The sequence below is a fragment of the Chironomus tepperi genome, unplaced genomic scaffold (assembly GCF_022539635.2).
Source record: "Chironomus tepperi strain 1889 unplaced genomic scaffold, CSIRO-AGI_Ctep_v1 contig_354, whole genome shotgun sequence".
NCBI classification, from domain to species: domain Eukaryota; kingdom Metazoa; phylum Arthropoda; class Insecta; order Diptera; family Chironomidae; genus Chironomus; species Chironomus tepperi.
In genome coordinates, this window is record NW_027226476.1 from 4,331,361 (window position 1) to 4,385,421 (window position 54,061).

The window sequence follows — 54,061 nt, forward strand, 5'->3', positions numbered from 1 at the left end:
GTTGACGTTTCATTGCCGTAGGGCGAGAATCATCTGAAACTGAATTCAATTTATGCATCAAAATATAAGTACCGGAGCTGAATCGGAGTTTGGGTTTAGGAAAGTCACGTTTGCCGATTTGCACGACATGATTAAGGATGGGAACCTTGTTAAATTAACAATTTTTATGGAATTTAATCATATTTTTATGTTATTGCCTAAGCTTTGCCTTAAAGTTTGAACTAAAATTTCAATTTTCTTGTCCAATTTTCAGGAAGTTAAGCCACAATAAATTATCTATTAAATTAGTGACGGGCAACTTGTGTACCGCGACATACTAGTGTGTTGAGGCTTACCACTAAGATGTACCGCAAAAAATAAAAGGTTGCCCACTCCTGCCTGATATATTCTCAAATAATGACTCAATACAACACATCAACGGCAGTCCGTTAGTGATAACAGACTCAATCATTAACATATCTGTATTTTGCTATTGCTGATCCATATGCATGCGTTGCACCGAACGGATAAGAACGTGTTTCATCATATTAACTCGAATGCTGTTAATTGAACGTGATTTATAATAAATAAAGTGAAGCAGTTGAATAGAAAAATGGAATTTGTTTATGAATTGATCACGTTTTAGGCTATGGGTTGATGAGAGAGGGTAAAATGGGAATCACGTGGAAGTAAGGACAGAATTTTGTTTAAAATCATTGAAATTTTGATCTAGATGTGAGTTTAGTGTGTGAAATTGACAGTCTAAGTGCTTCGTGAACTTGCTGCTGCCTTTAAATTCCTTCAAATTCTCAATGACCCCCCGAAACTTCACATCATCTGATAATCAGCGTCAATAATCTCTATTATAAAAATAAATAAATTCCCTCAAAACAAAGCATTTTTTTGTGATAAAATTTAATCAATTAATGTACATTTATTGTGGTGCTTCAAGCGACCAAATCAGGGATTTACTGATAAGTCAAAATACTTGAGATACGACTGAGGACGCAGTGTTAATAAATTTGACATTTCGTGACTTCCATTCAGTCTGAAATTCACAGTCGGTCGAAAATGTTGAAACAAATTTTAGCTGTCCTTATTTTAGGAGTTGTGCTGTCTAATGGTGAGTATTTTGTGGACTTTTGAGGTTAGAATTGTAAAAATTGTTACTTTTTGGATCCTAGCCTTGCCAGACAGACGTATTGTTGGTGGATATGAAGCAGAAGAAGGTCAATATCCATGGATGATTTCACTTAGACGTGCATCAATGTCACACAGATGCGGTGGATCAATATTGAGTGAACATTTTGTCTTGACTGCTGCTGTAAGTATGACTGTGACTAGCATAACCTGATTTACATTACAGTGGCTGAATATATAAGGATTTGACCAGATTTTGGCATTTACTATTAGATTTTAAGAGGATAGGACATAAATGTCCAAATTCTATGATCATTTGGACCAGCTTGTTTTACTAGGACTTAGTATAGGATCCGTGGCTTATTATGTAACATGAATCCCTTCCTCAAAGAGCACGACCCCCAAAAAACCAATATTTTGAACATAAATTACAATAATCATTAATTTCAGCACTGCACCCAAGGTCAAACACCAGCAACAATGTTTATTGTAGTCGGAACAATTCACATCCGTGACGGAGTCAATCCAATCACACACACTGTCGAGAGAATCACAAATCATGAGCAATATGACAACGACATCTTTGCATTTGAGTAAGATTTAGGCATAAATAATATTGAAAGTTCTGTTAATGTTTGACATTTTTGCATCAACAGTGTTGCAACAGTTCGAGTCAGAGATCCATTTGTCTATTCTCCATTTGTACAGCCAATCAGAATGAATCCAAACTTTATTGGTGCTGGTGTATCTGCACTTGCTATGGGTAAGTTAGGCTTATTTGGGATTAGTTGAATGACGCACAGTGGGTGTGTCAAGAATTAAGCTTTGAGGCTTTATTTTTAAGCTTTGGCTAGCTTAGAGTAGTCCAAAGCTTTTCGGATGTACCTCAAATGATGCGCAATGTTATAAAGTCCAAGAATGATTTGTCCATGATCGTCGGCTCTGTCTTCGAGTCAAAATCCGCCTACATACGAGAATCATGCTGACATCTGGACATAATCTTTGGATCTTATCACGTTGTGTGCTTTTTGTGTACCTTCATGTCATTTTAGGTAGTAAAAGTAGTCATAATACTAAAATTACTAATTAATTTCAGGCTGGGGATTGACAACACAGAACAGAACTGATTCTGGATCAAAGTAAGTCTTAACAATTTTATTCCGTAACCATAAATTGACCATAATTGATCATTTATAGCGTCCTTTTGTGGCATCCAACATCAACAATTACAAATGCAGACTGCGTTAGACAACTTGGATCATGGATCTTGCCACAACATTTGTGCACATTCTCGAGACTTGGACAAGGTAAGATTGTGTTTAGTGTTAGGGTTTGTGTCAATTAATAAGGGGAATCTCGGGTTGTTTAGACTGCTTAGGTAGTAAATGGTGTTTATAGACAATGTATTGACTCACTCTACGTCTAGTTTGTTAAGAACTTAGAAAATGCTGAGGTTGAGGCTTATTGGGAGAAATTTTGAAACTATCGTGTATAGGAATCAATTGAGACGGCATTAATATTTGAAGTAATCTGCAGAATTCGGACTTAAATAAGCAGAATTTGACAGATTTTGTAGCTTTTAGAAATTTGACAATCTCTGGTTAAAATACGACAAAATACGACAAAACTCGGTTAAAAATTGACGAATCTCGGTTGAAGTTCGGCTCAAAAGTTGGTGGAACAACAAAATACTTAATATCCCGATCCATGTTATATCCTTGGTTCCTCAATTACTTAATAAACCCTCAATAGATCCACAAACGTCATCAATTTCCATCAATTCCCATAAAAATCTCTAAAATCCACAATCATTTCCAGGAATTTGCAACGGTGACAGCGGTGGACCACTTGTAGTCAACAACGAAGTTGTCGGAATTGCAACAGCAGTCATTCCATGTGCTCGTGGCTGGCCTGATGGTTGGGATCGTATTTCAACTTTCCACAGCTGGATTGTCCAACACTCATCGCATTAAACTATCATAAATGTTGACTTGTTTGGAAATAAAAATGACTTTTATATTGGAAATTTTGAAGTTTTTTTTGTATTATTTTGATTAGGAGACTTCCGCAAATCCTAATATGACTGTCTTGTCTCCAAACTGTACGATATGGTCTATTGGCTTCCTAGCGACCATATTTCAATAGTTGGGGTGATAATAAGCTGCCGAATGACTCATAGAACTCATGAACAATTGGATTAATATCAGCAGGGTTGGAAGTCATGATCAGTCAGCTTTTTTGATACGACTACAAATTCTGTACAACAACAAGCCACAAAACAGTCACATAATATGTGCTAAATAAGCATTTTAATGTGTCATTGTAACTCTTTTTCCAGAACTGCTTATCAAACCAATAGCCATGCTCAAAAGCTTTAAATGTTATCAAAATTGATAAAATTCACAATCTTAAATTATTGCAAAAAATCCTTTTAAGCCAATCTTAAGTTCTGCAATCTTGAAGTAAATTGCCAGTCACTAAAAAACCATTCAGTCTGAATTATTCGGTCGAACAATGATGTTGCATCAAATTTTTGTAATTTTATTCTTTGGAGCTGTTCTGACACATGGTGAGCATTTTGTGGACTTTTGAGGTTAGAATTCTATAAATTGTTAATTTTTGGATCCTAGCCTTGCCAGACAGACGAATTGTTGGTGGATATGAAGCTGAAGAAGGTCAATATCCATGGATGGTTTCACTCAGACATGCATCAATGAATCATTTATGCGGTGGATCAATATTGAGCGAACATTGGGTTTTGTCAGCTGCTGTAAGTTTATTGATGTTTAGTTGACCTTCTATGTTCGAAATTGACTTATATAGGTGGTTGTCCTTTCGAGTGGTGTAGGCTGTGATTAATCAAGCATGTGTTGAGTTACAATCATGGCATTTATGGGATTTGTCTTGATATTTCTAGCTTATAACTGAGAATGCGGTCGACTAGATGCAAACTGTTCCAATTGAGGATCTTAATGATTTAATTCTAGCCAAAGACATTGCCAGAATTGTTTAATTGAGGGTTTTTGATCTGGGGCGTATTCCAGAAGGTATCAATTAATTGAGTGTCAAACCCTTCCTCCTCCTTTTGAAAACAACTCTTCAATTTACTAGAATTTTTAGTGAAAAAAATCCCGAAATCCAGCTTAATTATAGCGATCCACACAGAACAGTATCTGACTACATCGCTGCCCTGGACCCTCCTGACCTTCAGACTAACCTTTCTCTATTTCAGAAATAGGATTGATCCCGGGATTGGAACATTTCTCAGTTTTCATGTCTAAAAATTGTCAATTTTCATTCCAGCACTGCACAATTGATCAACTTCCAGGTGTAATGACAGTTGTAGTTGGATCCATTCACATTCGTGGTGGTGCCAATCCAATAACTCATGCAGTCGAAATTATTCACAATCATGAACTCTACGATGATGATATCTTTGCGTATGAGTAAGTTTAATGTTCTGTTATGTGTTTAGGGTGTTCCTTAAGAGGACTTAGTGAGAAGGGTTGGTCACAGGTTTGCATTTACTGTGTTTTAGATGCAGACCTGAAATTTTTGACTGCATCTTATAGTCTGCAGGCCTAAAATTTAGACAAATCCAACTAAATTGAAGTCATTGACTCATAAATTCAGTCAGGATGAATTAACATCAAATTCATAATATGTTATAATATGTTATTATTCCTTAGTGTCTGCACAATTCGAGTCAGAGATCCATTCATTTACTCACCATATGTACAGCCAATCAGACTAAATCCTAATTTCATTGATGGAGGAGTTCCAGCACTTGCAATGGGTAAGTTGACTATGTTTAAGAATTACGCCTGTTTTGCAATAATTTCAACTTTTTAAAGGTTGGGGATTGACGACTCAAAATCGAACTGACACTGGATCAAAGTAAGTTTTGAAGGAACTAAGCAATTTTGGTCACTAAATTGTGGCAATTGACTTTGAGTCATTAAATGGAACTAATTTGAATTTAACTTAATTAATCATTTTTAGCATCCTTTTGTGGCATCCAACATCAACAATCACAAATGACGACTGTGTTAGACAACTTGGATCATGGATTCTGCCACAACATTTGTGCTCATTTTCCAGACTTGGACAAGGTAAGATGATAAAAAGTTTTAGGCCTTTTGAGAATTTTTAAGGACAGTATTGAAGTGTTCAAGCTTCCCAGGTGGTAAATGGCATTAATAGTCAATGAAACGGAACTATTCCAATCCATTCTATATCCTTGATTCCTCAACTCCTCAATAAGCCCCAAATACATCCACAAATTCCATCAATTCCCATAAAAAGCTCTAAAATTATCATTTATTTCCAGGAATTTGCAATGGTGACAGCGGTGGTCCACTTGTAGTCAACAATGAAGTTGTCGGAATTGCTACAGCAGTCATTCCATGTGCTCGTGGCTGGCCTGATGGTTGGGATCGTATTTCAACTTTCCACAGCTGGATTATCGCTCATTCTTCTGACTAGAAGTTGATATTAATGGAGGCTGTTCACTTATTATGTTTTAAGCAATCAGAAGGAGGGTTAGGGTATGGGAGGGTACTCATGTGACGTAAAAGGTGAACATCCCTATGGACAATGATTCAATTTGTAAAATCAAACAAAATAAAGCAATTTTGAAGCACAAACTTGTATTTTTCAATTGCATCATCAGGAGTGTGACCCACCAACTTATGTATACATCCAGCACAAAAACTTCTCATTCCACACAAACTGCAACAATCAATTTTGTCTACACTGCCAGTTTCTCATTCGTATCACATGCAGAAGGTCAACATCAATTTCATCATTTTAGCACATAAATGTCACAAAAATGATTTGTTATTTGGACATGAGGATGGAGATGAAATGGCATTGAATGTATGGGGGGGGTATGTTTGGATGTTAGGTAATCAGTGGGATGAGTGACTTTATTTTTGGTTAATTATCACCTGCATTTTTGGGATGTCCCTGAATTGTAATCCCGCATGTAATGTAATTTAGGGAATGGCTTTGAGTTTTATTGATTTGAGTCAAGTAAATTTAGATGCAGTTGAGCAACCTTTGCAGACTTTATGGATGGCAAAAGAACAAGAGGAAGACCGAGAATGTCCTGGATTGGTTGTGTGGATAAGGACGCTAGAGTTCTCAATATCCCTAATTGGCAGAAGTTATCGAAAGATACAGCTGTCTACAGACGTTCTTTAAACGGGGCAATGGGCCACCGTGCGCTACAGCCAAGGAAGTAAGCAAGTAAGCAAGAGGAACGGGGTCATATTCAAAGGGAAAAGAAGTGAATGTTGGGTTAAATCCTCTCCAATTTTGGACAAAATTAGTCAATTTGGTTAGATTTTTCGTAATAAAATTTCCTAAATTTGTACGATCTACTTCCAAACCTTCCCATTTCCGGTGTCTAGCTAAGTTTCACTTATTACGTTCGCTTTTTAGAAGGGGTCTAGGATTTTGTGTTTTTGCGTAACGTAATACATGAACGGCCCCTAAGTCTTGGAAGAGGAATACAAAAGAGTTGTCAAGGATGACTATATTGGCATGACGTCATTAGGAAATGACTGCAACAGACTGTTTCTGTCTGTGAAATTTACGATATTTTTTTCTATTAATTTTTAGGACTTTTTTGGAGTATTTTGTGGGATGAGGGATGAATTTTGAAGGGAATTTCAGGGAATTTGAGGGAAATTTAAGAGAATTTTCGGGATTTTGAAGGAGTATGAGAATATTTAATGATTTTTTCAAGCTATTTAACCATAAAGTAGCATCTGATTTGCCATAAACTCACCTAATAATAATTATGAATCCACTTAGACTTTGATTTATCACATTTAGCACAGATATTGTTCAAATTTCTACCAAAAAGTGCAATTTCCCACACAAAAATGCAATTTTACACAAAATTACTCAATTTTTTCTACAACATCTTAATTTTCCACCACAAAATGTCACTAAAACTGCACAAAACTGCGTCAATATTCAACAATATGCTTCAATTTTCCCGATTTTCACTCAATTTCCATCACTTTTGAGTCAAATGTCTTCGAAAATTGACGAAAAACTCAACAAATTGTCGAAATTTTTCACATTTTTCATGAAAATGTTTACAAAATAGCACAAAAAAATGGAAATTTTGACGACTTTTTCTTCAATTGTTGCTGACTTTGTCAGAATTTTCCAGGTTTTTCATTCAATTTCACTGAATTTTCCTCATTTTTTTCACTAAAATTCTCAATTTTCTCAAAATTTCACTTGAAAATCCCCAAAAAATTTCCCAAAAAACCCCAAAAAAGTTGAAGATTTTCCAAAAATTTTCCTCGTCCGAGTCGCAACAAAGCAAAAATTTAAATGAAAATTAAATCCAAGAAAATTGTTCTCAAAATTTCCAACATAATTTTGACGCATGAGCAGCAAGACGTAAACAACTGGAACTGCAACGTGGTCGCATGCAACATGAATACATGCTCGGTTCCGCGCATGTCCCGTCGCTAAGCAACATCCACAAAATTTCCCCTTTAACAACATCCATCGGACAAGCCAAAAATTGGAAAATCGAAGACATTTTTTTACTCAATTTTTCCTACATTTTCCTACAATTTTCACTCACACAGCAACTTCAAGTCAAATTAGACCCAAAAAAAATAGTCAAAAAAAGTTAATTTTTTTTTAAATATTTTTTGAGACAATTTTGTGTGAAAAATTGACAGAAAATTGTGAAAAAGTGTGAAAATTTGGTGAAAATTAAAGTGAAAAATGTGAAAATTGTGAAAATTTGGATGTGAAATTGAAGGTAATAAGGCACAAAAGTCAATTGTTGCTGGATGAAATCGCAAAAAAAAGGAATAAAAAAAAATTCGAAAAAGGTCGACGCTCGAAAAAATGTTTTTCAATTAGGAAAATTGAAAATTGAGGAGGAAAATTTGTGGAAAATTCCGTCAATTTTGTGGATTAAAAGTGAGGAAAATTTGGAGGAAATTCTTGTGAAAATTTTCAATTTTTTTTGGTGATTTTTTCATGAATGAAAATTTTTTTGTGTGTGTGTGTGTGTTTGTGAGTGTTTTTTTGGGAAAATTGAGTTGGATTTTCACTGAGAAAAATTTTCCTAAAAATGAGCCAAATGCGGAAAATTTGAAATTGTGGACTGAATTTTGAATAAATTTTGGATCTGAAAAATTGAGCAAAAATTTGTTTTTGTTGTCAGTGGTTCTCAAACTGTGTGTTACGGTAAACTGATGAATATTCTTTGCCTTACTAGAATTGTGAATATCTTCTTGGAGATTGCTTACAATTATTAATGTTGTTCTGGTTGAGGGTATGGTGTAGATCCAAAATTATATGAAAATGTTCTGAAAATATCAAAAAATTGTCCTAAAAAATGTACAAAATTGTTCAAAATTTTTTCAAAAAACTGTCAAAAATTTATTCAAAAATTTTTCAAAATTTGTTAATTTTTGAATAAATTTTTGACAGTTTTTGACAATTTTTGAACAATTTTTGACAATTTTTTGAACAATTTTTGACAATTTTTTGAACAAATTTTGACAATTTTTTGGACAAATTTTGAACAAATTTTGAACAAATTTTGAACAATTTTTGACAATTTTTTGAACAATTTTTGACAATTTTTTGAAAAAATTTTGACAATTTTTTGAACAAATTTTGAACAAATTTTTGAACAACTTTTGACAATTTTTTGAACAAATTTTGAACAATTTTTTGATCAATTTTTGACATTTTTCTTTGATGAAATTTGTCAATTGTTTGATATTTTGGGTGAATAATTTGGGTAATTGTTGTCATTTTTGAGAAGACCCCACATCCATTTTGAGGCCATCCACCCACCCTGACTTAATCCAAAAATAGTCAAACAATCTCAAATTCCAATCCAAGAAATGTTCCCACTCAAAAGTCTAAAAATTTATAAGAATTTGCACAAAAAATTTTAATTAATTCATACACAAAAATAACAAAAAGCAAAAAAAGTTGATCAAAATTCCATCACAATTCCTGACAACGACATTAAAGTTGAAGTCGAAAAGAACAAAAAAACACAGAAAAAAAATCAATTAAAATGTAAATGTCTTGTGTGTGTGTGTGAGAGTGAGAAAGAGTGAGTGAGATGGAAAGAGAGGGTAAAAAAATCGTTGAAAAATGAATGAAAAATGTTTCTTAGCACAGTCATTACACAGCAGTTGTGCATGAATTATAGAACAGAAATTTTCCATGGAAATTCATGTGGGGTTGAGGAAAAACTTGTTTGAATGTGTTGGTGAGGAGATTTTACGGTCAAATTGTAGTTGGCTTTGAAATTCCTAATTAACAATTTATGACCGGAACTTGTTGTTGTTGTTGTTGGATTCTTGAAGTTTTGATGCGGATTGGGGATGGAAAAGTTGTGGAAAACTTTCGAACTTTTTAAAAAAAAAAAAAAATTCAAAAAAAATTTCCAAATTGTCAAAAAATTCAAAAAGTCAAAAATTCAACATTTGTCAAAATCATCAAAATTTTCAAAAAATTCAAAAAATTCAAAAAATTCAAAAAATTCAAAATTTTCAAAAAATTCAAAATTTTCAAAAAATTCAAAAATTGTCAAAATTATCAAAAATATGTCAAAAAAATTTTGTCAAAATTTAACCTTAATAATCCCAAATCGACATCAACAATGCCATGCTGCATCTCCATCCACAAACTGATTGAGCCTCTCAAAAATGGAAATTCATTCGCAGAATTAAACCGAAGCACTTTTGCTAAATGTACTCGATATTTTAAGCATGTCAAGCAGCAGCAGCAACAGCTTCAAAAATTCATGAAATTTTTTGATCCTTTTTTTGTCGAGTTCAAAATGTGAATTAAAGCAGTTGAAAATGTTGCAATGAGGATTGAATGACATCCGAGACGACATGTGTGTGGCAACAGCTACACATTTCACATATTTTATGCAACTTTTGTTCATTAGTAAAATTGGTTTCATAAAAGAACTAATGGATGTAAACAGCTATGCTATAAAGGGAATTGTGGGAATATTTTGCTTTGTTTTAAAATGTTGAAGTTCATTACAAAAAAAAAAGGTTGTTGGAATGGAATGATAAGGAAGCAGTCAAGTGGGAAGAATTCAGGGAAATTGTCAAAATGCTGAATTTGGATTGTGCCAGAATTTTAGTACAGAAAAGTCTACAAAAACTAAAATTTATTACGAAAGTCTTCAAAAAAAAATTAGAACAAAAAGTGTGCCAGAATTTTTAACATAAAATATATACAAAATTTTGATATCTTTAGTACACAAAAGTCTACAAATTCTGGATTTTTTTTTAGAACAAAGAACTCGATGAGCCAGATCTTTTAGTACAAGAACAAATATTTTAGCACAAAAAAAATCAAAATTTTTATAAGGAAAATCAATGAAATTTTAGACCTCAACAGCTTACTGATGATGAAATTTTGGCACAATTTCTAAAAAACCAATTATTTTAGTACAAAAAGTGAAATTCAAATTTTATTTTTAGTACAGAAGTAGATGAAAACCAATAATTTAGCATTAGCATTAAAATATGCCAAAATTTTAGAATGCAAAAAAATACTGTCTACTGTATAGCTTTTTAGTACAAAAAGTCTACAAATTCTACAATTTTAGTACAATCCATATGGAATCCAGATTTTTTTTAGCATAAAAGTTTACAAAATTAGAAGTTTAAGAACAATAAATTGTCCTAATGAAATCTAAAGTTAGAGTTTTAAAGCAAAATTTTTACAAGACACAAAAGTTGTCATTTTAGCACAAAAATTTAAGTACAAAATTTTAGCATAAAAAGTCTACAAGTGCTAAAAAATTTAGAACAAAAATTTGTTGAACTTTAAATTTTAGCATAAATTGTCTCCAAACTCTAATTTTTTAGTACAAAGATTTTAATAGAGCCAGAATTTTTTAACACAAAAGTCTACAAAAGCCAGATTATTTTAGTACAAAGTTCTACAAAATTTTCCATAAAATTTAAGTTTATTTTCAAAATTAATCAACGAAAGTTCAAAGTTCATCAAAGGATAAAATCCAATGCAAAATCATCACTCGACGTAATCATTTTAATGACGTCATACATTCCCCCCACCTTAAAAATTTGAAAATTACCCAAAAATAATAATTACCAAGTCCTAAATTGTCCACTCAGCAACGTCGACGATCAACGACTTGGGGTGAAAAAGTGAAAATTATTTATATTCACACCGTTTTCACGTGTGAATGTATTGAATTTGTTCAGATTGCAAAACCAGTTTTTTGGATTTTCTAACAAAACTAAGCATAATGGTAAGTTTTGTTCTATTACAATAAGTTTGTGCCTGGAATTCCTCACCATAATCAAAAAACAGATTTGAAATTGGTTGAGGCATTGCTGAGAAAATCGAAAAATTCGCTTTCTGTAAGCAAGCAAGCAAACAAGCAAACAAGTTAATCAGCAAGAAATCTCAATAACGAGACATCGTTGAGACTTCTAGTTTTTTGCAATCGATCCGTGTTGCTCTATAGAAGAGCTGATTAGATTTTGGGCATGGCAGGAACAGCCGTTGCTTCTAAAAAAGCAAAAAACTTTCGTTTTCATACAAAATTTCAAAATCAATGGTTTCTATGATTTTTTGAAAGTTTGAACATTGTATGAAAATAATTAAACTTAAATATGTGCCAAGCGAAGCTTGGCCTACCCGCGAGACTTTTTATTGGACGGTGTGAATATATCCGCATTGGGTTTCTATCCGATACACTAGTTTAATTGATGCAAAAAATAAAATTGAATAAAGGAACAAGTTTTGATGTCCATTTTTTGAGGACGGAACACATTAATTATGTAAAAATGTTTATTTAACCGAGTCGAGTTGGATGTAAAAATGCTAAAAATATATCCACACAAAAAAGGGTGCAAACTTCCTACAAAAAAAAAGCTTGTTTCATGTCTCAATTGTTGGAAGTACGCAACTAAATTGTTGCTCAACGACACTCGACATTTAAATTTTTTTTTGACTGACTTTTTTATGGAATTTTTTTATCATTTTATGGCTTTTTGTGATGACGATGAGCATGAGTGGGATGGGGACTGAGATTGGTAATTGAGATGTAGACATTTAGACATTATGCTCAAATTTGGATGCAGTTTGATAGTTTGGCACATTTTGTGGTGAAAATTGAGTTTTTGTAGACTTTTGTACTAAAATTCTGATTTTTAAGCAATATTTGCATGGCTATTGTAGACTTTAAAGACATTTAATATAAAAAATTCGGGATTTGTAAATTTAATTTATGCACATTCTGAACTTTGTAGACTTTTTGTACTAAAATTGATGACTTTAGCTGACATCTGTACTTTAACAAATTTAGCTAAAATTTTCTAATTTTAACAAATTTCGAGTTTTAATTCCAATTATAGCAAAAATGTTAATTTCTGGCTTTAGTAAATTTTGTGCTCAAATGTTAGATTTTGTAGACTTTGTGCTCCAATTCTGGATTTGTGCTAAAAATTTGTAATTTGGCTCTTGAAGGCTTTGTTCTAAACATTCTTGCAATGCTAATTTTCAGTGCTAAAAAATTTGGCAATCAATAAACTTTTGTACTAAAATTCATCAAATTGACGCTAAAAAATCTGACACTTTTGTAGACTTTTTGTTCTAAAAATTCTGGCTTTAGCAGTTTTTAGTACAAAAACTCTCCAAATTTTCCAAATTTTTATTCTAAGTTCCTCTAACTTAACTCACCCCATAGCCCATCTCCAAAGGAACAAAAAGCACACAATCATCATAATCGATTAAGCTTATTAAAGTCTAATAAAAACACAAAAATTTCTGATGAAGTAATTCAGGTCGATTGAGCTCAATGAAGTGAAAAATTCGTGAAAATTCGCATGATTGATGGAAAATATTTTCCTCGATTTTTGAGCTTCAAGGCACACGGCATACGGCGAGAGGCACAAATTCTCAAAAAGAAAACAAATTAAAAAAATTCCTTTTGTGGGATTTTTAGTACAGATCAGCAATTGATGTTAATTAACGGAACTGCGTGGGTTGCTTGGATTTAAATAAATTTTTTATTTGAATTTGCTACGAGTTGAATGGATTTTGTGGTTGGGGATTGAGGGGAAGTGCCTTAATCTTGGATTTAATTTAATTTAATTTTGTTTGATGTTTTTTGAAAATTTTAAAATTCTGAGAAATTTTTCAAAGGTTGCTTGATTGGTTTTGAGGTGAATTTGGTGGATAAAATCGGATTAGGTGGAATTTTAGGATTATTTGCCATTTTTTGGTGTAAATTAGGGATTACATAGAATCTAGTACTACGTTAGAAATCTGGTACTCAAGTCTTAATTTAGTGTTTTATAAGAAGTCTAGTACTTTAGCAGAAATCTGGTACTTCATTAAAAATCTAGAACTATTTAGGAAATCTAACAATAGAAATCTAGTACTTAATGAAAATTCTAGTCTTTCAGTCTAAATCTAGTACTCGGTGAGAAATCTAGTACTACTTGAAAAATTTAGCTATAATTTAAAACTCTTGAAGTTTATGAAAAATCTAGTACTTCATTTTAAAATTTAGTATTTTTTTGGAAAATCTAGTAATTTTTAAAGAACAAAATCTTTATGGACAATCTAGTACTTCATAATAAATCCATTACCCAATTTAAAATCTAGTACCTCAAAATCCCAACAACACATAAATTAACTAACAAAACTTCATCAACAGTCATCAATTCCAATTTAAAGACATTTCATCATCACCAACTTCCTACTCAACAAGCAACAACCACGCAAGCACTTTTCAGTTCTTATTTTTATGCACAAAATTAAGTCATTGAATTATTAATGAATTTTATTGAATTTGATGTCGAATTTTCGTCATTCATTCACTTGAATGTTCTGTATCCAAATAGCAGATTCTTCTCTCAGTTCAAAATTGTTATTTTAAGAAATTGATCAAAATTGGACTAGATTCTTACAGTTTTTTGTACTAGATTTATTGAATTTTGGTGAATATTTGAGGTGGATTTGGTGAACTTTGGATTAATTTTGATACAAGTTGGAATTTTGTACTAGATTTTTTTGCAAATTTTGAACTAGAATTTTGAATATTTTAGACTAGGTTTTTGATAATTTTGTACTAGATTTTTCAATAATGTACTAGACTTTTGCAAATTTTTGACAATTTTTGTACTAGATTTTTACAAATTTTGTACTGGAATTTTCAAATTTTAGAAGTTTTGGACTAGATTTTTTTTTCACATTTTTGTACTAGATTTACAAGAATTTTGTACAAGCTTTTTGAAAATTTCCATCTTATTCTTCACAGTTTAGTCTAAAATTCTTTAAATAAATCCAAAAATAATTCTAAAAACTCCCCAATTTCACCACCAACCCACCTCAACTCATCAAGACACCACCTCAAAAAGCAGCCTCAAAAAGAAAGAAAACAGCATGAAAAATAAAATAAATTAATTTTATTGATTGATTGATCCAATAATCGATAATGAACGATGACAACTGTATGAATTTTATGTATAGAGAGAGAGTGCAATGGAACTGAAATGTGAATTTCCAAAATGGATGTAAAGAAAAAAAAGAAAAGTCGAGGAAAATCGGAAAATGAATTATTCAAGGTGTAAATTGGTTTAAATTTGAATTGAAAATGAGATTTGAGGTTGTTGAGATTTTTGATTTTTTTGAGGTTAGAGTCGACATTTTGAGGTTATGTTGCTTCAGTGGTGAACAACCTGTGTGCCGCGGTCCACTAGAGTGATGACTGAGTGTCATGAATCATGTGGCATGTGATAAGACTCGCAAGAAGGTGGGCCCGGGGTAGAAAAGGTTGAGCACCCCTGCATAAGGGTCAAAGGTCAAAAATCTCATTAAAAATGAGCAAAATTTTAAATAATCTCAGTGATAATTACAGCAAAAAATAGCTTCAAAACCTCAGAGTAGTGTTGAATATGCAGCACAAAAATCCCATAGCAAGTGCAGCAAACTCAGACTCAAATCTATTCAGATTCTCGGTCTTATTCCTTCTTTTATTTAACATTACGATCACTATAGCTCTCATTCACATTAATTCTCATCATTTTCAATCCTCATTCTCCCTCTTTTGCTATTCATTTTGTACCCCTTACTTCACCCCACACCCCACCCCATCCCACACCCACATTTACAGTCATGATGAGTGAAAAAGGAAGGAAGATTTTACTACAAAATTGTTGTTTTTTTACTTCATGTCGGTTTTTTCTTTTGTTTCTAAAGAATGTGATATAAGGATGTGAGTTGGAATGGCGACAGTTTGTGAGTTAGGGGGAGTTAGAGCGCATTTTAAGGATTTAACCTAAAAATTCAAATTCTAACCTCCAAATTTGGTACTCTAACCTTGAAATTCAACAACTTAACCTCAAAATTGGACAACTTAACCTCAAAATTTGGCAACTTAACCTCAAAATTCAGCAACTTAACCTCAAAATTCAGCAAATTAATCTCAAAATTTGGCAATTTAACCTCAAAAATTGACAACATAACCTCAAAAGGTGCAACATAACCTCAAAACTTGACAGTTTAACCTCAAAATTCAGCAACTTAACCTCAAAATTCAGCAAATTAATCTCAAAATTTAAATTCTAACCTCAAAATTCGACAACTTAACCTCAAAATTGGACAATTTAACCTCAAAATTTGGCAACTTAACCTCAAAATTAAACAACTTAACCTCAGAATTCAGCAACTTAACCTCAAAATTCAGCAACTTAACCTCAAAATTTAACAACTTAACCTCAAAATTTGAAAATTTAACCTCAAAATTTGGCAACTTAACCTCAAAATTCGACAACTTAACCTCACTATACACCCAGCCATTCCCAAAACCCAAACATCCTCACCATAATTCCATCACACTTCCATCACAAGACTAAATATTACACGATGGTCGTAGTAACTCATTGAAATGAATAAAAAAAGCAGAGCATGAGAAGATGTACGACGAGTAAAGTGCTAGAGACGTCCTCAAAATGAAGCACGAATGATGAAAAAGATAGCTTAATGTTACATAAAATTGTGTGCAATTCATTCGGATGTTGTGTGCGACATGGGCGCATTCAGGGGGCGAGAGAGGATGTCAATTTTAAGGTTATGATTCTTAATTTTGAGGTTATGCTGCTGAATTTTGAGGTTAAGTGGCTGAATTTTGAGGTTAAGTTGCTCTGTTTTGAGGTTAAGTTGTCAAATTTTGAGGTTAAGTTGCTGAATTTTGAGGTTAAATTGCTGAATTTTGAGGTTATGTTAACAATTTTCGGGTTAAATTTATCAATTTTTGGATATTTTGTAATCTTCCCCTCCCCTCATCCTCCGACTCCACCCCTGCTGTGCTATATACTATCCAGCATATGTGCGTGTGTGGGTAAAGTGCAGCAGATGGGGTAGAATAAAAATAAAAATAAATTCCTTCTAATGCTTTAATGAAGAATTATTTTATTGAGTTATATATATTTTGTTTGGGGTGAGCACAGTTGGCGGTGCTGCTGCCTTTATTTTCAGGGGTTTATTTTTGTTATTTTTGGAAAAATAAAAATTTGCTGCAGATGTTGTAGACAGAAGCAATCAGTCGGGAAAGTTTGCTGCTTTTGTGCTTGTTGGACGTAAATATTGGATTAAGTTTTGAATGTTTTTGTACGAAAATAATCAATTTGGGGGTGTGGAGGCAGGCAAGGTGGAACTTGGGGATGAATTTGAGGATAATTGACCTTTTTGTTGAGGTGTCAATTTACGGTAAATTGGAATTAAATTGGAACTGTTGAGTTCAAATTGGAGTTGATTTGTCAGATAAATGTGCTGAATGTACTAAAATGTTGAATGAAGTACTAGATTTTTCTACTTTTGTGCTAGATTTTAGCAGTTTTGTACTAGATTTACCCATTTTTGTGCTAGATTTTAAAACTTTTGTTCTAGATTTTAAAACTTTTGTACTAGATTTTTCCATTTGCGTACTAGATTTGTCAACTAATGAACTAGATTTTTAGAATTCTGTACTAGATTCTTTAATTTTTGTACTATTTAAATCAACTTTTGTACTAGACTGTTTTCTCAATTTTGTACTTGAATTGTCCACTTTTGTACTAGATTTGTCCAATTTTGTGCTAGACTTCTGCAGAATTTGTAGATTTTGTACTAGATTTTTGTAAAATTGGACTAGATTTTGTACTAGATTTTTCTAATTATCTCAAAATTTTCAACATTTTTATCTCAATTAAAGCTAATATTCAAGCATCAAAAAAACCTCAATATTTACTAAAAATATCTCACCACACACAGTTCATCCCACAGCACAGCACTGCCTTCACATCAACCAACTCAAAACCAAATCAATCAAAATAAAATTCAAAATAAAAACTACAACAACGTTCAATCTCAGCCTCGACCAGATCCTCATCATAGCAAAAGTTTGACTTTCTAAATTTTCAATTTATTAACCCCAGTCCTCGCCAAAACTTAACAACTTTTTTGCATACATCCACAAAAACTTTTCATAACTTTACTTGCTGCTGTTCGTTTACTGAAAGCATCATAAATTATGAAGAATTTTCCATTAATCTTCTTTCCACATCAATTTTTCAATAAGTCATTAAATTACGCTAATTGAGTTGGATATTTGATCATAGCTGTGGATTATTGAGGCTTGCTTTACACTTGGCTGTGGTTAATCACAAAATGCTGTGTATACATGCTGAAGGCTGCACATAATTTCATTGATAACTGTCAAAATGACTCAATAATCAGCCCTAAAGTCACTTTTACGTCAACATGGCAACGTAGTCGTGTGTTGGCCACCATTTTGTGCCATTTAAGACTATCTCAATCAATATACTGTCTTTATGAGTTCTTTGGTTGCCAAGGTGAATTGTGATGGAGTCAGGGGTGTATCTAAGGTGAAGTATGGATTGGGGATTCAACCCCTAACCCCACTTACCCCTCCCCCTTTCTGGAAAATTCAATTTTTCTTGAGTTTTTTCGTGAAAAAATCTTAAAAATTTCCATTAATCATTGGTACTTCATATAATTACCCCCAACATCCCCCTCCCCCTTACCCCTACTTCCTAAAATTCTCTACATCCACCCCTGTATAGAGATAAAAAGCAGCAAAATAATCTCAAATTACTTTATTAAAGTCTCAATTTTCCATCAATTTTTACCTTTCTCATTTTAATTAAAATGTTGGAACTTCCACTGACAAATTAAGTCTTAAGATCCATCCACATCCATCCAGCTGGATAAGAAGTAAAAAATAAAAAAAAATATCGAATGAAATTTAAATTTATAAACTTAAAGTTTCTCGGCTCTTCTGTCAATTGCAATAAATTTGCAAAAGTTTTTTTTTCATCCTTTTCTGTTTCCATTTAGTGATTTTTATTAGAATGGAGACGTTGGCGATGTATTGGGGTTCTGAATGCTTGGAATGTCTTGTGATTCGATTGTGGCTGTGCGTTGGTTAGGGTATGAATAGCTTAAGCTGAGCATAGCTGTACTTGTAATGTGCTTAGCTTAGAATTTGCCTAAATATTGTTAAGGTTGAACCAAATGTGCTTTTTACTGACTTAGCATACCATTCAATGAGCTTATTTCTGGCTTAAAGTATCTTAGGCTGAGCGGATCTACTGCTGAAATCAGCTGAACTTTCTTGTACCTAAGCACATCTTTGACAGAGCTTATAGCTAGTTGAGTTATTATTAAGCTGAACGCATCTCCAATTGAGTGTATCTCTTGCTAAGCATATCTCTGACTGAATGTGTCTCTGTTTAATCAAAACTCTGACTGAATGTGAAACCTTACTTACTTCGCTGGCCGTACAGATCAAGTATGATCCATGTCCTGTGTGAAACCAGCCTTATTTAATTCCATATAAACATATCTAGGAATGAGAATAGCACGCGAATGAGCATAGCAAGCGACTAAGTGTGTCTCTAACAGAGCATAGCTCTAGATGAGTTCATTTCTTGCTAGACGCATCAACAGTTGTGCATATTTTCAGCTGAGCTTGTTTGCAACAGAGCGTACTTACAGCGGAGTGTAAATGGCCAAGTTCAATTCAGACTGGACATATATCTTGCTGAGTTTGTCTTCGTTTGAGTATATTTACGACTGGGTTCATCTGTAGCTGAGCAAAACTCTATCTGACTGTATTTTCTGACCGAGCGTGTATCCAGCTAAGCATGTCTCCTTGATCAGTGTAAAACCTGTTGAACGTATATTTAGCTGAGCGTATCTCTGACTGTGCATACGCCCGGATGAACTAATATTTACTAGAGCGGATCTCCAAATGAACGTAACTCTGTCTGAATGTAACTACAGCTAAGCGTATCTGATACTTATTTGTGCGTGAAATGTTGAAAAAATTCTCCACAACTCTTAGGACATTATCCTTAGTAATTTTGAAGAAGCAAGCAAAGCGCTTCCAAACTATGCGTCTTAATCAATTCCAACATTTCCTACCTCCTTTATTGGCAATCCTTCTGTCTCAAGAAGGCAAAAAAGTAAAAAACTTTTTCATTGCAATGCTTTTCAATTTCCTCATGAAAAAAAGCAGGCAAGAAAAGAAATATTTTTATTCCTCAATAAATCCTCGCTACTTTTTCTTAGTTCCAACAGAATTCCACTTGCCTTTCGTGACGGAATTGAATGGCATGTTTCGTGTTTTTTTGGTTTTGTCTTTTTGATATTTTTATCTCCAAAAACTTCTTCTTAATTACCGGAAATTTTTCCACTTTTTTTTCAACTTTTTATGAGGTAGACATTAAGCCTTACTTCTGCACATTTTTTTGTATGACTTTTGATGATGTTCTTCTTACATCCAACAAAGAAATTTGTGAATTATGAGCTGAGTGAACTTTCAATAATTTTTTTTAGTTCCTCGTGCCTTGCTATGAGTAATCTCTTGAAGGAATACAATATTAGAAACTAGATACTTTTGCTGACTTGAACTTCTTATTTATGGTAAAAGTTTGTGCAAAAAACTTAGTTTTTTAACTGAATTAGTTTCATTTTTGGGGGAAGTTTTGGGGCAGCCTTTTTCGATGTAAGTTAGGGGTTGGGTGAATGAATTGGGGATGTAATGACGTCAATTGATTGTTTTCGTCTTTTATTGATTGTTTAAGTATCAAATCGATTGTTTCATTTGTAATTTGAACGTTTTTTCTTCAAGTTGAATGTTTTTTGTGTCAAATCACAAATTGAATGTTTTTAGCGTCATATTGACTGTTTCAGACTTAAATTTAGTGTTTTTGGTCTAAAATTAATTGTTTCAAGCTCAGATTGAATGCTTTAATCACAAGTTGAATGTTTTAGTCACAAATTAAGTGTTTCAATTTTAATGTGAACGTTTTATCATGAAAATTAATGTTTTTAGATTCAAATTTGAGTGTTTCACTCTCAATGAGAGTGTTTTAGTCTTGAAATCAATGTTTTTGGACTAAAATTGCTTGTTTTCAATAACAAATTGATTGTGTTAGTCTCAAATTGACTGTTTTTGATCTCAATTTGGGTGTTTTTGGTCTCAATTTGAATGTTTTCAGTCATTATTTGAATTTTTTAAGTATCGAATTGAGTATTTCAGTCTTAATTGAGAATTTTACTTGAGTTTTTTGGTTTGAAATCATTTGATTGATTTTAATCTCAAATTGAGTGTTTTTAGTCACAAAATTTGAGGTGTTTTGAATTTAAATTTGACTGCTCTTAGTCTCAAGTTGAATTGAGTTTTTAAGGCTCAATTTCAGTGGTAAATTCTAAAATTCAGAATTTTTAGCTTTAAACTGAATGTTTTTAGTCTCAGATTGACTGTTGCAGCCCTAAATTGAGCATTTCTGTTTCAAATCGAAAGCATCATTCTCAAATTGAGCGTTTATTTCTCAAGTTGAGTCACTATTTCCTCTAAATGAGCATCTTAACCTCCAACCTTCCAAAATTCAACCAAAAGTCAAATTTCATCAATTCTTTCCTAAAAGCACTTCAATTATCTCATTGAGACTTTAAGCTTCAATTTCTTCGATTTTTTCCCTTCCTTCAATTTTTCTTCAATTCTTTTTCATGCTCGAAAAACTCCAAAGCAAGCGACGAAAAAACAAAAAAAAAATTCCAACTTTCATCGATTTTCTTTCGTAACAGAAAAAAACAAAAAAAGAAGCAAATCTTAAATTACGACGAGCAAAAAGGCAAAAAGCAAAAAGCAAGGACAATAAATTTCCAAAAAAGACTTCTCGATTTTCGAGCATCTTTGCGTCTCAAATTGGATTTTTTTTATCATTTTCTGTGCTTTATTTTTTGTTGCCGAATTTAAGACTTTTTAATAATCATTGAAAGCTGAAATGGGTTCAGAAAGTTCATCGGCTGTGTGAGAGGAACAAGAAAGCAAGCACAAAAAAAAAGATTAAATTGACGGCTTTCATGATGAAGTTAATGGAGTGGCTTAAGATGTAAAGCTGTGTAATAAAATTAAAATGAGGAATTTTTAGGACTTTTTTTGAAGGGGGGACATGAGCAATTTTGGGGGTTTTGCATGATGAGATTTAAGTGCTGTAATTAAGGATTATTAAGCTGCATTTACAGTAGAATTATTGATTAAGGTGCCTTCACACTAGAGTTCACTTGGTTGAGGTGCCTTCACACTAGAGTTCCTGGTTATGCTGCCTTCACACTAGAGTTTTTAGTTAGGGTGCCTTCACAATAGAGTTTACTGGGTTAAGGTGCCTTCACTTTAGAGTTCTTGAGGTTAAGGTGCCTTCACACTAGAATTCTTGAGGTTAAGGCGCCTTCACACATTTGATTTCTTGGTTAAGGTGCCTTCACACTATAATTCGACAAATTTTTTATCTTTTTTCTTGCGATTTTCCTCAATTTTTCCTCTCTTTTTCATCAAAACAACCATTCTAACCTCAATTTTTGTTCTCCTTTTGTTCATTCCAGATTATCACATTTGAGGATAAATTCATCATCTTCACAACAAAAACACACACACAACTTTTTTGATATCAAACAAAACCCAAAAAAAAATCTTCAAAAGGAAAACTAAACAAAAATTTTTCTATTTTTAAGACACGTGAAGGAAGTCTGCTTAAGCTGCAAATAAATAAAAAATAATTTAAAATGTCCACAAAACACATTTTTGCAACATTAAATGTGATTCTAGCACTATTAGTAAGATTTTCTACGCAATATTTGCACAATCACAACAACAACAACAACAACACATATCAATCTCGGAGTTTATGGAACATCGAGACAAATCTCATCGATTTTGGTGACGATAGTGATGAGAATTTGTTGGCATTTAGTGAGTATCATTTGTCATTATTAATAAATTTGGCAATAAATAAACATTTTTGTGGGGGATGTGTCTACAAGACTGTCTAAAGACCGTAAATGTTATTAATCAAAAATATCGTCAATGACAGGATTTTAAATCATTTTTTGAATAATTTCTGTGGATATTCTGCGTATATTCTGAGACAGATTTAAAGTGGATTGTAGGGTGTGCCAATAGGCAGTCATGCTTGGTGTATTTTGGGATATTTTGAGGATGTTGATTTAATGATAATTAGTTTAAAGACACCTGAACTGAATTAAGCTCATGTGAAGGCACCTGAATCTTGATACTTAATGTAAAGACACCTGAATGTCACATAATCTATTGTGAGAGTGTCAGAAGTAAATCATAATATTGTGAAGACACCTGAATCTTCAATTTTTAGTTTGAAGACGCCTGAATCTTAGAACTCTTTTGTGAAGACACCTGAATATCACAACTCATGTGTGAATGAATTGTGAAACATCAAAAAACCAATGTGAATGCTCCTGAACTGAAAAAACTAGTAAGAAGGCACTTGAACACCCAATACTCTAATGTGAAGACACTTGAACTGGAAAAACACTAATGTGAAGTCGCCTGAGCTGAATATCACTTGTATGAATGCACCTGAATTCAATTAAAACTAGTGATAAGGCCCACGAGCCTACAGAACTCCAATGTAATGGCACCTGATCATCAAAACTTAATTTTGAAGGCTCCTGAACCTGGAAACTTTATTTTGAAGGCACCTTAACCTCAAAAACTCCAATGTGAAGACACCTGAACCTTGATATATAATGTTTAGGCACCTGAACCTACAAACTATGGTGCAAAAGCACATGAATTGAAATACCTTAGTGTGAAGGTCACTTGAATCTTAGAACTCATTTGTAAACGCGTCTGAATCTTGAAACCCAAATGTGAAGACACCTGAACTGAATTCCATCAGTGCAAAGGCACCTGAAGTGAGTAACACTTCAATCTTATGACATCTGTAATGAGGAATAGTATTGTAAATGCACCTGAATCTCAAAATTCTATTGTAAAGGCACCTGAACCGCACATTTCCTCAAAACTCATCTCATGATACTTAATCATAATCTCAAAAAAATGTCAAAGATTAAAAGCTTTTTTATTTATTTTCTTTACAAAAATCTTCAACAAGACATAAAGAACAATACATTACGGTAAAAATAACAAATCCACCTCCACTCATTTCCCATCACTTAAATTCATGTCTTATAAAGAATTCTTCACCGTACTCTTCGTGTACGCGCGGACCAATACAGCATACACACAAACTAGTGGGTGTCTTATAAACTTTATATTCAGCCTACACGTCAGTATCACTCAATAAAATCATTTACGGTACAATGAAGATCCATACTTGAGTAATATAAATTCTCGGAAACAAATTGGCCGTTATTAAGGCAGACATGAATTGTTTTTGGAATTTTTTACGTCTTTGTACTTTTAAAATGTGATTTTATGAAGATTGGAAGTAAATTGGAATTTGTTGATGAACTGCTTGTGGATTGTTGAAGTAAATGCAGACATCTTTTGAGTAATTAGAGACTTATTGTTGGATTTAAAAATTCAGGTGACTTCACATTTGGGTTTTTGAGGTTCAAGCTCCTTCACATTGGGGCTTTTGAGGTTCAGGCTCCTTCACATTGGGATTTTGAGGTTCAGGCTCCTTCACACAATAATCTTTTGTAGTTCAGGTGCTTTCACATGGATATCAAGGTTCGTACAGGGTCATACAGAGCTTAATTCAGTTCAGGTGCCTTCACACTAGCTTAATTCAGTTCAGGTGCCTTCACACTAGCTTAATTCAGTTTAATTCAGTTCAGGTGCCTTCACACCAATGAATAATAATAATCTTGTTATAAATTAACACATTTCATGCTCCAGTTGCACTAATTCCATCCACAACCCCCTTCCATCCCCTTGAACTACTCATACGATCATTAATTACTTCCCATCTCCTTCCTGAATCCACTCAACGTCATATTTAACTCTCTATTCGATTTATTTTTGTTGAATTTATGATTTGTTTTTCCTTCACACCCGCTAGTTATCATCTTTTGCGTTCTACTTGCTCAAGTTCCACATAACCTTCAACGTTCATATTGATTTGTGTTTACTTCTTATTATCATTATACTTTATTGTTGATCTTACTATTGTTATTCTTTCCACTTTGTACTGTTGACATTAACATATTGGATTAAGGGAATGTTTTTTTTTAGTTCTGTTTGCCATCGGGTGAATTCATGTTTAAGACTTGTGGATGTGAATATCAGATGGTACAACATGAAATTAGATTGTTAACGACAGACGAATGTGAATTAATGTAATAATTTGTACAACAAGCTGTTTCGATTCGATGAAAAAAAAGTGCAATTTGTTGATGTTTTGTTGGAATGTTAAGGCAGGCTGCACATTTGTTTAAGGTGTCTTTGCACTAGAGCAGTCGTGGACAACCTGTGTACCGCGGTTCATTCATAAAATGTCATGAACTGTAAGCAGTGTGTGGTTTCTGTCGTTACTTATTGTGAAGGTTGGTCGTGAAAAATAAAAGGTTGCCCACCACTGCACTAGAGTCTAGTGTTGTCCAAACTAGTGTTGTGTCATGCCACACCTTTGTGCGATTCATGTCGCTTCACTACACTGCACTTGGTTACATACTTATTTCGGTAGCTGGACACATCAGTTATGATCTATGGTCACTCTTAGATGGCCACTGAAGCTCGGTCTATTCCTCCTATTCCTCAGTCTATTGTCCCTATCAACAGCTCTTATACAAGCTCCCTCCTTAGGTTTACGGATGCGGAAACCGAAATCGTGATTTTTCAAGAAGTCTCGTTGTCGGTCTCGAGAATTTGTCCAGACGCTAACCTTACTTATGAGATCTAGAGTCGCTTCAAATCTTGACTAAAACTAACTGGACAAGATTCGGTAAATTAGCTTAGCAAGCCGTTATCCTCTATACAAAGCTTAGAAACTCAAAGTAAAGCTTAAATGTGTTCATAGTGGTGTTGTTTACACTACTTTTCAACAAATGCGTTTGAAATCGAGCCAATTACACTCATAATCGTACATTAATCATGATTCTTTATAAACTGTGTACAAATTCGTATGTTATACACAACTGGGCTCAAAATTGTTAGCTATACACGACTTTTACCACAATGTGTCTACAATTGCATGTTTTACACGACTTTTGACCTCATTTCACATGTTAATTAGGGCTATTAATCAAAAATGTCAAAAATCGTACATTCCACACGACTTTTGTTCACACATCATCCCACACTCTAGTCTTATTAACCATATTAAGTCACAAAACCCATTCAATTCCACAACTTAATCCTTCACATTAAATTCCACAGCATATTTCCCAAAAAAGTTTCACAATCTAACCCACATAACCTCTTCAACCCCTCACAACCCTCACCCATTCATCATAAAATAAATCAAAAATTTCAGCATTTCCTTTCTTGTTGCTTCCAAATATAATTTTTGTGCCTTTGACAACGGAAATAATCAAATTAATGAACTCATTAAATCCCTCTTAGGAACCGCCCCTTAACATAAAAACTTTTCATTATCTTTCAATTTTATGAGACTTTAAATCCATCTTCATTTACTTTCCATGTCTTATCAACAAAAATTTCACTTTAATGACTTGAAACTGTCTGTCATGTCGTGAGTGAAAGCTGCTTTTTTGTTGTTGTTGTTGGAATTGTGGAATGACATGATGAGATTGTGTGTTGACTTTAGGAGCGTTTTTTTGGGTTGTTCTAGTTAATTTTAGGTCATATGGAAATTTGAGGTCAAAAGTCGTGTAAAGTGCACGATTTTGGGGAATTTTTGTTAAAAAATGTATAATGTTCACGATTATGAACGTTTTTGGTCAATAGTAGTGTAAAATGCACGATTTTAGGCATTTTTGGATCTCGAGTTGAGTATAACTCTTGAATTGAGGTCAAAAGTCATATAAAATGCACGATTTCTATCACTGATAGTCAAAAGTCATGCAGAAAATACACTTCTGGGCACTATTGACCTGGAACTGTCAAGAAATGCACTAATATTGTCCAAAAATCGTGTAGAGCATACCATCTTGAATACTACTGATGAACAGTCGTTCAGAACACATAATTTTGAACCCTGAGGATCAAAAGTCGTGTCACAAATACAAATTCAGGTCAAGAGTCGTGTAAGCTTATTATTACATGAACTTGAGGTCAAAAGTCGCACAGAATATACAATTTCGAACACATTCGATCAAAAAACGTGTTGACAAGTCGAACATTCTACGTAATTGACATCACAGCTGTGCATTACATGTGATTATGAGCAATTTAACAATCTTGAAGCCATAAACCATCCATGCATAACAATAATTCCGTACTATGACCCCCCAAAACCCCCAATTCCCCCACACAATTCCCCAATTTCCAATCATTTAAAAACAAAAAGCAATAATCCAGCCACAAAATGTGCATAACTTGTGTCATAAATCAGACAAAAAAATTTTCAGTGCCAATGCAGTGCATATACACGAACAGCACAGCAGCACACAGCACAAACTGCCCTAAATATTAAAAACTCCGCCACTAATCTTTCAAACTTTTTCTGTTTCTCGATTTTTATGCATGCGGTTCCGTTAAGCTTTACGGGCTATGAATCGAAAGAGTTTTATGCTGTATGAAAAAGTTTTTGATCTTCTTACTTCTGTACTGACTGTGTATCGTGATATAGAGTAGATGTTAGTTGTGCTATGTGCTTTGAATTAGATACAAGTTGCGTTTCTCTCCTTTTTTTTAATGGGTAATTTGAGATTTGTTGCTGTTTGATAATAAAGGATGGATGTTGTGGAATATTGTTTGTGGATGTTTGCAGGAGTGTGGAAGGATGGATGAGAGTTGTCGGTGTCGGAGTTGTTGCATATTGATACTAAGGCTGTAGAAATCACTAAGGTTACCTAAACAGCCCCGAGGCCAGGTCAAAGCGTAGATTCAAAGGAATATTCAAAAAAAAAATTGGGGTAGTTTGAGTCCAAAAGTACCCTCCGAGGCTGGTTAGCTCCTTTCCTCAATGCAGGTTAACTCCTTATGTTGGATCCCACGCTGAGGATGGTCAGCTCCTCACCCCGAGGCAGGTTAATTCCTTCCCACGAGGTAGTTTAACCCTTTACCTTACAAGCAGATTAGTTCCAAACCCATAGGCTGGTTTACTCTTTTCCCCGAGACAAATTAGCTCTTATTCCAAAGGCAGGTTAGGTTCACCTACGAGGTAAGTTATCTCCGGCAAAGTAATCTACTTCCCCAGGGCGGATTATCAATTTCCCAATGGCGGTTTATCCTCTTTTTCAAGGCAATTTACCTCTTCCTACTCTTGTGCAGTTCCCTGCCAATAGAGTAACTTATCAAAGTTTATAAAACGAATTCAAACACTTCAATAGTGTACTTAAGGATGCTTTACCTAGGTGGGTGTAGGATGGGGGAGGAGACATTATGCGTCATCTCTTCCATCCATCTTAGACAATACACTTACTTACTTCCTTGATTAGGACGCACTAAGGCCCATTGTTGCGTTTAAAGAATGTATGTAGACGGGAGAGGTGCCTGGACCCGACGGAATATTCTGCGGAAGTAAATTCCACGGAATTTTCTATTATTCCGGAATATTCCGTCGGGTACATGCACCTACGCCTCTGTAGATAGCTCTATCTTTCGATAACTTCTGTCTTGGACAAAGTTGTGAAAGGATTATTTAAGACAAAAATTCCAAATTTATTGACAAAATTCAAGCATTTTCCAAAAAGTCTCAGTATCAACTCAGAGTTCCTATTACGTCCCTGGATAAAGCTCCCATAATTTCAATACAAAATGATGCTGAGTGTTCTTAACTCAAATAGATGAGCTCAAGCTAACCTAATAACACAGATTACTATTAATTACTGTTGATAGAATGAGACAGTGCTGTTTAAACTGTTTTGCAGCACGACACACTTTGGTGGTAATATACTTCCTTGACGAAGGCTCACGAAGGTTTATTGCCGGATTTCGAGTTTGTCGAAAGCTTGATCTGGCTTTGGATAATTCCTGCCAGTTTCTAAAGCAAAGAGCTTTTGCATTGTTGCTCACACATCCCATGAGCTATAGGGTCTACCTCTCTTTAGTCTACCTCTGGGGGGTACCTCCAGGGTCTTCCTTCTTCTTTGGTCTACCTTTTCTTGACCAGCATACAGTTTATGGCAAATAATGAATGTATCTCAGCACACAGTTTGCACAGCACTGGAATAAGATAAAATTCACCCAATAAATTCAGCTTTAATGCTCTTAATTTAAATCCAACATTTCCCACTTGATATCCACATTCAACTCTCCATCCTAAAGCCCTTTTGTTGCTCTCCTTCAAGCTATTTTGATTGAATCATTTAAAGTTCATTCTACTTTCGTGTTTTTGTTTGCTTAGGATCTTGTATTTATCACGGGTAATTAGCAGTGATTTATGTGGAAATGTGAAAATGTACACCATATAATGCTGTAAATTATGCTAGGAAAAAAATGTAATAAAAAAGGTTGGAAATAAAAATCAAACTATGAAGAAAGTTTCAAGCGATTTGCGTGTGCTGTGGATGGATGGAAAAATATTCAAGGGAATTTAATGAGATTTTTAGGTTAGGATAATAAGTGCCTGGGATATAGCACAAGTCGGTTAATTGATCCATAATCCAGCACAAGGATTGCATGACTCCTTTATGGTGCCAGAATCAAATCTAATCCAGAGCATAGTTGGCAGTGTAGTAGACATAGGCAGAATGCCTCCTAGGAGATAGTCAGGTACAGTACTTAAGCGTAAGTTCACCATTTACGTGGAACAGAAACACTCCATTTTGGTGACTGGACTCTAATTGAGACAGACTTTGGAGTTTGACTTGCAAAGTCCTGACAATTCTAATCTAGAGTCCCACAATCCTGTATCCGGATTGTAGATCGATTTAACCGATTTTGTGCTATTCAGGATTAAGTAGCTGTTGATATTGAGAGCAGAGCAATATTTTTTTCGCAGGCTGACAAACTTCGCGGTAATATCGCGGTATTCATACAAATACCTCTAAATACATGTTTTATATAAATACTGCCGATACCGCCTAGTTTCTCAGCATGGGTTTTTTTCTGGAATGGACTATCACTTGGGAGTAGTTCAGTAAAATACATAACAGATGCAGAACAGTACAAAGTGTGTCTCAAATCTATTAATTTGAGCTCTATTTTTTGAAAAAAGGCTTCATCCAGGCTGAGAAACTAGATATCGGCAGTATTTATATGAAATTAAGCGGTATTTGTATGGATACCGCGGCACTACCGCAGAGTTTCTCAGCCTGGGCTATCATTCTCTAACATACGAGCATATGCTCAATGAGCAGTCTCAATTAGCATATTCAGTAGGCTCCATAAGATAGTCTTGAGCTCGTTTTTTAAAGACTGTGTTAAATAATATTTGAACGACTACCTGTAAGATGAATGCTAGTTTAAAATACAAAGTCAGAGTAGTAAAATCATCATTTCCTGGATGTTCCCTTCAAGGCTCCCGCAGATTATAATCTTAAATAATCTTTATATGAAGATTATTCCGGATTATAATCTTTGTATGGAAGATTATAATCTTGAAAATTATTTTGTATGAAGACTATAATCTGCGGGAGCCTTGGTTCCCTTATTACAATCATCTTTTAGAGATTGGGGGAAGGGTCTGGGACTTGCAGCATATAATACAACGAGAAAGGAGGAGATGATGCTCAATTAATAAGAGAAAAACTCGACATCAGTCCCAATTCTCGGATACATTCCAGTTTTATGCATAACTAGGGTCAACTACTAGTCCAAATGTATAGAACCCCTGGAACAAAGATGCTGTGGATCATGAAAACACATTAAAAGTCTTACTTTATTTCAATTTTTATTTATTAGAAAGTTCTTGAGTCTAAAGCAGTAGACGGCAACCTTTTTGTGTCAAGGCACACCATCGAGTTACACCACGACCAAAACCGCACACGGTATACAGTTCATGGCATTTCATAAAAGTGTGTCGTGGCACATAGGCTGTCTACCGTTGATCTAGAGGCTAAATAACATTTTATGGCTGATTTTTCTGGCTCAAATCGTTAAATTTTAACTTTAAAAGTGCCAATTCTATTTCAATGCTTCCAAGTTTACCTGTATAGAATGTATTGAGATTATTTCTGTCCTCCGAAAGCTTATTAGTCTCGACTGTAATTTTCTGAGCCAATTCTTCATTGGTTTTTGTCAATTGCTTATTCTGCTCTGTCAAGTCGTTGACTATTTTCGTCAAATTGTTAACTTTTTCGACCATTTCGTCCTCAAAGGTCTTTGTGTCATTTTTAAGGTCCTCGATGTTCTTCCTAATCTCAATTTTAAATGCATTGTCTTCTTCTGTTGGACATGCCTTCAATTCACATGGTTTTTGTTGTCCTTTTTGCTTCGGTTTTCGGGTTTGGCTGAGATTTGATTCCGATTGTGACTTGATGACTTTACTTTCCAGGCTTTGTGATCTGATGTGTCTGTCTTCTTGTGTTTTTGATGTTGGGGATTCAATTTGGATTGGACTTGGGGTGTGGATTGGAACTTGAGTGGTATCAACACTGTCGTCATTGACATTTTGGGATATAACCTCAAAAGTCCTCAAATTTGTTGAGTTTTCGATAAGTTTGAGGTTAAGTTTGATGTTTTCGACCTCATTCTGCAAATCCTCAACAACTTTGAGGTTATTTGTGATTTTTAGGTTAGAATTTGTAATCTTATGGCCAAAATTGCTAACCTTTTGACTCAATGCTGAGAATGACTTAAATGTGGACTGGAGAGTGCCTATAATGTCCTCAGCAAACTTATTGACATCAGCATAACAAACATTTTCGCATTTAGCCTTAGATCCTTTATGATTAAACTTGACAATTTCAATTGTATTTTTAAGCTTTAAATAGTCATTGGACTCTCTATAATTTGGATCATTTGAGATGCCCTCAAATCGATCCTTAAATGTCAAAAAATTGGAAAAATTGGAATTTTGAAAATTTTTACCAAAAGTTTTAAATTTTTCGGAAAATTCCTGATAATTTTCATGACTTAATGTCTTAAGGCTTCTTTCAAGCTTCTTCAAGCTGTCTGAAATGTGCGAAAATTCTACATCATTGCACGTCATTCCCAGTTCCTTAATCAACAGCCCAACCTCATCGGCATCATTTGAGACCCACTTAGTCGAGCATTTATTGTAATTAAGCCACAAATGCGTCAATTTATTTAAATTTCTGAACGCACCCTCGTCAATATGAAAAATATTTGAACCCCAAAATGATATAAATTCCAAATTTACATTATACTCAAAAAGTCCATCCTCAAGAACCTCAATGTCATTGTTACCAAGATACAGTGCCTTAAGGTCCTTATGTCGACTAAAATCAGCTTGATGAATCTCCTTAAGTCGACCATGTTCAAGATAAATTGCCTGAAGATTTTCAAAGAATCTATGAAGTCCACGTGGGAAGTACAACGTTGTCTTATTGATGGCACGGAATGCGACGACATCATCATTAGATTTATCCACATGATGCTTTCCTTTTACGTCATCAACAGTTGTAGAATTAGCTAATGTAATGTTGAGAGTATTCATCACTTGACATTCGTATGCATGCTCAATTGAGTGATATGAGGTGGTCTTAAGGAAGTTGCATTCGATTTTGATGGGTGAAGAGAGAATCTTGAGTGGAATGAGGCAGGAGAGGATGCTGAGGATAGAAAATAAATTAAATTACAATAATTAAATTAATTTGGGTAAATTCAGATTGAATCTTATTTGAATTTGGCATAATGCTAGAGCCATGTCAACCTGGTGCCGGATTTTGGGTCAATTAACCAGCTTGTGCTTTTCGGGACAGTAATATCTGACCCAGAGTTGACAAGACTCAAGGAGTCGGACTTCATTGGACTCCAAATGTACTCCAAAGCCAGACCACAGTGGACTACAAAGCCCAACTCCAGTGAACTCCAAAATGGAGTCCTGTCCAGAGTTGGAGGCGCCTCCACATTGGAGTCCTGCCAACTCTGTTCCTATCAACTCTGATCTGACTCAAGCATTTAACAAACAATTAAGAGACAAAACCTTGGTTCAAAAAATGTAATTGCTAGATGTAAATTAGCTACTCTGAAAGCACACGGCATAGAATTAACCAAAAATTCGACCCAGACCTGCATGAATTTGTTTCGCGTCTGATAAAATTCGGCTCCAGGCTAAGAAACTTTGCGGAATTGGCTATAATTGTATAGGATAACACGGACCACTCAAAAAATCAGGAAAATCACTTTTGAGGTTTCATCGGAACAAAGCAACAATCGAGAATAGTACAGCAGCCTTTCGGCTAAAATACAGCAGATTGCCGCCCTATATTTAGTGGTTTCTTAAAGCATTTGAATGGAATTGGCGGTCATACCTAATTTCTCACCCTAGACCATGTGCCTTCCAGGCTAATATTCTAAATATCACTAAACTTTACTTACCAAATCGTCCACAGAATCCTCATTTTTTAAAAATTAATAAAAACCACACTTGAATCTATCCACAAATATTATTTTCAATTTATTTTATATTAAAATGCGTTGTTCTTACTCAAAATATTCTCAAGAAATGTGAGCATATGATTAATGTTTGACTGTCTTATAATATTTTAATCTACATATGTTCATATTCAGAGCCAAGTACTCAAAATCATTAATTTAGAAATCTGTGGTTGTATTTAAATTTTATTTGTAGACACACGTGTTTTTGTCTTGTATGTCAAGGTCTCGGTGCTTAAGTGTGTGTCTTATTAAGACTGTTGATAAGAAAGTAAAGAATTTTGTATTCTTTGTACAATGATGACAATTAGCCTTGAACCATCAACCCACATCTCTCCTCATTATCATCATACTTTAAAGGGTAGATTAAGGAGTAAAGAAGCTACCTGCCCCTTTTAGATTCCTTAATGGAACAAAATTATTAAAATTTTTAGTGATTTTTTAGTCAAAAATTCCATCAATTCTACATCTACCGCCTGGGTACACTTCTGAGTAAATAACTTACTACTTACTTTCTTCGATGGCTGTAAAGATCAACTGTGATCTACGGTCGCCCTCAGATGTCGCCTGAAGCTGATTCTATCGCCGGCTTCCACCTGCCAATTGCCAATACCAAATGCAATACTGTCTCTATCGACAGCTTCCTTCCAGGAGTTCTTTGGAGTAAATAGCTTATCAACTCAAAATCATCTGTATCATATGTGAGCAGGGGCGTAGCCAGGGGGGGGTTACGGGATCTTCTTCGAGAATTGAAAAACCGTCTATTTTGTAACGTTTTTTTGATTTTTAAATGTTTGCTTTTAAAAAAAAAATATTAAAACAGTCAGGTTTCCCTTTGTAAAATTTTTTGGCTACGCCCCTGTTTGTAAGCAAAAGGGACCAATCACTTATTACGTCACAAAATAACAATTTTTTTTCAAAATCAAAACATGGAATTTTTGGGATTTATATTGTTAAAATCAGATCTCCCCCCTGCCCTCTCCCCTGAACGTAAGAAGTGTAAACGGCCCCTAATGAGTAATGAGAGAGAAGATGTTTAAGCTTGTCATTGTCAAGGACACATAACAATCTCCACACAAATTTTTGAGTACGCTGATAAGGAATAAAAACAACAAATTTAATATAATTGAATTGATTTTATTTTATTTTATTTTGTATTAAAATGATCTTGAAAGTATTTTTGCGTCTTTAGTTCTCAATGTCAAATAGGGTACGCTCATGGTACGCTGTCAGACAATTTTAGGGAGGGGGAAGGGGAAGGGGAAGGAATGGGGAGGAGTATTAGTCCAATTTAATAAAGGATATTGAAACTAAGATAAGCATTGAATTTATTCAAAAAATTAAAGATCTTGATCCTTTAGAAGCCACACCGCCTCATTCTCCTTCCTGTCTACCCTGGCTATACCCCTGATTGTCATATACATCACTAATCTATCAAAATTGCATCAAATACAGAAGCTATTAGTCTGAACGTCACTACAACACCCTCAATTTCCATTCTGATCCTTACAACTGACCTTCACCTCCTCAATTATCTTCTTAGGCTTAGGTTTACATTGTAAATATGTTGTGGAATTAATACAAATATTTCCATCCAGCCATAAGTCAGTCAATCTATGTAAATTATCAAAAACATTCTCACCAATAACTTTAATTTTATTATTAACAAATCCAATAAGTTTTAATTCCTGATTGTAGTCAAAAAGGCCATTTTTGAGGATCTTAATGTCATGATGTCTAAGGAACAGATGACGAAGATATCGAAAAGGCTTTAAATCATCCTGACTTATTTCATTTAATCGTCCATTTTCAATCCAAATTCCTTTTAAATTTGGAAAGATTTCATCTAATCCAGACGGGAAATACTGAAGCTTCTTATTGTGTATGCTAATTCCACTGACATTGCTGTCGGTCATGTTGTGATGATGTTCACCTATTGCTTCATCTATTGATGTATAATTCCGCGAATATATCCATAGCTTGTTATGAACACTGCACGTGTAGAAATCACCTAAAGGGTAAAATTCCGTTTGGCTGTAGCTGCACTCGATGTATTTGGCTGTAGAGTGTTCTAGGAAGACTGTAGTAATGATGACAAGAAGCCTGGATGAAGTAAAGGATATATTAGAATTAATGGTGTGAAGGCACCTGAATCTTGAAGTTCAAGTGTTGAGGCATCTGAATGTCAAAATTCTAGTGTGAAGGCAGAACCTTAAGAATTCATGTGTGCAGGCACCTGAACTTCAAAAATTCTAGTGTGAAGGCACAAGAACCTTAAGAATTCCTGTGTGAAGGCACCTGAACCTCAAAAATTCTAGTGTGAAGGCACCTGAACCTTAAGAATTCTAGTGTGAAGGCACCTGAACTGAAATATGTTCAAAATACTTACAAAATTTTAACTGCCATTTCAAGACTTTTTGTAATTTTTACAATTCAAAGCTTCTTTATATCCAATTTATGACTTCTTGCTGATTCTCTACACAATTGAACAATAAGTAGTCGATCATCATTTCTCATTTAATATATAGTCATGAATTTCACCATATTTTATTATATGCAAATTAAGAATATGCATTAAAAGTGCATCTAAATGAACTTAAATTGAATAATTTGAAATGTAATATATTTTGCAAAATTAGCTTACTTACTAACTTTATCGGTCGTATTTGTATTAACTGCGACTCATGGACAGCCTCAGATGACGTCTACAGCTGGCTCTATCGCTTACCTGCCAATTTCGAATACCAAATGCAATACTGTCTCTATTGACAGTTTCCTTCCATGAGTTCTTCGGTCTACCACGAGCTCTTTTCCTTACTTACTTACTTCCTTGGCTGGGGCGCACTAGGGCTCATTGCTGCGCGTAAGGAATGTCTAAAGATAGCTCAATCCTTCGAATCCTTCTGCCAGTTTAGGATATTAAGGACTCTAGCGTCCATCCAATTTCAACACATCCAATCCAGGATTAGATAGTAGTCACCCTAGCGATCTCTTTTACCATCCACAAAGTCAGACTAAATAACAAGCTTCATTTATTGAAATTTCCCTCTCAATTCTCAACTGATTTTAATTCATCATCAGCACTGCTTCATTAAATTTTCATTTAAAAAGCTCCATTTTTTACTCATAAAAATCATTTTTGCTCTTCAAAAAAGAAATCCACGCTAGTCTTGATACTTTCATCTTTATGATTATGAAATATCTTATGTACTTTTTCCTTACATCCGCACACTTAGTGGAGCAACGGCAAGCAAAAGCAGCACTTTTCGTATATAATTTTTGAAGGAAAATTTCTTACTCACATTCTTATGGTAATCCATCTTGAGAGGAGAGAAGATAGGGAAAAAGAAAAGGGTAAAATGAGACGGAGTGTTGTGATAAGCGAAGAAGGAAGTCAAGTTGGGGAGTAATCTCAGTTGGGTGTTTAAAGCGCATTTTATGAGGTTCAGGTGGCTTAACATTTGAGTGTTCAGATTCAGGTGTCTTCACACTGGACATTCTTGAGTTTCAGGTGTCTTCACAATGGACATTCTTGAGATTCAGGTGTCTTCACAATGAACATTCTTGAGATTCAGGTGTCTTTACATTAGATTCTTGAGGTTCAGGTGCCTTTACACTAGAATGCTCAGATTTAGGTGTCTTTACAATTGACATTCTTGAGGTTCAGGTGTCTTCACAATGAGACATACTTGAGTTTCAGGTGTCTTCACAATTGGCATTCTTGAGGTTCAGGTGTCTTCACAATTGGCATTCTTGAGGTTCAGGTGCCTTCACAATGGACATTCTTGAGGTTCAGGTGACTTCACAATGGACATTCTTAAGGTTCAGGTGTCTTTACAATGGACATTCTTGAGGTTCAGGTGTCTTCACAATGGACATTCTTGAGGTTCAGATGCCTTCACAATGGACATTCTTAAGGTTCAGGTGTCTTTACAATGGACATTATTGAGGTTCAGGTGTCTTCACAATTGGCATTCTTGAGGTTCAGGTGCCTTCACAATGGACATTATTGAGGTTCAGGTGACTTCACAATGGACATTCTTGAGGTTCAGGTGCCTTCACACTAGAATGCTCAGATTCAGGTGCATTCACATTAATATTTCAAAATTCAGGTGTCTTCACACAAGCTCACATTCCTCATAAATCAGCTAAATACTGTTCAAATAAGAAGCTCTTTTCTGACTTCCTTATAAGATAACCGCACCATATGTGCATAAATATATATCTGTAATCAAGAATCTCCATCTGTATGAGTCGAAATCATCACGAAAAAAAAAGGATTTCATTTCAGTTTTTGCATGCTGAATATTCTTTTGTTTTATTTGAGCAGTTCCTCTCATGAGCACCCCTGGGGAATATGTAAGAAGAGTGGCAAGGAACTCAAACTCTTTCTTTTTATTATTCGGCTGTGATGTGCTGTGCCTCAAGTCGCTCAGATAAATGATGATGATGATGTTGACGAGAAGAAGCAATCTTAAAGTGTTTAATGTGAAATTATTTTTGTTACTTGAGTGAGATTCTCGTATAAAAAATCTGAGTGGGGATTATCTGATTGTCGTTGGTTGAGGACTCTCTTTCTCATTTTATTGTCTCTAGATGTAGACATTTGAGTGAACTTCTCAAGTGTGTTTAACTGCGGGCGTGTGAGATTCAAATGAGTAAATTTTCGATTGCTGTAATTTTGGAAAAAAAAGGTCGGAACTGAACTTAACTGAGCTGTAGTAAATGTATGGGGGAATTCATTGATTTTGTCATGTTCAGGTGCATTTACAATGAAATTTTGAAATTCAGGTGCCTTCACACTAGAATTTTTGAGGTTCAGGTGCCTTCACACTAAATTTTTGAGGTTCAGGTGTCTTCACACTAGCATTTTCGATGTTCAGGTGCCTTCACACTAAATTTTTGAGGTTCAGGTGCATTCACATTACAATTTTTGAGGTTAAGGTGCCTTCACATTAGAATTTTTGAGATTCAGGGGCCTTCACATTAGAATTTTCAAGGTTCAGGTGCCTTCACATTAAAATTTTTGAGATTCAGGTGCCTTCACACTAAAATTATTGAGGTTCAGGTGCCTTCACACTAGAATTTTTGAGATTCAGGCGCATTCATACTTGACTTTTTGCGGTCAAGGCTCAGTTACATTGAATTTCAAGATTCAGACGCCTTCACACGAATTTTTCTAAGGTTCAGCCGCCTTCACATCAACTTTATTCATCAAAATCCTCATCCAAAATATGCAAATTAGTCTGTATCGGATTCAATTCATCTCTCAACATTTTCCCACGACCCAAAAAAGTTCACCAAACTTTCCAGCATGTTATTACATTATAACAATCAAAACCAATAACAACACCGACTGAGCCTTAACCACACAAATATGTATTTTCACAATAAAGCCTCCCACCTACGCATGTACAGAGTCACACAGTGTAACAAAAAAAAATTCACCTTTCCGCAGGGCCACTTTCACTTTGTATTTGTGTCCAACATCAAATAAACAGCATATCTAGGCATAGCAAATCTGTCTCGAAGGCACAAAAAAATAAAGGATAGACTTTAAATACAATTCGACACATAGGCAGTCCATCAATCAGTTTAGATATCAATCGATCTCATTTTTTGTGAACCTTTTTACGGATTAAATAAAGTCTTCAAGTCATGAACATTGGAATCGAGGTTGATTGAAAGTTTTAGTTTAGTCAACTGTCAACAATGAGATCAATCTTTTCTCCTTTTATTTTTGTTGAGGTTGGGGAGGTTATTTTTATCATGAAATTATGGAGGCAGGAAGGATTTTATGGGAGATGTAGATGTGATGACATTTCAGATTTGGGTATGAAATTCGGAAGCATTTCAGGCTTTAATGATAAGATTGTGGAATGAAATTATTTTGGATATGGAATTTTTGGGAAGTTCTTGGGAAATGTGTTGATATAATTCAGATATTGGAGATGAATATGACATTGTAGAGGCACCTGAATACCAATACTCAAATGTAAAGGCGCCTGAACCTAATAATTCAAGTGTTATAGCGTCTGAATCTCAAAACTCTAGTGTAAAGGCACCTGAATCTCCAAAATTCTAATGTAAAGGCACCTGAATCTCCAAAATTCTAATGTAAAGGCACCTGAACCTCAAAATTTTAATGCATATTTGCATAAACAAATAACCTGAAATTCTAAATTCTGATGTAAAAGTACCTGAATGTCAAGAATTCTAGTGTGAAGGCACCTGAATCTTTAAAGATATCAAAGTCCCTCTCAATTCCAACACAACCTTATAAATAGTCCTTTATTTATTAATCATCTAATCTACTTCAACTCCCACCAAAACAGACATCACCCACACACACACAATCACCTACACATAAACAATTCCAACAATATTGTCCTAAAAACAAAACACAAAACACAGGCAGATAGCACCGACATAAAATATTAATAAAAACGTTGACATTGATGATAATGATGATAATGATTACGACCATAATAGCATTTTATGATCCATTATGACAATAACTTTCATTTCGTTATGAACTTAAAGAGCTTATGGAACTGGCAATTTAAGTACTAAAGTCAATTGATTGATTGTTTTTTAATACTGTTGTTAAGGAGTTTTTTTAGATGTTGTTGTTGTTATTTTGTGGTTAGGTGTTGATGATTTTTGGAGATAAGATGGTGGGTTAAGGATGGTTGGTGGTGGAGGTTGTGGGTAGATGTATAGTCATAGGGTTGTTGGGAGTCAAATGTACAGCTCAAGGGAAGGTTTGTGTCAATTTGAGTCAAGTGTGTGGATCAACATTGTCCCATTTTGTCATTTTACATCTGTAACAAGCAATCTCATGTGGATTAACATTAAAAAATGACACAAATTTCAAAAAAGTTCCCGTTTTTTACGGCCAACCCCTCTTGAAAATGCCATGAATTTTAGACCTGTAACATAAACTTGACCAAAAATGTCAGTAAAAACTCAAACAATAAAATTGAAATTTCCCTCTTTTTACGGCAACTCCCTATTAAAAAGTCATAAATTCTAGACCTGCAACATAAACTTGACCAAAAAATATCAAAAAAATGACTCAAAATTTTAAAAAAATTCCCATTTTTTTCGGCCAACCCCTCTTGAAAAAGTCATAAATTCTAACTTGACCAAAAAAATATCAAAAAAATGACAAATATAAAAATATTCCCATTTTTTCCGGCCAACCCCCGCTCAAAATTGCCTATATTTACCACAAAATGTAAATAATTTTTTGTTGCCATATTTTTCTTCGTGGGAAAAGTCTTTAAAAGCCAATTAAAAAAAGCCACCCACATCTACATAGACACAAGTCTTAACGCCAACCTTAATGAAAAATCATTTACAGTATGTAGTCACAGTCTTAACGCCTTTCTGTGTCACCAACAAACGTTCATTGTATTTAAATGTGAAGATTAAGGCACACAAACGCATAGACATGACATAATTTGACAGTAAACATTCACGTGCGGGGGTAGAGATGATGGGGAGGGGGGTTAGGGAGGGGGTAAAATCATTAAAAATGAAATGTCTTAATGTTGATCGTCGAGGCAGGCAGGCAGGCATCGTCGGTAACAGAATTGAGGTGAAAGGAAATTTGCTTATTAACCGAAAAAAAAAAATGGAAGCTTGCCCTTCATCATTTCCATTTATTGTTGAGAACCTTTTTTTTGTGCTGAGTGGATGCAGAGGCAATAATGGATATGATGGGGTGGGGATGGCTGCTTTCAAGGCTGTTCGTACCTTTACGTTTAAATTTTGATGCTTCAATACTTACATTAAGCCTTCATACTTTATACAATACTTCACTGCTTCTGCTGCTGCTGCTGGTGAATGTTATTTATAAATATTTGATATTTATTTGAATTTTCATCTCATCTTCGCATCGATGCCCTTTTTTGATGAGACACTTTTTCTCATTTTTCTTTTGATGAAAAACATTTTTCACGCAAATTTTCATTTCGGTTAGTGCTCAAATTAAATTGAGCTTTGTGGGGATGCTTGTGCAACAGTCACTAAGCTATGTTGCCAAATTTAAGATAAGATTTAGGATTTAATTGGTGGCTATGTTGCCAATTTTCAGATTGAATTGGGTAAATTGGTGGCTATGTTGCCAGATTTTGTAGTCAGTGGAAAGCTTTGTTGCCAGATTTTGGACCAACTTGGCATTATGTCTACAAATTATGGACTAAATTTGGGTTATGTTCCTTAATTTTGTACTAATTTAGTAGCTATGTTGCCAGTTTTCAGACTGAATTGGTTAAATTGATGGCTATGTTGCCACATTTTAAACCTAATTGGCAGCAATGAAGCTATGTTACCATATTTTACACTGATTTTCAGGCTGTATTGACAGATTTTGGATTAAGTTACACGCTTATTGTCAGATTTTAAACTAATTTGTTAGCTATGGTTGTTAGATTTTGTTTTGAATTTGTAGCTATGTTGCCAAATTTACTCTAAATTTTTAGCTATGATGTCAGATTTTGTACTTAATTGGTAGCTATGTTGCCAAATTTTGAACTAAAATGTTAGCTATGTTCTCAGATTTTGGACTTAATTGGTAGCTATGTTGCCAGATATTATGATAATTTGAAAGCTATTATGCCAAATTTTAGCTCAATTTAGACACAATTTATTAAAAAAATACCACCCCATGTTGCCAAATTTCATCACAATACCACAAAATCAACACTAATAACTATAACTTTAATTTTAGATCCCTGCCTAGTTCACTACTGTCCAAAAGGCATGGAATGCATAATCGCACCATCAAACGTCCCAAAGTGCATTTGTCAACGACGATGTGTAATTTACAATAAACGAAAGCGACGACATGTCTGCGGAAGTGATGGCATCATTTACGATAATTTCTGTGAACTTTATCGTGCTGCTTGCAATGCACAAGAGGAAATAAAAATTTCAAGCATGGATAGTTGTGTACGGAGTCAACAACAAAAACTACAATGTAGTTCCGATGAATATGCCTTGATGAAGGACAACTTGTTGCTATTTCATCACCAAAATATGGTCTATTTACAGCATGGCGATGATGATCATATGGTCCATCGTATGGAATATCTTGTGTCGATTATATTCTCACATTATGATCAAAATAATGATGGACTTGTTGAGCGCGATGAGCTGCAATTTATGTGGAATACAATGGACATGCATCATGTATCAAATGACTCAAATTGCACGCTAATGGACATGCTGATTTATGATGATAATAATGAGGATAGTGTATTGACTATTAATGAGTTTAATGATGCATTTCATAGAATTTCGGAGACAGTTGAGCAGCAGACGAATCAGGTAATGATGGTAAGATTTAAATGCGCTTTATGTACGATTTGGTTGTGACTTTCTTACTTGTGCTGGCTATTTTCTGAGTCTAATTTATGTATCAACGTTCAAGTTTTGGTTCTATTAAATCTAAAGTTACAAAAAAGCGCTTTATGTACAATTTGGGAGTGACTTTCTTACTTGTTCTGATTGTTATTAATACGGAGTACAGTATGAAGTAGCTTGAAATGATTTTTGATGAGAATCTGTAAATTCAATTACAATGAATTCGAGTTTTGATGCTTTTAAAGCGAACATTATAAAATGCGCTTCATGTAACATTTGATAGAAACTTTCTTACTTGTTCCGATTATTATTGGGTCTGATTAATGAACAAAGTAACTTGTCGGGAGTTTTGTTTCAAAACTGTAGGTTTGATGCTTACAGAAATAAAATTACAAAAAATGCGCTTTATGTAGCATTTGATAGTGACTTTATATCTTGTTCTGATGATTTTTCAATTAGACCCAATTGATATTTGAATTAACTTGTACAAATTTTGATTTTTGCACTGTAGTTTTGGTGCATCCAAATCAAAAAATATGAAAATGCGCTTTATGCAACACCTGATTGTGACTTTCTTACTTGTTTTGATTTTCGTACTTTGACTAATTCATACAAAATGATGAGATTTGATCAGATCAAATTATCGGTTTATCTTTGGATATTTTCTAAATTTAAATTTTAAAAATGCGCTCTATGTTAAGTCTGATAGTGACTTTCTTACTGTTTATTTATTTGTTCATGCATGTTAGTAAAATTTTATCAATTTGAACTGATTGCTTCTATGAAATGTTTTTTATAGATGCCTTTTTTACATAAAAAATCAAAAAATGCGCTTTATGCAATATTTACTAGAGACTTTCCAACTTGTCCTAACCTTAAAACTCAGAAAACATCGCACACTAACCCCTAAATATCCTCAAAAAATCTCTCTCAAAACAGTCATCACAATTACTAATCCACAATCAACAATCTCTCTCTTTTAGTTCAATCACATGCATCTCGACTCATCCTTACAGTTCAATCACCTCGTCGTTCGCATTGGTGACAATGTTGAGATCAAATGTGACATCAATGGTCCACAAACAAACATAATATGGAAACGATTTGGCTATGACCTATCACTCGTAAATAACAGTACGGATGATGACGATGATGAGATAAAATTGATGCAGGATGGCGGTCTTTATATCACCAATGTCCAAATGAGACATAGCGGAAATTATACATGTCAAGCTGCAATTGATCCTCAGGTTATACAAACACATATCGTAACGGTCCATATGCAACCGACAATTGTTATAACACCAAGAGAACAGAGTCGAAGACCTGGCGAACATGCTGAAATTTTATGTCATGCAATTGGCGGCATGCAAAGTCAAATTGAATGGCTTAAAAATGATAAGCCATTGGAACCGGAATATGGACGGAAATATACAATTATTGGAAATGGAACGTCATTGATGATTAATCGATTGGATTATCCGGATACGGGAAGTTATACCTGTATTGCAGGAACAGTTAAGAGTCAAGTGTCGACTATTGTTGTCCAAAGTGATCCAATTCCGTTGGCAATGCATCGTGATGAGAAAATTTTCATTTTTCATGATGACGGCATATCCATTTATTCAACAAAGTTGTGTCAACTTGTACATCGGATTAATCCACTTGATACAATTTTAGGAACAAATCAGACAGTTTGTCATCGTTATGCACAGAAGTGCTCATGGGGTACGGCAGTTGGAATTGATGGAACGGATGGTAATGATGGATTAATTTATATAGCACAGCCAATGATGGACAGGATCTTAGTGATGTCGATGTTGCAACATATTGTATTAGAGACAATTAGGACAGACACGACACCAATGGAACTATTTCATGTTCCAGCACATGATCAACTTTGGGTCGTGAATTATAATTTACATCGGGATGGAACCATTAAGGCAGATCCATCAAAGACACTACAAATGATACCGGATGTAAGAATGGCACATGTTAAGCATAGAGCTGTACATCCGAGTGAGTCAAGTATGCAAGTCAATGGGGATATTATGCAGTTCTATTTACCACCTGTTAATGCCCTACCGCACTTGTATGACTATCGGTATGGATTTGTGACTCATCATCAACAGCGTGGATTTTGGAAGTTGGATTTGGAACTGATGAGATATGAAAAGTATGTGGATTTGTCAATTTATGACTGCATACCTGAATTCATTAAGATTGGTGGATTATGTGAGTATTATTGAGTTCAAATTTGAAATTTCCGTTACAAAAATTAATTTAAATTTGAAATTTCCGTTAGAAAATTAATTCAAATTTAAAATTTCCGTTGCAAAATAATTCAAATTTGAAATTTCCGTTGCAAATTCAATTCAAATTTGAAATTTCCGTTACAAAATCAATTCAAATTTAAAATTTCCGTTGCAAAATAATTCAAATTTGAAATTTCCGTTACAAAATCAATTCAAATTTGAAATTACCGTTACAAAAATCAATTTGAATTTAAAAATTCCGTTACAAAAATCAATCCTAACCTCAAAATTATTTTCCATTTTAGACGGTTTCATCGTAGTGTCCTGTATGGAGCCAACAATGCACCATCCAACCGGTCAAATAGTTCTCGACACAATCACCTCAACAATAATTTCAATCAAGGCTGATTTAATTGGAGTTCCTTACTTTTCGCCCGACTCACGTCATGTCATCACTGTCAGTCATCGACATGATACTGTCCTCATTTCCGTCCAACAAGTAACACTAGCCGGTCTAAATTTTGCATTTGATGTTGAAACAACTTTAAATATAAGTGACATAACATTCGTAAAGAGCAGTGTATCGATGAATTTTGATGTATACGCAACGACAGACAAGAGTGAGATACTCTATTTGAGTTTAGAGACGGGAAAGGTTGAGACGATAACTGGAGTTGGTGAGCCGGCTTTAAATACGTGGTTTAATGGTGGACGGAAGATTAAAGAGTCAGGTATGATTTTAGCCTTAAAAAATTCTAACCTCAAAAAAATTCTAACCTTCAAAAATTCTAACCCCATCAAAATTCTAACCTCCAAAAATTTCTAACCTCAAAAATTCCTGACCTTAAAAAAATTCTAACCTCAATAGCATAATAACATAATCTTACCTCAAAAAATTTTAACCACAAAAAATTCTAACCTCAAAAAATCGTAATCCCAACAAAATTCTAACCTCAAAACCTTAAAAATTTTAAACCTCAAAAAATCCTAACCTCAAAAAATTTTTAACCTTAAAAATTTTAAATTGAGAATTTCAACCTTAAAAATTCTATCTTAACAAAATTCCTTACCCCAATAATTTCTAACCTACAAATTTTTACTTCCAAAAATTCTAAACTCGAAAAATTCCTAATTTCAAAAATTATAACCTCAAAAGTTCTAACCCCAATAATATTCTTACCCCAACCAAAATTTAACCTCAAAAATTCTATCCCCAAAAAATACTAACCTCAAAAAGTCCTTTCCCAACAATATGCTAACCTCAACAAAATTCTAACCCAAAAAATTTCTAACCTCAAAAATTTCGATTTTTAAATACTCCTAACCCCAAAAATTCCTAACCTCAAAAAATCGTAACCTCAAAGAATTTTAACCTCAAAAAGTTCTAACCCCAAAAATTTCTAACTCCAACAATATTCTAGCCTTAAAAATTTTTAACCTTAAAAATTCTAACCTCAAAATCTTATTTTCTTGCAGATTTCACAACAAACCTCATTGCATCGCCATCGAAAGACGCTTTTTACATCATTAGTACACGCACTAGAAATATTACATGTCAGGTTGATAATTTAGAGAATCCTAATGAAATTGTGTGGGCTAGAGCTGACTAAGTAGACAAAAAATTATGAAAATTAATCAAAAAAGTCGAGAGTGAAGTTGAAAAAAAGTGTAGAAAAAAATAAAATCAAGCAAGGAATTTAACAAAGTATTAATTGAGATTGAGTTTGTTATGATTTTAAGATGCTTTTTATGTGGAACCAAATCAATCAGATTAAAAACCATTTTTTGTGGAATTTGTGTATTTTTGACGAGATTAGTGCTTTTGATATTTTAGTTTTTAAATTGAGGCTTTGAAGAGAATTTTTAATTGGCAAATGTCAGGGGATTTATAGGATTCTGTCCAAAAAGGGATGAAGGTGCTAACATTGAACCCCAGGCTGAGAAACTAGGTGGGAATACCGCGGTATTTCATATAAATACTCCCTATACCGCATACTTTCTCAGCCTTGATTGGAACCGTCTTCTGGGGATGCACCTGGTACGGGAATACCTAAAGTTTCACCATATACAAACCAAAACCTCAAGAACTCGATTTAGAGATTTGTCTAAAAGTTTCTAAAATGTCTCGATCTAGGTCTCAGTCTTAAGAATTCTTTTGAACCGAAACTTGGGTAAACCCTAGGTCCATGTAGATATACCTTGGAGTAAATCAATAAACTTACCCTAATGAAACACTCATTGTACATCAGTGTGCGGTAGCATACAGTTTGACAATTTAGTGTTCTAAACTTAGCGAAAACACATTTAGCTGAATGGTCATCCTGATGATCAAGATTATTTTGGCATCGAAGACAACCAATCCCAGTTTTCAGCACTGGATATTACTTTATATTTTGAATCAAAAAATAAGCTTAAAAATTGTATTTTCGAATTGCACAAATTGGTTAACCGATAAAAAATCTGGCACAAGCTGACATGACTCTGATATGAGATGGATTTCGTTTGAATTTGGAACCATACAAGAGTCACGCAGGTGTGGTATCACATTTTGGATAGATTAGCCGACTTGTTCTATTTGAGATTGTTAATAATTTAACTTTTTTTGAAAGTAGTGGACCAAAATTAGAATTTTAAATTGCATTTCAGAGCTTAGCTAGGGTATTCTTGGTTAGTCATAAATTCTTCTCGTAATATGATAAGTCAGCAATCATTAATAAACCGTTCATGATTCGTAAAATGTACTGAATTCGCTAATTAAATTCAGGATTACAGTCAATTCAATCTCAAAATTTTGTGACCTACTGCCGATCATAAATTCTTTGAAGAAGCTAAAAATGACCTCATTATTAATTTTTTGTGCTAATTAAGTAAAGTAATTTAAATTATAAGTAACAAATTAAAATGAAAATGTAGTTCATAATTTTGGAAGATTTGTGACTTAATACATTGAAGAGCTCGAAGTTGATACGAATTTAATATGCAGTCAAGTCAGTTTTTCCATACAAAATCAGAGTCCACTTTGAGCTGGAATCGGATTTTGTATGGAAAGATTGACTCGACTTCGTATAAAATTCGAAACGACATTTACCAATACTATGTAGTCATATATTTGATGTATTTTGGTACACGAAGCAGAAATATGAGTCAATTCCGCTTCAGTCAAGCTTGACTTAGGCAACAGAACAAATTCGATAGAATCCAGCTTATGGCTTAAGTCAAACATATCTGAGGTCGAATTTTCCATCATTTTTTTTTTAACTATTGACTCAACTTCAATGGTCAAACTGATCTAAATGATAAAAAATATTCAAAATGCGTCCATTTTTGACCTTTCTGAAGCAACGACTTCTAAAATTTCATTTAAATTCTATTTTATTCCTAATTTTTGATTTGAAACTCTGAACCAGAGGTAGCAAGATTTTGGGAGTCTAGATTTGAATATTCCAAAAGTCAACACAACTGAAAGTCGGATTTCAGTGGAAGCACCTCCAAATTGGAGACCTGCCCACTATGTCTCTGCTCAAGATCTTTGGTAGATTCTTAAGAATATCTTGACATATTGACACCAAAATGCATCAAAAATACCCCAAAAAATTCAATAAATCAGTCCAATCCCTTCCAAAATTAATGAACTCAATTAACATAAAGAAAACATCACAAAAAATTAAAAAAAGTCCATATCATATTTATTATCAAAATGAAAATTGTATTTTAACAAAATTTAACTTTAAGTGACTCACAAAAATTTGTGTTTTTTGACTTTAAATTGAGAAAAAAATTTATTTTTAAGAAAAAAATTATTTAAAAAAAATTTGCAGATAAATTTTGAATTTAAAAATTGGGTTATTTTGACATATCAGTGGAATTTAAGGAAGTGCATTTAAAAATAAATTTAAAAAAAATTGAACACAAATCAGATTTAAAAATAATAATTGATTTACTCCCATCGGAAGTGAAATTTTTGTTTAAAAATATCAGTAAAAATTTAAAATTCAATCAGCAATAAATCAAATTTGTCTGCAAAAATTTACCATCAATAAATAAAAAAAAACTGGTCAATTTAAATCCATCAATTAAATCAACTCACAGATGTACACATAAAAAATAAAAATTTATATTGAATTATAATTAATTAGAGATGTGCAAAATATATGAATATAAAAAATATATTTAAAAAACTTTAACTGAAAAACTTTCTTTTTTATTGTTTTTTTTTATATGACAAAATTTTATTTTTTGAAATAATTTAAAAATGTTTAAAATCAAAAAAAAAAAAATTGAAACTTGATTTTTTAAAATTTATTGAAAAATACTTTCTTTTAAAATTTATCAAGAAATAATTTTTTTTAAATTTATTATTCAAAAAAATTTTTTTAAATTTTCTTTAAATTTATTTAAAATTTATTATTTATTTTATTTAATTTTTAAAATTAAATTTTTGGATTTGTTTAAAATTAAAAAATATTTTTTTTAACTTACAAAACTAAAGTCAAATTTTAAACATTTAAAACTTTAATTTCTAATTTAATTTAAATTTTAAACTATTTAAACTTTAATTTTTTAACTATTTTAAATTTTTAAAACCTTTTTTAAATTTTTAAAACCTTTTTTAAATTTTTAAATCTTTTTTTTTAAATTTTGTAAACATTTTTTAAATTTTTTAACCTCTTTTAATTTTTTTTAAATGTTTCAAACTTATTTTTTTTAAACTTCAAATTTTAATTTTTTCAACATTTTAAATTTAAAAATTTCTTTTTAATTCTTTTATTCCCATCTCTTTATTTGGGATGCTACAGGAAGGCAAAAACTATAAAGAAATAAAAAGAAAAAAAAAATCCACCGTAAATAAATGCAAAAAAGGACACGTTTGTGCTTAATAGAAAAAGAAAAAAATTATAAAAGAACTAAATAAAATTAAAACTAAACTAAAAAAAACTATTTAAGAGAGAAAAATTTTTCACATTCACTTTTTACACACACAAAAAGCATAAAAATAATAAAAATAAATAAATAAATAAATTAAGCAAAAAAAAATTAAATAAATTCATGAAAAAAATAGAAAATTTTAGAAAAAAATGTCCGCTATTAAAAATAAATTAAATCTTTTTGAGTACCTAACCTCAAAAATCTGCAAAATTTGTCATTCATGTATAAAAAGTCATTCTCAAAAATTACAAAAAATAGTCAAAATTTTCATAAAAATCACAATAAATAAAATAAAAAAATGAGAAAAAGTTTAGAAATCGACGAATGTAAATTAAAAGTATTTAAATGGAAGTAAAAAAAATCGAAATGGAATTTAGTGGAACAAGAATAAATTAAATAAAAGAATGGGGTTCATTCACTAATTACGTAACATGAATAAATCTACTTTTTGACCCCCATCTCCTCTAATTTTAGTAATAAAATGGATATAATTGTCCATTGTTTAAGGTCTAATAAAATTGAACTTCCCATCCTATAATTCCCCTCCTAAGAGTGTTACGTAATAAGTGAATGAACCCCAAGGAGTATAAAAATAATTAAAAATAAGAAAAAAACATTTATGAAGATATAGAAACTGTAAAATTTAAGATAAAAAATAAAAACAATATCAAAAAAAACCTAAATTTAATGACGGAAAATTATTGCTTTTTTAGGGGTTTCTAGATGTAAATGGATATGCAGGACCATGGTTATCGGGAGAGCCCATGGCGCCCATCTTCAGAATTTTCAGCTTCACATAGCTTCTGTTCTTGTATCAGCAAAGGAATTGGGTGTTTATAATATAGATTGCGGTATTTGGCGGTATTTAGCGGCAATTGTATAGATACCGCGGTATTACCGCGAAGTTTCTCAGCCTGGGTCAAATAACTACTCCAGTAGAGTCCACCTTGGTGAAAAGTCTTGAACGAAACCATAAACGTCATACGATTAATAACATCCCAAGAATCTTTTTGGTGTCTCAAATTGCCCAAAACTTGTCTAAGATCTTCAATAACTTCTGTAGAACAGAAGATTGATTTTGGAAAATGATGACAAAGAAACTTGCATGTCCGAATTGGCATAGTATTGCAATACTTCTAGGATCGGCAGCATCCTTATCTGTTCCCAATCTCTTTTTATGATATCTTAGAATCTAATAAAATATAAGTACAGACATCACTTTGATATCTAATTCCAGAAGCAAGAGAAGTAACCGTTTTATATGCACGTGCAGATAATAAGGATTCATCCATTCACTGCGGGGCTTATTTTAAAGTTATAGATTGGTTTTATATGTGACATTCTTCTTGTAAAATAATCCTCTTTTTGGCCCAAATTATTTCATTTAATTCCAAATTGCATCCCCAAGTATTTAGAGTATACCTTACCCTTATCGCTTTCTTCCACTCATACGATTTGAACATTTATAACACCACCTGAGCAGAAAGCATTCTCAGCAGAGCTTTTAAATTGACAAATTGACATCAAACAACTTTGAAAGCCCTTGAATTTGAAAGCTTCAAAATGTCAAACGAGAAAACTTTCTAAAAGCTCATACTTGCATGCTTTTAAAAGTTGGTGCGCAAATGCTTTTAAAAGCTCATGCATGAAAGCTTTTGAATTTAATTCAAAAGTGCAATTGAATATTTAAATGCTTATATTAAACGGTTAATGATGAAGTATGGATGAAGCTTATTTTGATACTTTAATAAAATGACTTAAGGGTTGTGGATGAATGTCCAAGAGGACAAAGAGAGGTGTTGATGAATGCTGCAATGAGACTAAAAGGATGTCAATTGTACAACATTTTATTAATTTATTTTCCAGTCCACAGACACAATAAATGAACAGCACTCAAATATCATTAACAATCTTAATCATACGCTTCTCAAAATTCATAAAATTCCTGTCAAGCTTCTTCTCCAGTCTCTTCTTAAAAATCTGCAATTTCCTATCCCATTCAGGTTTAACACCTGGCTTCTCAGTTGTACTTTTACGGGCATTTATGCTGTATTCCATATTTGATTCCCATGTTGTAAGTTTGCTGTCAAATTTGTCAATCATACCGTCAAGTTCCTCAATATCTTGTTCCAAATTAGTCCCAACAGTCTCATCAAAATTGTCAAATTTAGCACCAATCATGTGTGTCCGGAAGTAAATGTCGTCCGTTTCCAGTTCCTTAATTTTTGTCTCAATTAAATAAAAATTCTCAAGTCGTGTGAATTTTTTGTCATTTTTAAGGTACTCAAGTCGGTCATTAAATGACGGAAAGGATGAAAATTTTGATGACTTGAAGCTTCCTTCGAGGCTGTAAAGCTGGTCTGAGAAGCTCTTGAAGTTGTCGAGCTTTAAAGTATGAAAATCTCTTTGAAGTTCCTTAAGTGTGCTGTTGAGGCTCAAATAGTCAGCATCAAGGCATCGAGCTTTGATCTTCACAATCAGTTCCTTTACAGATGCTGAATCGTAGGCTGGATTTGAATTAAGACATTTATTGGACGAAAAGCTTAAAAATGTCAAGGATGTAAGCTTGTCATAGACATTTGAGTCCACATGCAGGATCCGGTTACGTGACAGAGACATCCACTGCAAATTTGTATTAAAGTCGAAGATTCCTTCCTCAAGAATCCCCAAATTATTTCCTTCCAAGTCCAACACCTTCAAACTCGTGAATGGCTTCATGTCCGTCTGATTCAAATGCCTCAATTGACATTCATTGACCTGAATCACCTGCAATCCAGTAAACAGCTTCTCAATACCATGCACGAAATAATTCATAACTTTATTGCGGACATCAAATGCGTAGACATATCCATTGGAGTAGCTTGATGCATGCTGTCCAGTTACTGTGTCCACATTTAAGTCTTCATTTGAGGTTATGTTGGGGTTAGACTTTACATTACATCGATAGACTCCACCAACAATATGATACGACCATTTTGTGTTAAATTCACAGTCAATGCTTATTGATGATGTGTTGGTGATGTGGTGTAGGAGGCAGATGGTGAGACTGTGGATGGAAAATGAATAAAATTGAGGAATTAAATTGAGAAATTAAATTGAGAAATTGATTTGGAGTCAGGCACACTTTGGTTGATGACTCTAGTTCAGTGGTGAGCAACCTGTGTGTCGCGGTCCAATAATGTACTTCCAAAAATGATTGAAAATGTCATAAACTGTATATCGTGTGGCGAGGCTTACCACTAAAGTGTGCCGCGAAAAATAAAAGGTTATCCATCACTGCTCTAGTTTTTGCATTCAGGGTTGTTTATTCTATAATGTCTATTGATCAATAGAAATGGCACAAGACATCAGATGACCTCTGTTTTGATGGACACCATTCACAACTGTCCCCTCATTGCCTTTAACCCAGTGATGGCAAACCTTTAATTTTTCGCGGAACATCTGGATAATAAGCCTCGATCTAAACTGCACACAGCACACGGTTTGTGGCATTTCCAATAATTTGTGGCAGCACACAAGCGTGCCGCAGCACACAGATTCCCAGCCACTGCCTTAACCAACAACTGCCTTAAACTTAAACCCAACAATCAACTTACAATATAATTTTAAAGTCCATTGCTCCTTGCAGTTAAACTCTATCCAGTTCAATGCAGCACTTAAGTTTCCAGACCGTACTTCCTCTAAACTTGCTGTCAATATGATTGAATCCCTCCAGTATCCTCATCATTTATATATTAATATGCTCATGTTTTACTGACTCTCAAGTTGACTCTCCAGTTGATGACTCTCAACTAGATCCATCCAAACACTGTCATTGGCTTACTCGATCCTTGATTTTACTCAATTCTCAATCTACAAAGTATATAAGTGATAAGACAAAAGTATTATGGATGATGAGACATAAATATTCTTTACCCAATGACCTGATGTCAAATGAAATACTTTTTGGGATTTTTATGAATCATAATTCAATGGAAAAAAACAAGCAAGCACATTATGGGGTGCTGATTATTTATGTCTGTGATTTTTTTAGCTTGATAAGTGCGATGACTTCATTTATTGATAGCATGCTGGCTTGAATTATTCATATTGTATTATATTATGGCTCCAAAAGTCCCAAAAGTCCGGACTCCACTTTGAAGTTCGCCAACTCTGTTTATGACTCTTGTTCCTATATCTAATGCTGTAGTTCCTATTCCTGATCCGCTCTTGAATCTAATATTGCTCAGAGGCCCAATCATGGCTTGAGCTCGTATATTAAGCAGTCTAAGTACATATCTAAATTTCCGAAAATGGGCATATCTGGATATGACTTGGATATGATTGGCTTTGAATCCCAAGTTTGGATCGTTCACATATTACGTATTCAATCACGTTGCTTGAAATGGATAAAAACATACGG

The 54,061-nt window shown here is 33.7% G+C and overlaps 4 protein-coding genes across 5 annotated transcripts; 2 read left to right on the forward strand and 2 right to left on the reverse strand.

Moving 5' to 3' along the window:
* Positions 1 to 979: 979 nt before the first annotated feature.
* On the forward strand, positions 980 to 5,765 carry LOC139094383 (transmembrane protease serine 9-like). The gene is made up of 14 exons (XM_070645423.1): positions 980 to 1,102; positions 1,164 to 1,303; positions 1,570 to 1,712; positions 1,776 to 1,882; positions 2,216 to 2,258; positions 2,317 to 2,426; positions 2,938 to 3,085; positions 3,330 to 3,400; positions 3,750 to 3,889; positions 4,423 to 4,565; positions 4,809 to 4,915; positions 4,974 to 5,016; positions 5,122 to 5,231; positions 5,450 to 5,765. The coding sequence occupies exons 1-14, from the start codon at positions 1,051 to 1,053 to the stop codon at positions 5,602 to 5,604; spliced, it is 1,512 nt and encodes a 503-aa protein (XP_070501524.1). The 5' UTR covers positions 980 to 1,050; the 3' UTR covers positions 5,605 to 5,765.
* Positions 5,766 to 7,751: 1,986 nt separating this feature from the next.
* Positions 7,752 to 48,475, forward strand: LOC139094294 (follistatin-related protein 5-like). 2 transcript variants are annotated; one of them, XM_070645317.1, is made up of 6 exons: positions 7,752 to 7,915; positions 22,081 to 22,447; positions 41,844 to 42,451; positions 43,462 to 44,713; positions 45,039 to 45,464; positions 46,210 to 48,475. In XM_070645317.1, the coding sequence occupies exons 2-6, from the start codon at positions 22,261 to 22,263 to the stop codon at positions 46,341 to 46,343; spliced, it is 2,607 nt and encodes an 868-aa protein (XP_070501418.1). In that variant the 5' UTR covers positions 7,752 to 7,915; positions 22,081 to 22,260; the 3' UTR covers positions 46,344 to 48,475. The 2 variants fall into 2 exon arrangements, with proteins under 2 accessions (XP_070501418.1, XP_070501419.1); XM_070645318.1 differs by having other exon boundaries at positions 41,844 to 42,442.
* On the reverse strand, positions 30,421 to 33,190 carry LOC139094311 (uncharacterized). The gene is made up of 2 exons (XM_070645338.1): positions 33,050 to 33,190; positions 30,421 to 32,280 (listed from the first exon to the last, which is right to left on the reverse strand). Exons 1-2 carry the CDS (start codon positions 33,070 to 33,072, stop codon positions 30,615 to 30,617), a joined length of 1,689 nt encoding a protein of 562 aa, XP_070501439.1. The 5' UTR covers positions 33,073 to 33,190; the 3' UTR covers positions 30,421 to 30,614.
* A 3,050-nt stretch (positions 48,476 to 51,525) lies between the features above and the next one.
* On the reverse strand, positions 51,526 to 53,351 carry LOC139094328 (uncharacterized). Its single transcript, XM_070645360.1, has 2 exons — positions 53,256 to 53,351; positions 51,526 to 52,705 (listed from the first exon to the last, which is right to left on the reverse strand). Exons 1-2 carry the CDS (start codon positions 53,273 to 53,275, stop codon positions 51,553 to 51,555), a joined length of 1,173 nt encoding a protein of 390 aa, XP_070501461.1. The 5' UTR covers positions 53,276 to 53,351; the 3' UTR covers positions 51,526 to 51,552.
* Positions 53,352 to 54,061: the final 710 nt, after the last annotated feature.

Coding starts and splice junctions, on each gene's coding strand:
- LOC139094294 (XM_070645317.1), top strand. CDS start 22,261: ATGTCCACAAAACACATTTTTGCAACATTAAATGTGATTCTAGCACTA. Junction 22,448..41,843: donor TGAGAATTTGTTGGCATTTA/GTGAGTATCATT, acceptor CTTTAATTTTAG/ATCCCTGCCTAGTTCACTAC. Junction 44,714..45,038: donor CATTAAGATTGGTGGATTAT/GTGAGTATTATT, acceptor TTTCCATTTTAG/ACGGTTTCATCGTAGTGTCC.
- LOC139094311 (XM_070645338.1), bottom strand. CDS start 33,072: ATGAGGATTCTGTGGACGATTTG. Junction 32,281..33,049: donor AGGATTCTGTGGACGATTTG/GTAAGTAAAGTT, acceptor TTCTATCCTCAG/CATCCTCTCCTGCCTCATTC.
- LOC139094328 (XM_070645360.1), bottom strand. CDS start 53,275: ATGGACTTTAAAATTATATT. Junction 52,706..53,255: donor ATGGACTTTAAAATTATATT/GTAAGTTGATTG, acceptor TTCCATCCACAG/TCTCACCATCTGCCTCCTAC.
- LOC139094383 (XM_070645423.1), top strand. CDS start 1,051: ATGTTGAAACAAATTTTAGCTGTCCTTATTTTAGGAGTTGTGCTGTCT. Junction 3,401..3,749: donor CAACAACAAGCCACAAAACA/GTCACATAATAT, acceptor TTTGGATCCTAG/CCTTGCCAGACAGACGAATT. Junction 3,890..4,422: donor ATTGGGTTTTGTCAGCTGCT/GTAAGTTTATTG, acceptor TTTTCATTCCAG/CACTGCACAATTGATCAACT.